The sequence below is a fragment of the Hibiscus syriacus genome, unplaced genomic scaffold (assembly GCF_006381635.1).
Source record: "Hibiscus syriacus cultivar Baekdansim isolate YM2019G1 unplaced genomic scaffold, ASM638163v2 tig00110210_pilon, whole genome shotgun sequence".
Taxonomy (NCBI): Eukaryota; Viridiplantae; Streptophyta; class Magnoliopsida; order Malvales; family Malvaceae; genus Hibiscus; species Hibiscus syriacus.
In genome coordinates, this window is record NW_024062629.1 from 1,180,276 (window position 1) to 1,252,364 (window position 72,089).

A 72,089-nucleotide genomic window follows, 5' to 3' on the forward strand; every position below is an offset into this window, starting at 1 on the left:
CCCCTCTAGAAACACTCGTCATGGTGCTCTTTCAACATGTTTGAAATGACTCAGAATCCACACTAGCAGCAAAGGCGCACATCCTATAAAGCGTCCTTCTCCCTCGCGCCTACAAGAACTCAAAGACCGGAACGTCTCAGCTAAAATGGTTGGAACAGGATCCACGTGCTTGTCTAATCTTTCAAACAGGTCAACGACTGATATGTCTACATATCCTAGCACCTTTGGAAAAATAACGAGCCCATAAATCCCTAAAGCAAACAAGTAAAGCTTCTTTCTCTTATCAGGATGATGAGCAATTACTTCTTTCAGAGCAGCCCAAGAGATGCACTCACTGTCTCCCTTCTTCTTAATGTTTCTGATTATCCAATCTTCACTCATTCCGGTCATCAATAGTAATTTCTTCTTAAATGAAGGAGTGACTGGCAGCTTGGTATATATTCTATCTATCTGGGACCTCGGACAACGGACCAATGCTTGATACTCCTCTATTGTTGGTGTCATATCCACTCTACCGAATGTGAAACAACTATAAGCAGGATTCCAGAACTGTGCCAATGCTCTAAACAGATTTCGGTCAATAGGAACATCCAGAAGATAAGGAATATCGCCGTACAACTGATAAAACATCTCCTTATCGGCTGCTTCCCATCTTCCCCATATCTCTCTTAGCTCACTCAGATCATTCTGACGTACGTTGATGTGAGTGTAACCAAATAACTCTGACACATATCCAGGCATCACGCTGTCTCTATTGGTCAATTGGGACTGTTCCGACCACCTCAGAACATTTGCATTGTCCTCAACCTCTTTCTGAACCGTTCGTTCCATATTACTGGCCTTCTATATGGACATCGACCCCAAATCAACACCATGTAATGGACAATGCAATGCAAAACAGAAAAGAAACAAGGCAAAAACAACAAAAGATCGATTAGTAAACATGAAGCAATTAATTCAGGATAATAATTTGTTCAAAAATCCTACCCACATATGCTGACTACCCCATCATGCTTTATCAGATCCTACCCAACATGATATCTACCCCCATGCTTTGTTATTCACAAAAATAAATCTTAACCGCATGATATCTAATTCGCATACTTATTCAAAAAATGAACCTAACCGCATGATATCTAGTTCGCATGCATTTATTCGAAAAAATGAAAATAAATTACTCAAAAAAGCTTTTCCTTGTGTACCCTCCTCACGGGATTCTTAAGGTTCGGGTTTGGCTCAACTTAAGTTCAGGCTCTACGTTCACTATATGCCGAGTTAGGTTCTAAAGTAATAGGTTCTCGAATTGTCCTTGTCGGTGCCCCCTTGGGCTGCCGAACCCTCAATCCTGGCCCATCACAGGCTTTAGGGGATCGAGTTCAATTTCGAGGGAACACACCTCCTTATGTCCATGCGGAGGTGATTACCATCACGAGGACCATAAGGCGTGAGCTCCAGGAGCGATCCACTATCCCATGCGGAGGTGAAAACCACACGAGGGCATAGTCTCTCACTCCTACTTAATTAGGACGGAGCGGGGTTTTAGCTCATGTTATGATAATGCAACTGTGCAATGTGTGAGGAAAAGCGAAAAAACAATCAATAAAAACACTCAACTTTCCTAAATTCACACAATCAGTCTGAAATCATTAACAAACAAATTAGTACAACTATTTAATTGTTAATCGAATTAAATTAAAGAAATCAAAATACAAACAAAAATTATTAAAAACCAAACAATGGATCAAAATCAAATTAAATCGAATTTATAATTTTCAATTGCAAAGACAATTAATTAATCGACTATCGGCCTGACTCTCTAAAAAAATCCCCAGCGGAGTCGCCAAGCTGTCGAAACGATTTTTTCTTAACAGGTGAAAATGTGAGATTTTGAAAACCACATCAATTTTTGAATTATCTCTTTCAATTGATTTTTAATTTAAAAACAAATACGATTTAAAAACCTCTCGTTTCGAAAAATTTGAAATTCTCTTTTCGTTAAAAACATATTGTACAAAGAGTCGCCACCAATCTTTGATTAGGGTGTGATTGGGCACCCAAAAATGTTTGTTATTAAAAATTAATTTTAATTAAAACAACAAATTAAGGTCTGCGTTACCAAAATCCGAGTTCGGGAGTCGGTTACGTGCGGGGAAGGATTAGCACCCCCACAACGCCCTAAATCGGTACCTAGTCGATTAATTAACGTCTTTGCAATGAACTTTACAAATTCAAATTTAATTTGACATTTAATCCCATAAAACAACAAATATGAATTTTACAATATTCAAAATCACTCAAATAAATTAAATTAAAATTACCGAGTTGTTTTAGAAAAATAAAGAATGTTCGATTATTTACAAATATCGAGACCAGATATTAAAAGCTATAACAACCTTTTCTCGATAAATTTAAATAAACGAACATTTCCTTTTCTTTCGTTCCCAAATTTTAAGTGACGAATCAATTTTTTTTGTTTCACTTTCGGGATACACTTTTAATTTAAAATAGTCAAAACGGCCCTCTAATCAGTTAAGACAGGCCACTCGAGACAATTTTAAATTATAAGGGTATTACCCTTAGTCCGATTATGTAATAGGTCAAGTTATGCACGTGGGGCTATCATGCAAATTGTGCAAAAAAATGCCATACCAAAATTAATTAAACAAAATCAAAAATGCCATACAACGTGACATATAAAAAAAATTATATACATACATTTTAAAATTATAAATTATAAATTATGCACATTAACATATTATATATACATGTGACCTAAATATATAAAAAAATCATAACATGCTAAACTATAAATTTAAAAAGTGTATATATACATTAATGTAATGACTAAATTTAAATATACGTAAAATTAAATTTATAAATCAGAAATAAATCAGTGACCTAAACATAAAATACTTATAAATTACAGGGTCTGATATAGAATTTATCATATTCGGCTCAAGCTAGCATAATATGAAAAATTACATAAATAATGCCTACACATTCGAAAAAAATCAGAAAATCAAAACAAATACAGAACTTCTTTAAAAGAATGCACCTAAATTTCGAGGACCTAAGCATGATTTACCCTAACAACTACGGTGACTAAAAGGTTATTTACCCAAAACAAATTAATATATAACCTAAGTAAATTATTAAACTAGCCTAATTTCAAGGTTAATATACCCAGCCGCTCAAGTTCATCTCCTTCCACCCCTTTCCCTTTCGTTCTCAACCGAGAGCTTCAACCTCCCTATCTTCTAATTACTAACGACAACAACATCTAAATCATCTCTAATCGGCAACTAGACCACTTAACCAAACAGGTAATGTAGATCCTTTCTCTATGCCTATTTAATTTTATTTAGTTCAAACATGCTTTGAATAATAATGAAAAATCATTACTGAAATATGAAAATGGTTGAATACCTCTTGAAGCTTAGTTACTTGCGTGATCTGCCTTTTGAAATAAAAGAACAAAAAATCATGAAAGCCTTGTATCACTCCTTGTATATAAACGAAAGGGAATCCCCTTTTTACACTTGTTTTGTTCCTTAAACACGAAGGGAGAAATACCCTTGGTTTATATTGTTCAAAATTAATTGCTTTTCGACAAAAATGGTCAATGGTTTCTCGTTCTTCTAGTGAATTCCTAATCCTCTCTTGTTCTTTTTTTCGTTTCTGTCCCTAGTTCTTCTGGTATCTCCCTGTGATCCTTTTTTTCTGGTTCTCCCCCCCTCTCTGTATGATTTCTGATGGTTAATGCCTCCCAAAAAACCGACCCTCACCTCCCCTTTGCTTTTTAACTCCCAATAACCGTTTTTTAGTTTTTTAGGATTTCACATGGACTAGGCTTGGTCATTGAATTGGGCCTCCAACTACTCTGCTTCGGGTCTGCTCCGATTTAGCCCCGGATAAATCGAGCATCTACAGAATCGATCGTTTCTACAGGAGCAACCGTTGATTTTGTAAGTGGAATTAAAAATTCGTTTGCGGTTAAATTGTTAAAAGTCATAGATTGAATGTTGTGGTTTACAATACTTAACGTACTGACAATTTGAATATAGGTTGTTGGATAGTGGGATTGATCACGAATATTAAATGATCTTGTAAGCCACAATCAAAATCAACTAAGAGATGAGATAACAAAAGATTCCATGAGACACAAGAATAACAAAAGGAAGCGATGACTTAAATGTAGGGTTAATTTTGTATAAGATTTATAATTTTGTATACGATTTATAATTTTGTATGTGAATGTAATTATGTATGAGATGAGAAAAGTTAGCAGTAGGTTGTTGTACATGTTTCATATACACAATAAGAGTCATGTTGATACTTACGATATATGGAGATCATTGTCTGCATTATTCCAAATGTCATCATAATTGTCATCATGTGCGGCACTAAATGACCATTCCATATTGAGGGTATGTACAATAACTATAAAATTCAATAACTTTCAAGTAAAAGGTAAATTTATAATGTAGGTGGTAAAAATAGATTTTTTTAATGCCAAAATTAATAAAGACAAAGATTTGTTTCCAACATTTTGTCCAGTATGGTTCCCAAACGTAAAGTTTCCATAAAATAGGTAATAAGATGTGTCGATACATTTATAAAAGGTATCGATCCCAAAAATATTGAAACCCATAATTATAATGTAATAGGTAATTTTGTAATATAACCGGTATAAATATACCGGTTTTATGTGAGAATAGGTCAACATAATGTATCGACACTTTTGAAATTAGTGTCGATAATTTTTGTCCAGAATGAATCCCAAAATGGTGAACGCATAAAGTGTCGATACATTTATAAAAAGTATCGATCCAGAAACATTGAAACCCATAATTATAATGTAAAAGGCAATTTTCAATGTAACCGGTATAACTATACCGGTTTTATGAGAAAATAGGTCTACATAATGTATCGACACTTATGGAATTTGTTTCAATACTGTTTGTCCAGAAGGAATGCCCAAAAGGGTGCACAAATAAAATGTCGATACTTTTTTTAAAAGTGTCGATCCCATAGACATCGAAACCCATAATTATAATGTAATATGTAATTTTGTAATGTAACCGGTATAAATATACTGGTTTTATGTGAGAATAGGTCTACATAATGTATCGACACATTTGAAATTGGTGTCGATACGTTTTGTCCAGAATGAATGCCCAAAATGGTGAACGCATAAAGTGTCGATACATTTTTTAAAAGTGTCGATCCCAGAGACATCGAAACCCATAATTATAATGTAATATGCAATTTTGTAATGTAACTGGTATAATTATACTGGTTTTATGTGAGAATAGGTCTACATAATGTATCGACACATTTGAAATTGGTGTCGATACATTTTGCCCAGAATGAATGCCTAAAATATGGTGAACGCATAAAGTGTCGATACATTTATAAAAAGTGTCGATCCCATAAACATCGAAACCCATGATTATAAAATAATAGGTAATTTTTCAATGTAACCAGTATAAATATACTAGTTTTATGCGAGAATAGGTATAGAAAATGTATCGACACTTATGGAATTTGTGTTGATACTTTTTGTCCAGAAGGAATGCCAAAAGGGTGCAACCATTAAGTGTCAATACATTTTTAAAAAGTGTCGATCCCAAAAATATCGAAACCGGTAATTATAATGTAATAGGTAAATTTCCAATGTGATCGATATAAATATACCGGTTTTATGATAAAATAGGTCAGCATAAAGTATCGACAATTATTAAATTTGTGTCGATACCATTTTAAAAATCGCGTGTTTTTTCCCTTCATTATTTATAGATTATAATCGATATAAAATCTAAATTGACAAACCCTAAACTTAAAGGCAGAAGAAAACTCTTCTTCTCCGACGAATACCAGCGTTCTCATAACAGTGACGATCAGATATTCAGGTAAATTTATCGATATTTTATTGGTTTTACTGATTTCCAGATTGGATTTTTTTTCTGAATGTGTTTGTATTCTAATGTACCAACATCCACACCCAAAATGGCTCCAAAATGTCAGCGTCAAAAGTGCGGTCTTTCTCAAAGCTCTTCTCAACCCAGTTCTTCTCAACCACATTTTTAGATTTACAATGTAACCAGTATAAATTTACCAATTTTATAAGAAAATAGGTGAACATAATGTATCGACACGTTTTAGATTTGTGTCGATACATTTTGTCCAAAATGAATGTCAAACGTTGTGCAGGCAAAAAGTGTCGATACATTTGAAATTGTATCGATCCTAAAAATATCGAAACCGATAATTATAATGTAATAGGTAAATTTACAATGTAACCGGTATGAATTTACCGATTTTATGAGAAAATAGGTGAACATAATGTATCGACACGTTTTAGATTTATGTCGATACATTTTTTCCAGAATGAATGCCAAACGGGGTGCAGGAACAAAGTGTCGATACATTTGAAATTGTATCGATCCCAAAAACATCGAAACCGATAATTATAACGTAATAGGTAAATTTACAATGTAACCGATATAAATATACCGATTTTATGAGAGAATAGGTCAACATAATGTATCGACACTTTTAAATTTGTGTCGATACTTTTTAAATAACACGTTTTTCCCTTCATTATATATATGTATTGTTATACAAACCCTAAATCGATAAACCCTAAACACAACAAAGATGTTAATCATTTTATAGGAAATCCTGACATCTCTGTTGTATAATTTTCCATGTGAGGAGTTGGGTTTAGCGTTTAAAATGCTTGCAGTTGTGTGCAAATCCTATTTTTCAGCAGGTTCTCTTCAGCATGATAGGCATAATTGCAAAGTTGATTCTAGGTTCGGTCTTTATTCAGAGTAAAAGCTACCGCTCTTGGTAAATCTTTAAGTGTCGGATTTCTTGTGCTCTACCTCAAGGATATAGGCTACTGCACGCATCTAACTAATTGGTCCCGAAATGTGAACGTATATCATAACAACTATCCTTATATAAAAAAAATTAAGAACAATTCTTCAACAATAGAATACAACTATTATACGTAATGTTCAATCATGCACTTCTTATATTGGAGGGCTCTAAACCCTAAACCCTCAAAGGAAGCTTGCATTACCAATTCCTAGTTTACCATTTGGACCCCCAAGTTTTATTGCCTATGCAGTCAACATGATTAACCAACATAATCCCAGTTACAGAACTGATTCCGGCCATGATTGCGGAAGACTATAGTCTACAGATTGTTTGGCATTTATGTGATGATGCAAATAAAATATTAAACGGTCTCGTAAGCCACAATCAAAATAGACTAAGAGAGGAAATTTTGTTAATGTAGGGTTAATTTTATATAAGATTTATAATTTTACATACGATTTATAATTTTGTATGTGAATGTAATTATGTATGAGATGAGAAAAGTTAGCAATAGGTTGTTGTACATGTTACTTATACACAATAGGAGTCATGTTGATACTTACGATATATGGAGATCGTTGTCATCACGTGCGGGACTAAATGGCCATTCCATTCCGTCTTCAAAAAAATCAGTTAATGTAGGTTGTGTGCTTGTATTCAAACTGAGCTTGACTTGAGGACATGTTAGTTTGTTATGTCCCTCACCGTTGCAGTACCCACATCGCCTAATTTTCTTCTCGACCTTGTTCTTCGGTACTTCTTTTCGCTTACGTTGTTTTTGTTGAGGGTCGCGAACGTTGTTTACTACACTGCTCTAGTTGACTGAATCATTCAAACCAAACACGTTTTTAAATTCTTCTATTAGTCTTTTCATCTCATCTCTTGCGATTTTGAAAGACGTGTCTGTCTTTGATGCAATGTAGCATAATCTACTTGACATTGAACGTAGAGCAACGAACCTTGCCATTTGCATCACTTCATGAGGCACATTCAAGTCAACATAACTGGGTGCAGAAGCCTTGGCATCCTTAGTCCACTTACTTTGAATCAAAGTCCTGGGAAAATATGTGTAATCCAAGTGCTTCAAAATGTGAAGTTGATGGCGACACGAAAGTCCAACGGTCTCGAATTTTTTATAGGAGCAAATTAGGGTTTTCGTACGAGAATCAAAGCTAATTTCAAATGTCCTATTTTTTCTTTGTACTTTGTCAAAATATAATGTTGACATTCATCTGATAAGGACTGAATCTCTTCCTCAATCCGGTACAATATCTCCCGTTGAAGTTCATATTGGAACACACGAAAAGATTCGTGGGTAAAAATCTCAACAGCATGGCTTTCAAGGTCGACCAATTTTGTGATCTGGAAGGGCTTCGTCTGGGAACTTAAGTAATCCGCTTTCACCTCGTTCATACGCATTCTACTAATTCCATCTTCAATTGCACGAACATCTAAATATGTCTTCTTGTGTTTCAGTGTAATCGCTAGTGAAGCGTTGATAGACTCGTACTTTTTTGTTGAGCGAATATTGGTAAAGAAATGACTAGTTAGATATGCTTGTGCCCATAAGTGCCGAATATTTCCCTTCTCAATCATCCATGGATGTTTTTCAACTTTGAATTTTGAAACAATCGAACACCATTGAATATCAAATTCCTCGGTTGTCCACCAGGAAGCCATGTATTTTGAGAATGTTGTTGTAAATTTTGGGTTACCAATGTTAGCTTGTGCATTGCGAGAAAGATGCCAAGAACATAATCTGTGCTTAGCATAAGGGATAACATATTTGATAGCCCTCTGCATTGCCCTATCCCCATCGGTGACAACTGAAATAGGCGATTTATTCATCATGGCTTCTAAAAAATTCTGTAGCACCCACTCGAAAGATTGAGACGTCTCGTCAGCGATTATGGGAGTGGCAAACACAATTGTGTTATGGTGATTATTGACACCGACAATAGGCATAATTGGTTGACCATACAAATTATCTTTGTATGTTGTGTCGAACGTAATTACATCACCGAAGCATGTGTAATCTGATCTTAATGTAGAATCCAACCAAATAAGATTATGCAATGCCCCTGATTCATCTACCGAGTATGTCATAAAAAAACCCGGTATCATCATGTTTCTTATAATCAAAATAAGCAATAAGCGCATTCACATCCCCATCGACGATTTCCTTTGCTTTACCTATTTGAAGTGCATTGTAGAGGTCTTTATGTGTAAATCCAACATTATGATAGTCCCATGCCTGCTGCGTTAAATAATTCATTACTTGTGACGTGCCAACACCAACCTCTTTCAATGTTGTTGCCTCATTGATATCAGCCTTTCTTACAGGTCTATTAGAACGCATAAATGGTGTCGTAGCAGGTGTGCACAATGAATGATTATGTTTCTGATAAGACTTACTTATAACCAGTGATCGTTTGTATTTGTTGTTGTAACTACGAATCTAGCCTTGCATCCTGTTCTTATGACTGGCGTATGAGCACGTTGACGATCAACAGTATTGACTTTTGATACTCGAACCCCTTCTTTGGAACAACAAAATTCTTGTGTCTTCACATTCCCTTCCACGTCAAGCCATGTTGTTCCCTTACGTGCACTAAACCCATGTTCCCGTGTGAATCCCTTATAAAGTACCAAGCTTGATCACGTTAAGAGAAGAGCTGAGCAACCAATCTGTCATATTCATCAACATTATGTACTTCATGGCATTCTTCAGTTGGCTTAACATTGTCTGCATCAGTATGATCCATGGTAAAGATTTTGTTGTGTAAGTTTAGTGGTCCCAGAGTTGATGGAGATGTAAGTAAAGGTTCATTGAACATGTTTTAGTCGTGCTTTCAATAGGATGTGGTATTGGTAGTGGTAGTTGAAGGGTGGGTACAACATTAAATTCGCATGACATATTTAGGTATGTACAATAACTACCTAAATATGTGTCGATACATTTTCTAAAAGTATCGACCCAAAAAACATTGAAACCAATAATTATAATGTAATAGGTAAATTAACAATGTAACCGGTATAAATATAACGGTTAATTAGAAAACATGTCAACATAATGTATCGACACTTGTGTAATTTGTGTCGATACTTATTGTCCAGAATGAATGCCCAAACGAGGTGCACGCATAAAGTGTCGATACATTTATTAAAAGTATCGATCCCAATAAAATCGATACTTTTAAATTTGTATATAATATGTAAATTTACAATGTAACCGGTATAAAAATACTGGTTTTATGAGAAAATAGGTTAGCATAAAGTATCGACACTTGTTAAATTTGTGTCGATACATTTTGTCCATAATGAATGCTAAACAGGTGCACGCATAAAGTGTAGATACATTTATTAAAAGTATCGATTCCAAAAACATCGAAACCGATATTTACAATGTGATAAGTAAATTTACAATGTACCCGATAGAAATATATCGGTTTTATGAGAAAATAGGTCTGAATAATGTATTAACACTTTGTAAGTTTGTGTCGATACTATTTTTCAGAATGAATGCCCAACGAGATGCACGCATAAAGTGTCGATACATTTCAAATTGTATCGATCCAAAAAATATCAAAACCGATAATTATAATGTAATAGGTAAATTTATAATTTTACCGTTATAAATATACCGGTTTACTTATAAAATAGGTCGATATAAGTGCTACTTATCACATTATATAAGCGTTACCTAATATGTTATTGTACTTGCTAATATTTCCTGTTAAATGCCTATTTTATTATATAAGCGCTACCTATTACATTATATAAGTGCTACCTAATATGTTATTGTACTTAATAATATTTCCGGTTAAATGATATAACATAACCGATCTAAATTTTAATCAGTCACTTATTTAACCGGTCACGTTATTTTTTAGCCGTTTTTAAGCGCCACACAGCAGAAGTTCCCACTTCAAATACTCCTGATATTCTTTTGTTAATACTACATTCTATTAGTAAAATATCTAAATTTTAACTTTTGATCTTTAAATAAAACTCCAGTTAATTTTATTTTTGTTTCAAAAAGTGAACCCACAGACATCGCCGCTTGATTTGTTATGAACCGTATGATTAGGTCTGTCCCATTGTTTGGTATGATAGCATCCTGTTGAATTTATGACAGGACAAGGTTATACTAATATTTTGACTAATATTTTTTTTTATCATTGAAGGTTACGAGGTTAATGTGAACTTCAAATTCATAACATAAATTTAATGTAATCTTTTAATTAATATTTTTTATTATTAATAAGTATGATATTAATGTGACAATTTACGATACTAACGTAGTGGTCCATTGTGATTGTTGATATTAGTTAAAGGGTTATATTGATTTTTTATTTTTTAAATTTATTATTTATTATTAGACTAGTTGCTCTTTAAACTTATTACAAATTTTATCTTAGTTTTAATTATATGTAAAATATAGTAAATTAATAATTTAATATCTTCCTTAGTGTTTATAAAAAATTAATAAATCAAAAAATTGTGTGCTAATTTGGAATACAGAAACCATAATATCAAAAATTAATAAAAATTTATATAAGTGTTATGGTTCACAATTTACACATGTCTTAACTTTTCTGGCATCCCATCCTAAGAAAAGAGTATCGTCTTGGAAACAATTGTGTGCTAATTTGGAATATCGAAACCATAATATTAAAAAAAAAATTACCAAAGGATCCATATACATTTACGCATTTGATTTGTTGTACTTAATAATTTGACATGGTGAATGTTGTTTTATATCATTTTTGTTTCGACTGTAACATAAATAGTGTTACCTCATAAATTTTCAAAGATTTAAAATCATTATTATCGTATACTCATTCATATTCGATTTATCTCTAAATTCAATTTAACTTAGAATTAAAATATTTTCAAACGATAATTAAAATTTTGGAAATGAATACACAAAAACGTTGAAACTACGTGTGGAAAATGGACATTTAGCTAAGGCCAAAGATGGTGAAACTAAAATGTTTGCTCATCTATGATCTCGTCACCACTCTTTTATTATATAGAATTGCAGAGAAGCAGTGGAATACAAGAAACCAATTCATCAACAAAAACATAACGATGCGTGAAATGCAGATAGAAGAAAAGGCAATTATATTCATCCAATGCAATGGTAATTTCTTCACGGATCGTAATAATCACAAAGCCATTGTGGCTCAGAGCATGAGTTATTGCCTGCTTCTATTGATGTGCTTGACAGAGCTCAATAGGGTGGTGGAGGATAGATTCCGGTTCTAGCTGCATCGATAACCGGAAAAGTTCAGATCAAACAACTGCTGAACGTGGAAAAATTGGACAAAAATCATGGTATGAATTTCAATAAAAACTGCACCTGGTGGATAAATAGTTGAGGCCTGAGGGTGAGGTGGGTATGTTTGTGGTGGATAACTACCGTTCCGAGTTGTCGGATACGTTGCTATGGCAGTGGGATATGATGACTTGTACTGCGGTGGAGTCACATAGGGCGTTGTCGGGTAAGGAGCTGAAGGCGCTGCTGGTGGGTAACCATATGGTGACACCTGGCTGATGGGGGCAGATGATGCATATTCTGATATTGATTTTTTCTTGCCTTTTTGTGGTTGCTACAATTGAAAACCAGTGTATTTTATCAACATGTACGTATTCATTCTAGATTACTTGGTAAGTAACTTACTGTGGATTTGGCATTAGAGCAGTGTAATATGACTCTTACTTCCCCCGACTGCCTGTGCGAAATAAATCTACCAGAAAGGCAGTACAACGTATGGTTCATGGTTTTTAAAGACTATACAGGCTTCTATTTAGCTAACCTGCCATATTTGCTTTGAAGTGGCCAGGTACAATCATCATAACCTTGGGACAGGACTTTGTGGAGTTGAACCCTGCAACACAAGCAACAACAACTCAGTTCAGAATCCACGGTGAGTTTTTTCTTTTCAGTGCAGAATTGAGATCATTTACCTTCCGCTGCCGATAAGATCGTCGGCGGAGATATTGTTTCTGTTCCAAACAACTACATTCAATTCCCTGAGGCCTTCGATAAGCGTGAACACGAATTTCTCCTGGAAGGTAGGATTCTTTCCTCCATCCAAACAAAATTATTTCGGAACGAAATCTGTTAATTTAGGAGATTAATTAGAATTTCGAAACATAAATGTCAAAATCGATTTTCTTATAAATAGGGAGATGCCTGTGCAGGTTCTGGTACTGTACTTGGTACTTCTGTATTCCAGGCAAACGTAAGGATCTTGTCTTGATATCCATTTCTTGTCCTCCAAGGTGTAACATCCAACAACTGCAAAACAAATAAAACTCAGTCAGGGGTGTAAAAACATAGCAATCGTAATAGGCAGAGCTTGGATCGACATGAAAGCAAGTGCATAAAAACTTTAGCTTCGATATTACTTGTGAAAATGATGTTCTTACTATGAAAATATAGAAACTGGTACAACTGGTATTTATAGGGGTAGAGGACATATAACATATTCTCCCTTGGTAAGGACAGTCTTAGCTGTATCAACATGCATTACATTGGTTGATATGACTTCCTCTGAAGTTGACTTTGAACTAATTCCAACGGTGGGTGGCAAAGTCAATGACTACATTGTCAACATGCATGCTAACTCCGTTTTGTTTGTCCATTCTGGGTTTTGAACTTTGTATGTATGATGCTCGTTGGCAATAACTGTTCAAATGGTTTATCTTCCTGACTATTTCGCATCAAATGGGCACCAAATTTTAAATTTTTGCATATTTATATATTTTTAAAGTTTTATAAATTTCGTCTTCGTCATGCACATATATGCAGGTTCCCTTAGCCAGCAGATATCGTAAAAAGAAAAATTACAGCTTTGTGTCCGAAAGGATTTGGGGAACGGCCGCCTGATTCACAAAACCATTATACTTGTCCATATCAAGAGTTTGAAATAGAAAATTCCAAATATCTATGATGCTTAAATTTTCAAAATGAAAATCCATATTAACAAACAGATCAGAAAATTTATAATATAAAATAAGAAACTGGTCACAAGCATATAATCTTATGCTTTATTTCTGTGTTTTTTCATTATATCTTGATTCTATTCTTGTTGAAAATGTAAGAAAATTTTGTTTACTACTTCAGATAATTTAGAAAACTAAATACCCTTTTCAGGGGCTAACTATTTCCACCTCGTTTGTTTAAGGAAAACAATTAATGTCCTCGTTAAAAACTCATTCTAAACTTAAATAGGGGAAAAGAGTACACATTCTAAACTTAATAGGAATGGCAGAACGATCCGAACCCGACGGGGAAACCCGAAACCCGGTTAAGTTCGGATCGGATCGGGTCGGGTTTGAATAATATCGGGTCGGGTCGGGTCGGGTATCGGGGTAAAATTTAGGGATTTTTTTGGGTTCGGATTCGGGTATCCCGCCCCGATTATATATACATAATATTTTATATATTTTATATTAATTATATATAATACAAACAAAACATTTTGGGTTCGGGTTCAGGTTCGAGTACAATATTTCGGGTCGGGTTCGGGGATGGGGCAAAAAAATCCCCGACGAGGCATCTCGATAAAAAACCTGACGAGGAACGGGATGGGGACGAGGGAACAGAACCCGCCCCGTTTGCCATTCCTAAAACTTAATATCACTGGAAATAATATCAGGATAAACCGAGTTAAAAAAAAACATACAGCCACCAGATCTAAGGGTCCACTTATGAGCAATGGCATTACCAGCACGAGGGGCAAAAGTAATATGGAACCTAAGCCTAGACTGAAAAATAACATGAACTTCCAGAACAAAGACACCAAGAGTGGAAATGTCGTCAGAAGTCTGGGTAATCTTGTGAACAAGAATCAGCGAATCAATTTCAAACTGAACATCCTCCCGTCCTTTATCATAAGCAAGACTCAAATCAGCAAGAAGCGCATGAAGTTTCGCAAATCCAGCTTCAAAGCAACCAACTGTCATTTGAGCAAGACCGACATAAACCTGATCACTTAGATCACGAGCTATAACCCCTAAAATAGCAACACGACGATCACAATCGAAGACACCATCTGTATTTACTTTAATCACTCCTGTAACTGGCGGTCTCCATCCATCACAATCCATAGTCGAACCTATATTGGGAACCGCTCTACCCTTGGACATTGTTCCTCCTCCTTGGCAATCGTACTTATACTCTTGATGAAGAATTCACACATTTGTAATCAGAATCCAAGGAGGCTGCAACCTATTATTGTGAACAAAAGAAATACAATTATTCCAAATGTTCCATAAAATAACCAATAAAACAGTAAATAAATCACGCCCAAGAATAGAGAGTGAATCTTCCATCCAAGTCGAAGGATCAATCACGATACTAAGAGCAACACTAGTGAGAATCTCAGCAAGTCGCATGATCTCTTGTGTCCGAGGATAACTATGAATAGCATGTAGCGTTGTTTATTTCGCAGAATAACACATTGGATATATTCCATCAGACAACTCAATGACTCTGAGACGACTACCAACAGGAAAAGAATTACGAGCTACTCACCAAGCAAAGATACGTGTTTTTAGGAGTAACTGAAACTCTATAATGATCGACAAACCTTCAGACGACGCTCATTATCATGGATTCTTCGTTGCAATCACCACTAACCCGAACACACTGAATACATGCCAGAGTCATGGTAACCCCAATTAATCACATCTCTATGACAAGAAGTGATGGTAACATCCAGAATCTGCCTAACATCATCATCGGTAAATCCATGTGAAACAAAGTTTCATTCCATAAATTAGTTCCAGGTAACATAAACTCATGACAAAAAATAGGATTAATAGAAGAGTCATGATAACTTCCTGTTAAACACACAACTTTAGTTCCCCCATTTATCACAATGAACCCGAGTACAACTCCCAATGCCAACTCTCCAGAATAAACCCCCACACAAAGCTTGAAGAGTCTTATAAAGTCCTTTCTAAGCAAACAAACTCTTATCTTTAACGGAAGCATTCAAGATATCTCCGTAGGAAAAATGCTTCGCTCGAAACACTCGCGCAACCAAACTATATGGCTCTTTAATAAAATGCCATAATTGTTTTCCCATGAGAGCCATATTGAAACTATGAAGATCCCGAAAGCCTATACCACCTACCCACTTAGGCTTGCATAATGTCTTCCACGCAACCAACAACCATCTTCGTTTATCAACATTCTCAAACCACCAGTAATGACGTATAGCACTAGTCATATCTTTTACCAAGCACTCAGGTAAAAGATCGAACGACATCATATACTGAGGTAGAGCCTGCGCCACAACTTTAAGGAAAACCTCTCTTCCACCACAAGGTATGAGCTACTTAGTCCAATCGTCAATTCTATTATAAAACCTCTCAGCCGGTTAAGCGTATTATTTAATTTCAAAAAATAATAATAATAAGAAGAAGAAGAAGAGGCATGCTAAGATAATGCCCAAGATCATCCACTTCACTAATACCCAGAATGGTCGATAATTATTGACGACATGACTGAACTGTTTTAGGACTAAAGTAAAGAACATATTTCTCATGGTTCACTTTTTGGCCAGATAAGATCTCGTAAATACGCAAAGCCTCTTTGATCTGCTCATCTTTCTGAATAAAGTTTTCCAGGAAAATAATACTGTCATCCGCAAACAACAAATGGGTTACTTTAGGCCCATTCTGACTACCACTAATGCCCATTATCCTTCTCTGACTCTGTAACTTGTGTAATAAAGCAGACAAAAATTGAATACAAAAAAGAAATAAGAACGGAGAAAGTGGATCACCTTGCCTTAAACCCATGTTAGGCTTGAACTCACGAGTCAAACTACTATTTACTCGAACCGAGAAAGAAACAGATTCCACACAACTCATGTTAAGACTAACCTAGTCAGATTATTAACCCAATCGTAACATGACATGCCAAAGAAAGGACCACTCCACTCTGTCATATGTTTTTTTATATCCATTTTAAGTGCATCACCTCAATTTGGACCATTCTTGGATGAATTCAAATAATGGAGTAACTTATGGGCCACTAAAATAATATCCGAAATTTGTCGACCAGGAAAGAAAGCAACTTGGTTCTCGCTAATACAAAAAGTTACGAGTTCTTTCAATTGTCGAACGAGAACTTTAGAAACTATTTTGTAGACCACATTGCAAATACTAATAGGTCACAAATGCTTCATCTGTTGAGGATCCGACACCTTGGGAATGAGAACAAGAATCGTCTTATTAACTAGCCCCATATCCATCTCACCTTGTAGTAATTCCAAAAAAAAGGTGAATCATATCCTTGCCTACAAGATTCCAATGTAGCCGATAGAAACTGGCAGGGAGTCCATCAATACCTAGCGTTTTCCTAGGATTAATATCTCGAAAGCTGCAGTAATCTCATTAGAAGTAAAGGGTGGGCATAGTGTATGATTCATATCAGGAGTAATTATAGGAATAATAGATCAATGATAGATTCATCAATCTCTGGATTAGATGAAACAAATATATTCACAAAATAATCAACAGAAATGCGCATTATATCATGTTTACCAATCCTCCAAATCCCTTGAACATCATAAAGGCCATGAATACGATTCTTTTTTTCTCCCATTCGCCCTAGCATGGAAGTAAGATGCATTATGATCTCCATGGGATAACCACGCCACCCTCGATCGCCGAAGCCAATAAATCTCAAATAATCAACAGAAATGCGCATTATATCATGTTTACCAATCCTCCAAATCCCTTGAACATCATAAAGGCCATGAATACGATTCTTTTTTTCTCCCATTCGCCCTAGCATGGAAGTAAGATGCATTATGATCTCCATGGGATAACCACGCCACCCTCGATCGCCGAAGCCAATAAATCTCTCATTATCAAGCAACGTTTTAAGCTCAATTTTATTACGAATAAATTCTTGCGCTTCAGAATTCGAAAGACGTTTCTGTAAAGAATTATTAATACTATCATGAAGGGCTTTGATCCTGCTTTGAGTATTGCACCAATGATCACGCTGCCACTTTTCAAGAGCCTCCCCAACTGCATGAATTTTTTAATGGTGTTCGTAGAAGGAGCATTCCACGCAACACACACTTTAGCCTTACACGCCATCTCACTCGCCCAACAAAGATCAAAACGAAAGAAACCAGAACTAGAAGATTCATGCTTGTTCCTCGAACAATTAGTATCTATTACCATATTGCAATGATCCGAAGCCTTTGCGAATTCCGTACTGAACTGACTGATAAGGAATGACAACATCTAACTCTGAGTAGCAACAAAGCGATCTATCCGTTCTCTAATGGAATGCTCATTCGTCCTACAATAATGCCAAGTGAACCAGCCCCTAGTTGGTTTACAATCAAACAATTCATTACACTCAAATACTTCCCGAAACTTCGTCATTTGAAGACTTTCTTCGACCCCTTGCTTTTTAGAGTCACTTAAAATAACATTAAAATCACCTCCCAACAACCATGGAAAACCATATTACATGCTTCAAAAGATTTTGATAGCTAGCTTAAATCCTAGTGAAATGGATCCGTTCACCATCCGAATCAACAATGACATCAGTATAATAGCAAGAATACAACAAAATCTCAACATTAATATATTATTATGCCACAAGAGTATCAAACCAGTACAAGTATTGCTTTTGTTCACTACAAAGCAATTATCCATACTATGTTTACTACGAAGATAACTACTCTTGTCCCGTTTTATTTTAGTTTCACTTAAAAAACGACATTAACATTCTTTTTACCGATATACCAGCTCACGACACGAACTGCCGCAACGTTGTTCAACCCACGATAGTTCCTACACAAGACTATCATTGATCCCAATGGGGTTGATGCTCAACCACTGCCAAAGAGTTTTCAATGTTGCTCATCCTTGTCCTCTTACTTAAAATCGGATTAGTAATCACGTACTTTCCTTATAAACTACACTTGTTAAGTCTACTATTCGCCATCAGTTGTCCCTTTATTCCAGCACTCTTTGGAACAACAAAAATAGGAGTCGAACCACTTCCTTTTCATTGGGAGCCAATTCACATTCAGCAAAACGTTTGCACCGACATTAACAATTTGTATGTGCCTAAGGCCATAGCAACAGGACGAATAGGAGGTTGATCTTCCTTTGAATCTGACTTAACTTGACTACCTCCAGCAGGTTTTTTTGAGGCGGTAGACGCATCCGTTCGCCATATTGGAGCTTTGTTAAAGCTCCCACTTTCACAGTTCTGCTAGAAAAGGCCTGGTGACCCAGCAAACCATAACCAAAACAAAACATAGGCAATCTTTCATAACAGACTAGGCACAACTTAGGCTTGGAGCAACCTGGGATTGCAAGAGCAACACAACGGCGTAATGTTTTCAATGAATCAATCCATATCCAAATACGCAAAAAAATCACCCATATTACCTCTTAAGACTCTCATATCCACAACCAGAATCTTTCCCAGACTTCCTCCAAGAGACATAGCCATTGCTTTGGTCATAAGACCTAAAGGAACTTCATAAACCCTTACCCAAATCTCCAAACATGAGAAATCATAGTCCTCTAGGCAACATAATGGATTGAAATCAAGAAGAGAAAACGATTTGTAATTAAAGGACCAAGGGCTCCGATGAAGAATATCCTCCTTAGCAGCAGCATACCGTAACTTGATATGGAAGAACATTTTGAGGAAGTTCTATTGTACAATCACTTAATTTAAGGCTAAGAAATGACAATGAATGAGTGTAATTGAAAATGTGATAAAAAAACATAATATTCGATTGGACACAATCTAAAATAAAAACTTTTTTCTAACATTTTCGATTCAACAAAAAATATTACGAAAAATATAACATTTTCGATTCAACTAAAAATATTAGAAAAAAATTAACATTTTAGGTTGCGTCCAACTAAAAATTTTATGTTTTTTTTCGATTGTACCCATTTCACATCATTTCTTAATCTTAAATTAGGCGATTATTCCTTAAACTTTCCCACATTATGTGGTCTATGAAATTACTGGTGGTGCAGGTAACAACATCGGTCTGGGTGTTTTGCATTGATGAAAAAAATTTGTTTAAGAAAAGAGACATGAGGCGTCATATATTATTTTGATTGATTTTGTTTGGTCCATTAGAACACAAAAAGACAGAAAAATTAACAACAGAGGAGATAATGACGAAAGTATCAATTAAGAAAGTAATAATAATTGTCATTTGGAAGTGAAAAATCACCTGAACATTACAAAAACAAAATAAAAGAAATATTTTTATAAGAGAAAACAACGATGAATGAGTAATACAACAATTAACGGTTCTTGAAATTAACAAGTAATCATTCTTGGAATGACATCAACGTGCTCTTTAAGGTTATCACATGATTTTTATGTTTTATTTTTTTACAGTCATATATTATAATTTATCAAAAAAATAATTGGATTTATAATTTGATTTTATGATTAAATATTTACTCTATTAAATTCTAGGGTATAGTATATGAATTGTTCTTAAAAGTTACAATATGGTCCTCCAATTACAAAGCGCTACTTTGTTAAGTCTTTCGACTATTAAAAGTTACAAAATGGTCACCCAACTATTCATATGTTCCAAAGTTACCCTTTTATGTTCAAAAATTAACGACCTTCTAAGCTAGACATTAATTTGTTGACTAAGATATAATAAAATTAATGTCTACTGGCGCCGCCGTTGTTTTAATCATTGGTTTGACAATATAATGTTTCAAGCACTAGCTCGACAACATAATGTAAATAGAAACTCGATCCATAAAATAAAACTCAAACAGTTATGAGAATTAGATTTTATCATATACTAGTGAGTAGGTTAACGTCTAGCTCAAATGGCTATCAAGTTTTTAACAAAAAAAAAAATTGATGAGTTTGTAACATATGAATAATCATGTGACTATTTTCTAACTTTTAATAATCAATGGTGTAGACACATATTTTCGTCCGGAGATTTATTTTGATTTTTTTATATATTTTATATATTATAATATGGTTATTGCGTGTGTATATATATGACACGTTGTCGTTATGATGTCAAAATAAATAGCCTTAATCCTAATAAAATGAATAAGAATAATTAGAATAGTGAGAATAAGGGTCGATCCACAGGGACTAGGAGTTTGACGATTTCCTCGCTTTTGATCTGGCTTCAAACATGATTTGTAAAAGAAATTAGAGGGGTATTTTGGAGAATTAAAGCGAAGTAATAAAATTGATTGAAATAAAATAAAATAGTTAATAAAGAAAATAAAATTCAATTGGTAAAAATCAACCTTGGGCTAAAGCTTTTGCCTCGATTTTAATAGATCATTGAATAAGATTTTACCTTCAGGCTCAAGCCGGTTATAGTCTATAGGGACCAACCCCTATAACTTGTTTTTCTTTCAAATGAATCGAGAATCTAAAATCAATTTTTAAATCTTAACTCTTTGTGAGTTAATAGCGACAATTGCTTATTAATTCAATGCTTTTAAATTATGGAAAAACCCGACTCGGATTATATCGTCTCAATTGAGAATCTAACCGAATTTCAGTTTCCCTTAAAGGACCGTCGCTAAGTGTGTTCGCAGGAAGTCGAATTTGCCACAGGCCGATCCTTCCTCCCAACTAATAATCGAAACCAAAATTCAATTCCAACGTGCATTTTTTGAAATGAAATCGTTTTGATTGTAAAAGTATGGTCAATTACCGATCCTTGATTTATGAAAACTAAAAATGTAACCCATGAGGGTAAGAAGTGCTTTTCGTAGAAATATCATAAGAGAAGAAAGACACTTTTACGCCCAAAACTGCCATGTCTTCCGTTGGTCAACAACCAACAAAAGTAAACCATAGTTCTTCATTACTCCTACAAGAAGGAAGGACTCGCTTTCTCTTTCTGTCTAGAGGGAATCATTTTGAAAAAATAAATAAAAATGCCTCAATTGGATAAATTGACTTATTTTTCACAATTGTTCTGGTTATACCTTTTCCTCTTTATTTTCTATATTCCAATATGCAATGATGGAGATAGAGTACTTGGGATCAGTAGAATTCTAAAACTACATACGAAACCAACTGCTTTCACGCCGGGGGAACAACATCCGGAGCAAGGACCCCAAGGCTTGGAGGATATCTTGAGAACAGGTTTTAGCAGCGGTGTATCCTATATAGACTCTACTTTATTCGAAGTATCTCAATGGTGCAAGGCTGTCGACTTATTGGGAAAAAAGAGGAAAATAACTTTGATCTCTTGTTTCAGAGAAATAAGTGGCTCACGCGGAATAGAAACAAACATATTCTATTTGATCTCGTTCTCATGACTTAGAATCGAGTGATTGCTCTAGCCCTTGGCTATAGAAAACTTAGCTAAGCATGGTAGAAACCATACTTAGCATTTTGAAAGAAAAATAATGTAACTTGAAAAATAAAAAGAAAGAAAAGCTTTTATAAATCTAAATGAATAAAGAAACAAGAGTTGAATGAATTTTTAATGAAAAGCGATGTTTAGAGGCTTACTCCAATGGGTTATTTATAATTCTAAAAAAATCTAGAAAATAATATCCAAAACAAAAGATAATTCCTAAAGATAATTCCTAAAAATAAAAATAAGATAAATCCTAATTTAGAATTAAAATTCGATTAAGTCTCATTCTCCATGCCACTACTGATTGGATCTTCTAGAAGCTGCATATTGGGCCTCCTAGAAACTGTTGACTGGACGCCACGTCAACTGCCACGTTAGCCTCCATGTCATCGCCACATCATCGCCTTATCAGCTGCCACATCAGCCACTGACTAGATGTCATGTCAAGTGTGTCATGTCCCAAGTCGTGCCCACTAATCCAGCCATGAATCCAAAAAAATCAATAAATTGCACGATTTCGTTGTTTTAAGCATAATTTCTTAAATTCAATGTCCTACATCGAAAATGAATAAAATGGCCCAAGTTAGCAACTAAAATTATCTAATCAAGGAGTAATTAATCATAAAATAATGTACAATTTAAACACTAATCAAATTCCGCCTCACTTATTCAATACTTGTCCTCAAGCATTTCTCAATTACCATGGCAAAAATCTAAAGTTGTCAATCTCAATTTCACAGAATTTCCAAGGTTTCTAAGCAAACTCAGTCAAGTAAATGTTGAAATTCAAGATCAATCAAGCAAGGCATAATCAATTAAATGTAAATCAATCATGACATTTCAATCATACATCAATTTCAAAGAATTCAAGACTTAGTTCCTCTCATGGGTTCACTCATTTCGCTCATGTGTTTCGGGTGAAAGAATCGCTCAAGCCTAAACTAATCAACACATTACCATAGGCTTGTAACTAAATCTAATCTCCACTACTTAGTATGAAAATGATGCAACAATCAAGAGGACTTCAAAACGTGTTGTAATGGGGCTAAGGTTTGGGTAGATAAAGGCCGAGAAATGGGGTTTTAAAATTCAAGACAAAGTAGAGACTATTCCGAAAATTTATTCCAAGGACGGTAAAAATGAAGGGAAGGCAAAACAAGAAAAACAAAGCTTTATTCACTCATTTTTCTATTTTTTCTTTTTTCTGCTCGAACCAAAAAAACAATTCTGCCCTAAATTTTCTGCTCACTCGAATCAAAATTACACTGTTTGAATTTTACTGCACTGAATTCCTGCACTGTTCGAACCAAACTGTACTATTTTTTTTGCTGTTCGAACAGGGTAAATTTCTGGACAGTTTTGTTCGATTCTGCACTGTATTTTCGAACAGTTTTTTTGGGTTTTTTTCAGAAATAATCTTACCTTGTCTTGAAGAAGGGTAAAAAAAAAGAGGAAAAATTAAATAGGCTCAGGTTTAAAAATGCGGTGAATCAAAGAAAAGGTTATAAGGCTCAAAGTGGTTCACTAGGGAAAATAAAAAGGGTAGGCTATTTGTTTGGGAAGGGAAACGAGTTTAATCCTAATGTCTCTATCATATCATAGCATCATAATCAAAAGTGTAGTCTCAATAAGCATCGAGTTACAAGTTCTAGAAATGCAATCAATTAGTTCGGCACACTCAATTGAAACAAAGAGCAATAATAAAAGATATGCTCATTAGGCTAAAAAATCACACGAAAGGTCTATTGAACAAAGACACTCTCCAATTCAATCAACAAAATCATAAAATTACCAAGAAAAATTTACGTCAACTAATCATGCCATGCTAGCTTGAATCCTAAATTTAACAAGAACATGCTTGAATTTACAAATAAACACAAAGAAATTATATCAAACTAAAGATTGTCAACCAAGATCATCAATGATTCAAATCAAGAAATAACTTGATTTCAATCAAATAATAAGAAAATGCTAATTTGATTTCTAATTCCACTTCTCACTTAAAATCATATTGCCCCAATATGAACAATAAAAAGTAAAATGCAAAAGAAAGGGTGAAAATAATCCCTGATCAATGTCGGTCACGGCCGTGGCCACGTATAGAAGGTCCTTGGAGAAGGTACGAAAGTATCTCGACAATATTGGTCTCGATGGAGTCTAGCCGACCATGCACCTCATGGATTTCGCTATGCACGTCCGAGGGTGGATGTTACTCAGGTGCCGCGGATTAGAATCCAAACACCTAGCATCCAAAGGATCCATTGCAAAAGCATAAGTAAATTGATTAGAATCAAAGGTTAACGGAAATAAATGAGATGCAAGGTGAGTAATGAAAGGTCCACAAATTAGTGGGCGATCGAAACGCACAACACGCTCAAAGACGTGATCGAACCAAAAACCCAAATATACTTTCACACTGGTTTGCATACACCATAGGAAAAATAATTCAACCTTACTTAGCGAGGACGTAGTGTCATTACACTCGGAATAACTATATGCAAGGAACTGGTGTATGTAGCGAAAAGTGGGATTCGTGAATTTGCCATCCCTTGGTGTTGCGTGCATTGTAGGTAGCATCGAGAAAATCGGTAAGTCTTTCGTATGCTACATCCATTTTTGAAGTCCTACGAAATCTCATGTAAAGCGGTTAAAAAATATGGTCCACTATAGAAAAATTAAAATCCGCTAACGATTGAATGAAATGTTATCCAAGTAATCTAAATAAAATCACACTCGGCGTTGTATTAGATGTTATACGATTTGGAAAAAATGTAAGTCGTATAAAATTTAAAAATGAAATGATGGTGAATGTTATTGTTGGTCACGGTTTCGACTAGAGGAATACGTCGACTCGGGGCTTGGTTGTGGTGGCAGATTCAAAAATTCGAAAGCAAAGTTGTCTAAAAATACAAAAATAGGATGCCACATTAGTAGTGATTCAATATTGAAAGGAGTAGAATTTACCTCGGGTAATTCGGGTACTGCCGAATGAGTTTAATGGGCGATATCCGGCATCGATTGTGAATGTGTCACGGATGGCATTGAATAAAATGTCGGAGTGGCCGAAGAGGATGGCTGATTTTTGTGTGATCCAGATGGAATGGAAGAACCTTGTAGTGGCACCATATAATTGGATGAATGATGAGCGGATAATGGTGGCATTGGTTCAAACGTGGGTGAGTGAGCGCGCGACTATCACACACGTCTCCTTCCACATCGAGCGGCTGGTTGAGGAATCAAAGTAGGATATGACAGCGAGTTAGAGCCGCTCAGAATATCGATCACCAAAGGAGCGGTGAAAAGTCATCGACCACCACCAAGGGTGACCGGTGGGTGAGATGGATTGTCCGATTGATTTCTTGTCATCATCATGATTTCTTGATCGGTTAAAGAAGGAAATAAATAGCAGCAACAGAATAGAGTGTTCGGCGGTGGTGGAACAGTAAGGGCATGACAGCGCATGACTAACGGCGGTGAGATAAGGCAGCGGCAATGGTGTTTGGTGGTGGTTAGGTTTCGGTCGATTAAAAAATAAGAAAAAGAAAAGTTTAAAAGATTTTGTGGGGTCAGGGAAGGGGTAGTTCTGCGGTGCGGCGTCTAAAAAACGGCTAATATACGGCGTGACCGGTTAAATAATTGATCGGTTAAAATTTATACCGGTTATGTTATATTATTTAACCAGAAATATTATAAAGTACAATAACATACTAGGTAGCGCTTATATAATGTAATAGGTAGCGCTTATATTTACCTATTTTATAAGTAAACCGGTATATTTATACCGATAGTATTGTAAATTTACCTATTACATTATATTATATTGAAAGTGTCCATACTTTTTATAAAAAGGATCGATACTTCTTTTAAAGTTATGTAATTTATGTTTCAATTTTTTTTAATAGTGTTTCATGTTTTCCACCTACAATATTAATTTAATAATTTCATTTGCACAAAAAATTATTTGATTAATTGATATTTTATAAAATATTATTTAGAATTTTTAATTTAATAATATATATCGTAACGTAAAAAATTCATTAACGCCTATAATTACTAAATTAATATCTTAAAACTCACTCAAAAGATAACCTTAAATTAATGTTTTCCACAGTAAAAAAAGTATGGACACTTTTAAAAAAGGATAGACACTTTACAATATAACCACTACCTATACATTATATAAACGATACCTATACATTATATAGCGCTACCTATTACATCATATTTTTACCTATTATATTGAAAGTGTCCATACTTTTTATAAAAAGGATCGATACTTCTTTTAAAGTTATGTAATTATGTTTCAATTTTTTTAATATGTTTCATGTTTTCCACCTACAATATTAATTTAATAATTTCATTTGCACAAAAAATTATTTGATTTTTTGATATTTTATAAAATATTATTTAGAATTTTAATTTAATAATAATATATCGTAACGTAAAAAATAAATCATTAGACGCCTATAATTACTAAATTAATATCTTAAACTCACTCAAAAGATAACCTTAAATTAATGTTTTCCACAGTGAAAAAAGTATGGACACTTATATAAAAAGGATAGACACTTTACAATATAACCACTACCTATTACATTATATACGATACATATTACATTATATAAGCGCTACCTATTACATCATATTTTTACCTATTATATTGAAAGTGTCCATACTTTTTATAAAAAATGATCGATACTTCTTTTAAAGTTATGTAATTTATGTTTCAATTTTTTAATAGTGTTTCATGTTTTCCACCTACAATATTAATTAATAATTTCATTTGCACAAAAATTATTTGATTATTTGATATTTTATAAAATATTATTTAGAATTTTTAATTTAATAATAATATATATCGTAACGTAAAAAATAATCATTAGACGCCTATAATTACTAATTAATATCTTAAAACTTACTCAAAAGATAACCTTAAATTAATGTTTTCCACAGTGAAAAAAGTATGGACACTTTTATAAAAAGGATAGACACTTTACAATATAACCACTACCTATTACATTATATAAACGATACCTATTACATTATATAAGTGCTACCTATTACATCATATTTTACCTATTATATTGAAAGTGTCAATACTTTTTATAAAAGGATCGATACTTCTTTTAAAGTTATGTAATTTATGTTTCAATTTTTTTAATAGTGTTTCATGTTTCCACCTACAATATAATTTAATAATTTCATTTGCACAAAAAATTATTTGATTATTGATATTTTATAAAATATTATTTAGAATTTTTAATTTAACAACATTAACCAAAGATAATAATAAATATGTAATATATAGTTTATTGTTTTAATTTAATATAATATACAACATCAAACACATTCCAAGCTATAAATTACAAGCTAAGGACACTTGAAGAAGCAAGAGAACAACTATCCAAGCAATCAAAACGAGAAAATCCCACATGATAACAACTGAACATATCATATCAATGTTCAAACTCAAGTTGTAGATTTTGATTTCCTTTGCTTGGCATCATATGAGATTTGAATTTTGATTTCCTTTTGCTTGGCACCATATGAGCTTTGGATTTTGATGAGCATCGGAAGTATTTCGGACTTATGATTTGAGTGGTACTCAGAAGCATTTCGGACTTATGATTTTAGTTGCTATTTGTTTACCACCCAGATCATACGCCCGAAACGTTTGACGCTTTAAAGTTGACCAAAAAATACAATGGTCGGGATTCCCTCGCGTTTAAACGTTGGAAAAAAACAATGGAAATTAGGAATAATCAATGATAACATGCATATTGGCTTGGACTAATATTTAGTGGAGCCGAATATATTGAAATTCAAACTCAAATTGAAATTTAATTCAAACTCCAATTACATATGAAATGAATTTGAATGCAGTGTTAAATTGAACATGAAAATTGCATAATTGATTCATATTGTTCAAGTAACATGCTTTATGACCATCAGCTAAAAGACAATATTGATTGAGTTCAAAAGCTGAGTTGTGAGTTGATGGAGTTGTCACACTTGTCACATGGTTGGAATAAAGTAATTTGATTTAATAATTTTATTTGCACAAAAAATTATTTGATTGTTTTGATATTTTATAAAATAATATTAGAATTTGTAATTTAATAATAATATATCGTAACGTAAAAATAAATCATTAGACCCTATAATTACTAAATTAATATCTTAAAACTCACTCAAAAGATAACTTTAAATTAATGTTTTCCACAGTGAAAAAAGTATGGACACTTTTATAAAAAGGATAGATACTTACAATATAACCACTACCTATTACATTATATAAACGATACCTATTACATTATATAGCGCTACCTATTACATCATGTTTACCTATTATATTGAAAGTGTCCATACTTTTTATAAAAAGGATCGATACTTTTTTTAAAAGTTATGTAATTTATGTTTCAATTTTTTTAACAGTGTTTCATGTTTTCCACCTACAATATTAATTTAATAATTTCATTTACACAAAAAATTATTTGATTGTTTTGATATTTTATAAAATAATATTTATAATTTAAATTTAACAACTTAACCAAAGATAATAATAAATATGTAATATATGTTTATTGTTTGTACCCACCCTTTAACTACCACTACCAATGCCACATCCTAGTGAAAGCAGCACGACTGAAACATGTTCCAAATGAACCTTTGCTTACATCAAGTCAAGCTCAAGTTTGAGTACAAGCACACAGCCTACATCAACTGATTTTTTCGAAGACGGAATGGAATGACAACGATCTCCATATAATATATCGTAAGTATCAACATGACTCCTATTGTATGTACATATAAATATTTTGAATGAAGGAAGAAAAACCGCGTTACTTAAAATTACCGACACTTTTTTAAATGGTATCGACACATTTTTCTTCCAATCTGGACATAAAGTACCGACACAATATTATAAAGTGTCGATATAGGTTGTAGACCTATTCGCTCATAAAACCGGTATATTTATACCGGTTATATTACAAAATTATCTATTACATTATAAATCTGGGTTCCGATGTGTAAATGTCGATACTTTTTTAAATCGTATCGACACATTTTTCTTCCAATATGGACATAAAGTACCGACACAATTTAAAAAGTGTCGATATAGGTTGTAGACCTATTCGCGCATAAAACCGGTATATTTATACGGTTATATTACCTATTCGCGCATAAAACCGGTATTTTATACCGATAGCATTGCAAATTTACCTATTTTATTATAATATGTTGAAGTGTCCATACTTTTTATAAAAGGATCGATATACTTTTTTTAAAGATATGTAATTATGTTTCAATTTTTTTTAAGTATGTTTCATGTTTTCCACCTACAATATTAATTTAATAATTTCATTTGCACAAAAAATTAGTTGATTGTTTTGATATTTTATAAATATATTAAGAAATTTTTAATTTAATAATAATATATAACCGTAACGTAAAAAATAAATCATTAGACGCCTATAATTACTAAATTAATATCTTAAAACTCACTCAAAAGATAACCTTAAATTAATGTTTTCCACAGTGGAAAAAGTATAGACACTTTTATAAAAAGGATAGATACTTTACAATATATTAAAAAAGTATAGACACTCAAATGTATATGTACACATAGAAGCAAATATGGAATAATTAATGAAAATATACACAAATAATAACACCAAAATATAATACCAAGAATGTTCAAATAATGTACCGACAAACAAAATTAATCCGATGAAAAAGGGTTGTTTCTAACGAAGTCCGGAACATTAGAGGCCTTCAACAATTTCCAAATACTCTCGTATGTTTCCGCCTTTTTCTGATGACATACATAAATAATTTCAATTATCAAACTAATGAGGTGCAATTTTACTAACAATAAATTAAATTCGCATAAGCATGAATAAATTTGTGTCATACCTAGAGCTTTGTCGTTCGAATGGGAAGCAGCGTCAAAGGTATGTGGACATATGTAATTGTTTTTATATAAACACATAAGTTGTTAAAATAATCAATGTCTGAACACCTTTTCAACTGGAAAACATATTGCATAAATGCAACTTACCGGATTATAAATCATTTTTTCCGCTGGATCATCGACCAAAAGTGTATTTAGCTCGTTAAAATCTGGACACGCATTCCAACATCATTGAGATCTTTACAGTAGGTAACAGAATCGTATGTTTTGCATTTTTTTTGATCCTGTTCACAAACAGTCGAACATAAATATGTAGGAATCATAGACAACGAAAAGTCAACAAACTGTAATGACATTCATCTTATCCACACGAATAGAAAATGCTCGGAAAATACAGGTAGTTTCTCAAGTACACGGTCGACGTTATGCCTGAGATTGTAATCAAGTTTGAATGTTAACATTCAAATGTATATTAACGATTTTGACTACAGTAATTCATTGCCTCAAACATGTTCTAACCTCATCTTTGAAGACCAAAGGGCAACAACAAAATTGTCGACACAAAATTGCATAATTCAAATCCTCTTCTGAGGACAACATCTACAACATGAAGAAAATGAGATTAAAGTTCTACGCTTATATGTTAAAATAATGGATACAAAAGAATAGAATTAAAACCTGCCGGCAGTCTTGGGATGTAGGCAAGGACACCATTGAGATCAAAATTAAAAGTTTTCTTGAAGGCGGCGTTGCAGACACGATATACTTGTTTGGATCATCATCTTCATCATCATCATCATCATCGTCATCATCTTCATCGCCAGCTTCATCGTCATCATCATCGTCATCTTCATCGTCAGCTTCATCTTCTGCGACCGCTTGGTTGTCCACATCTGTTAAAAGAAATAAAATAAAGTTCAGAACGTGTAAATGTTAAGAAACATAGATAAGAATTACCTAACTCGTTTGATGTCGTTGACTAATTCGTTACGCAACATGGAGACTTCACGTTGCAATGATGAAATATCGGATCGCATTCCACTCACAAGGAAATCAATATGCTCCGAAAATTGACCATGTATTCCATCACGGTCTTAATTGTGACATCCTCTGCAACTGGAGCTTCTTCCATCATTGCGTCTCCACTTGGTTGCTCTTCTTCATGGCCAACGGGGTCCATTTCCTCCCTCTCTTGATCTAATCCGACCGACTTGACACGCTTCCAACCGAGTTTTTCAACAAAATCATATCCCGCTTTTTTAATAAATACCATGTCAATCTTGCGGGTTAATCGAACAGGGGCGTCATGCGAAAAATCAACTTCCTTCTTCTTCAACAGATGGGTGATGACACGTCCATATGGTAGTGTAGTTGAAATTGTTGCTCCCTTTGTGACCATATATACAATTAAATATGAGTTTTGCAATGTTTGGAGCCGTTTTGGATTTATACTTTGCTATCCACCAATAATCGCTGTCTCGAAGCGTTGAATGTTTTCCCCCACTAGGCCGGATATACCATGTGAGCATTTTGTGAAACACTCTCGACTCTACATCGAGGTGAATTGGGCTATTTCTAGTTACCTGTTTAATTGTAGACCAATCTACACCATTTTCATCTGAATCCCCTGTATTCGCTACACCTAAACCCTCCGCAATAGTTTCTGGATATATATATATCCTTCCCCATGACATGTGTATTAATTCCTATTATATTAGTCTTATTAGGCTCGTGCTGTAAGGAAGCATTGTTGTAGAAGACTCTAACTAGGTTGGGATAATATCTTGGTTCTACACCAAGGAATTCAAGCCAACCCCAAGATGTAAATGTGGATTTAAAACTAAATGCATATTTATCATCAAACAAGAAACCCAGTCAATGACACGTTCGGGACGAATCTTCCTTACTTTAAAACTCGTCTGCCATCTTTGTTTCTCCATGTCGGATCTAAAGTTCAGAGTTTCGAAGGACCTGATTCCTCAGAAGAATCGTTTGTTACAGAAGGAGGTGGTTGAGAAAAACTGGGTTGAGAAGAGCTTTGAGAAAGACCTCGCTTCTGACGCTGACGTTTTGGAGCCATTTTGGTTGGATGCTACCCCTATTACAATGGAACACAAACACATTCAGGAAAAAAACTCCAATATAGAAATCAATCAAACCCATAAAATATCGATAAATTTACCTGAATATCTGATCGTCACTTATGATAACGGTAGAAGAAAGAGGAAGATCTGCCTGCTTGCCTTTATGTTTAGGGTTTCTCGATTAAGAGTACTATATATCGTAAACGGTGGAAAAACACTTGATATTTAAATTAGTATCGACACAAACTATAACGTGTCGACACATTATTTAGACATATTCTCTCATAAAACCGGTATACTTGTACCGGTTTAGATTGAAAAATTACATATTACATTATACTTTTGGGTTCGATGATTTTGGGATCGACACTTTTTATATATGGATCGACACTTTATAGGTGCACCCTGTTTTCCATTCATTCTGGAAAAAAAATATCGACACAAACTATATTAGTGTCGACACATTATTTAGACATATTCTCTCATAAAACCGGTATAATTGTACCGGTTAGATTGAAAAATTACATATTACATTATACTTTTGGGTTCGATGATTTTGGGATCGACACTTTTTATATATGGATCGACACTTTATGGGTGCACCCTGTTTTCCATTCATTCTGGAAAAAAATATCGACACAAACTATATTAGTGTCGACACATTATTTAGACATATTCTCTCATAAAACCGGTATAATTGTACCGGTTAGATTGAAAAATTACATATTACATTATACTTTTGGGTTCGATGATTTTGGGATCGACACTTTTTATATATGGATCGATACTTTATGGGTGCACCCTGTTTTCCATTCATTCTGGAAAAAAAAATATCGACATAAACTATATTAGTGTCGGCACATTATTTATACATATTATCTCATAAAACCGGTATAATTGTACCGGTTAGATTGAAAAATTACATATTACATTATACTTTTGGGTTCGATGATTTTGGGATCGACACTTTTTATATATGAATCGACACTTTATGGGTGCACCCTTTTTCCATTCATTCTGGAAAAAAAATATCGACACAAACTATATTAGTGTCGACACATTATTTAGACATATTCTCTCATAAAACCGGTAGACTTGTACCGGTTAGATTGAAAAATTACATATTACATTATACTTTTGGTTTTCGATGTTTTTGGGATTGACACTTTTTATATATGGATCGACACTTTATGGGTGCACCCTGTTGGCCATATTGTAAATTTGCCTTTTACTTCAAAGTATCAACATGACCCTTAATGTGTATAAGAAACATGTACAACATACTGCTAACTTTTCTCATCTCATTCATAATTATATTCACATACAAAAATATAAATCGTATACAAAATATAAATCTTATACAAAATTAACCCTACATTTACATCATTGCATCCTTTTGTTATTCTTATGTAATATTGCAGCTTATGTTATCTCCTGTCTTCGTTCATTTTGATTGTGGCTTACGAGATCGTTTAATATTCGCGATCGATCCCAGTCTCCAACAACCTATATTCAATTGTCAGAACGTTAAGTATTGTCAACTACAGCATTCAATCTACGACTTTTAACAATTTTACCACAAACGATTTTTTCTATCCACTTACAAAATCACCAGTTGCCCCTGTAGAACCGATCGATTCCATCCACATCATCACATACATGCCGCAATCATGTCTGTTACAAAATTTGAAAACCACACATGTCAATTATGATGAATACTGCATAAATTACGCTTTCTATTTGTGATAACATCTCATACCCATTCAATTGCTTATTCTTCTTATGCTCCACAAATTTGAAATTTTTCAAGGGATACTTTCCTAGAGATCCACAGGACTCAACCCAAATGCGTTTCTTATTATAAGAATCTAATATTTTAATCTGCATTAAAATAGAAAGTTATGCACCAAAAAAATTATGCATTATAATTTACATAATGTCCTTTCATACATACATACATACCAATCTCTTAGCATCCTTCACTCTCTGTTTAGCTGCTTCAGTTGTAAACATACTATCATATATTGTTACAACACGATCTACCATATCCAACACCAACAGATACCAATGTGAATTATGGTAGTTTATTGTGATCATGATCTGCAACAAATTTCACACCCAATTTGACAAAATTCAACATTCTATATCCGAAAACATCATTTGCAATTGGTATGGTGTCTTACCTTCTCATAGTCGGTGAATTTCACATAGTTATCCAATATGACACCCCAGAAGGTAGAAATACTCTCAACACTTTCTTTGTTGTTGGCATCCAACGCCTGTTGCTGTAATTACACAACAAACATTATTAATTTACCGTCTATAACTCTACTTTTCAATATTTATTAATTTAACTCACCACTAAGAGGTATGGAAGGTAGCCAATCCTCCGGAGTGACTTTTGAGAATCGTAGCATATGGTCCAGGCGAGCAAATCGATAACCTAACAAAATTAATTACACAATCAGAACATATTCAATAAGTTTTAACATTTTCTACTTTCTACTTACCACACCGCCAACCCATTCCGTAGGCTTCAACGTTGCAACGTCGTATACAGTAGCGAATTGATTTCCCATTGAGATTACAGAATATCTGTATGAATCATTAGGATTAATATGTTGTCATGAAATATTAAATATCACTCACAAAACAATATATTTCACTTACCCCGATTCTAACTCGCTATTCCATAAATAATCACAAATTGCAGCTTCGATGTCATCAATTCCGCTTGGAATATCCGCTTTTTCAACCTACAATTTTGCATACAAATTTTTGTCACAACAACATAATAAAATCAAATTAAGTATTCTTTTATTAAACTTACCTTCTGCTTCTTCTTCTGGGGTGCAGGACATTCCGAATCCAAAACTGCTGCTATAACACTCTCTGTATAAATGACATCGACTTCCTTCATTTCTTCCATCTCTTCTTCTCCTCCTCCCTCTTTTCTTCTTCATATTTTTTCAGTTCATCGTACTTTTTTTCTACATAGCTCTTCATCTCTTTTATTTCACCCTTCAATTGAGCTCCTTCATCCGAGTATTTATCAACCACCCCCTTCACCCCCGTAAGTTCACTCCTCAAATCCACAACCTCCTTCACCACTCCCTCAAATTTTTCTCCCGTCACCATCTTAATATCACCCCTTAACACCCTAACTTCTTTCACCACTTCACCCCTCAACACATCTACTTCTTTCACCACTCCATCTATTTTTCCTTCCACTACCCTCTTATGCCTCTCAAGTGTATCTTCGACTCTCTCGAGTTTCTCTACGACTCGATCAAGTTTCTCTTCGACTCTTGATTATCTTTGCATGATTTCAAATTGGATTTTTTTTATATCAGCCAATTCAGACATCAAAATGTCGAAGTTACTATGTTTTCCCTCACCGTCGTCCCACTCACCGTCATCCCCCAATACAACCATCCATCCTTTCTTCTCCTCTGCCTCCACTGCCTCCTCTACATCCTTGCCAATAACCTTCAAAATTAAATTACAATATTAAGACATTGATTATATTCTTAATATTATTTAATTACATTTATTACCATTTCTTGCTTCTTCCCTCTATCCAACTTCAACTTCACCATCACTCTAACCACCTCTTCCTTCCCCCATGCACGGATGCGTGCCACTCCGGTTCTTTCATAAGCCGGCACTGCCTCACAGCCCGACCAAAAATCGAACAGTGCAACCTGCATTTATAATAAAATTTATATTTTTATATAAAAACACAAAAAAGTGATTCAACTCATTTACCTCTAAGATTGCTATGCACCCTTTGAGGTATCTCTGGTTGCCCTTTTTAAAGGTGATTATTGATTCAATCAATCTCGAATGGATATATTCAGCCCAATTGAATTCACCCTTCAAGCCTTCATCGCAAATGAGCTTCATATATTCCTTGTTCGTTGACGTATCACCCGTTGGACAAAGAAATATCCCGACAAGGTACAATAGAACTCGGGCCTTCAGCTCATCCCCCCAGTAAGATCCACTTTTGATATCCTCTTCAACTTCAGCATATGTCACCTTATGATTCAAACCATATTTGGAGGCAAGTGCTTTCCAGTTCTTACTCCTACAGACTTCTATAACACTTTTGCCTTTGTTTTGTACCCCCAAGACGGCTGCAACAGTTGATACCCCCAGAGGGAATGAATAATCACCATACTTAGCCATACATTGACTGACGTCAAATTGTGCCATCAAGGATCGACACAATTCCCTCCGAATAGGTCGATCCCTTACTCCGATCAACGATCCAAAACCTATTTCTCCCAACACATTCAACTGACCCTTCTCCTTAAGGTGTTTAATTAATAAATTCACCCTTTTAATGCTGCATCTTGTCGACACTTCCTACATTTTTTAACAATATATAATGTTATAGTTCTTATATATTTTGTATCAACGTATTTACAAGTTTAATGAATACCTTATTTTCATGTGCTTTCCTCCGTTCTTTTTATTCTTTACTATCATTCCTTGACTGTGTGATGTAAGGTTCCTTTTCAGCATCACTCATTGAATTCCATTTGGACCTCACATCTTTTTTCACCTAATATTAAACATAAACGTTTCTTAATCAATACATTAACACTAAATACTAATACTACTCAATGTCAATTTCATTTTACATACCGAACCGCTCTGTGTGCCATCTCCCTTCATCCTTTTGCATTCGGACATACTGTTAACATTTAAAATTTGTAATCAATTTAAAGTTTATCGATACTTTAATCCAATTACCATTTCAACAATAATAACAAAAAGACATTGATACTTACTAGAAGTACATATATCCACCCTTTGGTTGCTTTCGAGTCTCGGCCTCAATTTCAAAGTCATCTGCTCCACCAACAATTTTCCAACCCATTGACTCCATTTTCCTTCATATATCAGTTTACGCAAATCAAATTATTTGTTACATACACTTTATTCAATATACAAATATAGATAACTACTCTTGTGGTAAAACGGTTTTCTTCAAAAGATTTGAATGGCCACACCAAAATGTGTCGGCACATTTATACAACCTATAATATCATTTTCTACCTGTAATATTTAATAAAAGTATCGACATTTATATTTTTCCTTGAATATCTATTTCTACCTGTAATCGGTCCCAAATGCTTCCTTACTCCAAAACCCCAAACAACACATAAAAAGCCCTATCGCGATTACTGTAATAATAAAAAATTAGGGTTTCGACAACATACTTTTCGATTCGACTGTAGCAACAAACAAACAAACTTCGCTTTAGAAACGCCTTCTGAAATGCAGCAACAATTACGCTTCGATTTCAAAAACTCGTCCGTTCTATCTTTTTTCAGAGGATATTTAGCTATGGCCTTTATATTTTCATCGGATATGTTATTTATATTTAATCGATACAAATACAAAAGTGTCGATACTTTTATGTCAGGTGTCGATACTTTCGAAAGGATAATTACCTATTTCTTTGAAAGTGTCGATAATTTATTACACGTACTTACGAAAGTATCGACACTTTCAATATATCCGGTATCATTTTACCGGTTTTATCATTTTGATATCGGTTTTATCATATTTTACCTGTTATATCGTGTGGATCGATATATTTTTTAAAGTATCGACGCATTATAGGCGCTATAACTGCTTCTCTTTTAAATTCACAAAGTGTCGATCCTTATATAAAGTATCGACACTTTTAATATATCCGGTAACGTTTTACCGGTTTTATCATTTTGTTACCGGTTTTATCATATTTTTACCTGGTATATCGTTTTGGATCGATACATTTTTTAAAAGTATCGACACTTTATAGGATTTAAAACTGCTTCTCTTTTAAATTCACGAAGTGTCGATCCTTATATTAAAGTACCGACACTTTAAATGTATCCGGTAGCGCTTGACCGGTTTTATCATTTCTATACCGGTTTTGTCATAGTTTTACCTGTTATATCGTTTTGGATCGACACATTTTTAATTTGGATCGACACGAACCGGTAGCACAATTTTTTAATATTTCTTCATGACTTAGACCTACTTTTATAAGTATGGACACTTTTATAAAAATGATATATACTTTTTTTAAAGTTATGTAATTTATGTTTCAATTTTTTTTAATAGTGTTTCATGTTTTCCACCTACAATATTAATTTAATAATTTAATTTACACAAAATATTATTTGATTGTTTTGATATTTTATAAAATATTATTTAGAATTTAAATTTAACAATATTAACCAAATATAATAATAAATATGTTTTCAACAGTGAAATAAGTATGGACACTTTTATAAAAATGATATATACTTTTTCGAAAGTTATGTAATTTATGTTTCAATTTTTTTTAATAGTGTTTCATGTTTTCCACATACAATATTAATTTAATAATTTCATTTACACAAAAAATTATTTGATTGTTTTGATATTTTATAAAATATTATTTAGATTTTAAATTTAACAATATTAACTAAAGATAATAATAAATATATTTTCACAGTGAAATAAGTATGGACACTTTTATAAAAAAGATAGATAATTTACAATATAACAGGTAAAAATATGACAAAACCAGATTCATTATGACAAAACCGGTAAAATTTACTTGATATGTTAAAAGTATGGACACTTTTATAAAAAGGATAGATACTTACCGATAACCAAAGTTTACCGGTTACCAAATTTTTTAATAGTTTTTCATATTTTCTACCTAAAACATTATTAGTTGTCAACATAATAGGTACCGCTAAACCGAATTTATTAAATACATTTTAATGTATCCGGTAATGCTGTATATTAGCCGTATATTAACCCGCCTTTTCTGAGACATTCCCGTCAGGGAAGAGTCTTGTTTTGTATGGGAATTTGGTGATAAGGGCAGGATTTAAAATTAAAATTTGAGGTGATAAGGGAGGCTGATTATCAATTCAAAAAGAATCGACTTTGATAAAGGAGATGGTCGGTCGAAAAGAATAAGGGGAAGAGGTAAGAATGTTGGCGGCAATGTGACAAAAGTTGGGTTTGGGGTGCGCTAATGTGCGCCGGTTATAGAGGGTATGCTAACGTATACTGTTAATGAAACGGTGCGCATAGGTCTGAGGTAAAATCTTTTTTTGCTGCCACTCGACACCAACTTCAAAAATGGCCAAAATTCTGCTCCAATTTGGCTTTAAATTCGGTCGGGTCCTGCTTCAATTGAAACAATTTTTCACTTCGGCTTTATTCGATCTTCAATTAAAATACTCGGGGTATCTACAAAATTCAAATCAAGAATTAAAAACGTAAAAAAATTAATGAAAATAACAAATGAAAAATTGAAAACTAAAGATTGAAAATAAAATAAAATAAACAAATTAAAATAAAATGAAATGGGTTTCCTCCCATAAAGCGCTATTGTTTAACGTCGTTAGCTCGACGACCTGATTATTAAAGTGTGGGTTCTTCTAAGTCAATCTTCTCTACTAATCCAACCGAAGTGTGTTTGTAATACGGCTTCAATCTCTGACCGTTTACTTTAAATCATGCTCCTGAATTATCTTCTATCTCTACTGCGCCATGAAGAAAAATCTGAGTCATCGTAAATGGTCCTAGCCACTTTGATCGAAGTTTACATGTAAAAAGCTTAAGTTTAGAATTAAATAACAAAACCTTTTGATTAACAATAAATTATTTAAAGGATGTTCTTCGATCATGGAACTCTCTAGTTTTCTCTTTAAAAAATTTGGTGCTACCGTAAGCATTTCATCTTATCTCTTCTAATTCTTGGATATGTAGCTTTCGTGCTTCTCCGATTGCTTCCATTTCCAAATTACATTGCTTCACTACCTAATATGCGAGATGTTCAAGTTCAACCGGAAAATGGGATGGTTTACCAAAAACAATGCGATATGAAGACATTCCAATCGATCCTTTATAAGTTGTTTTGTATGCCTAAAGTGCGTCGAGTAATTTTAAGCTTCAATCCTTCCGATATGGCTTGACAATTTTTTTTCTAAAATCGCCTTAATTTTGTGATTTAACACTTTCACTTGCCCATTTTTTATGGATGGTAAGCTGGGACGATTCTTTGTGTCATGCCAAACTTCTTCATAAATGCCTCGATAATGTGATTGATGAAATAGGTTCATCTGTCACTGATAATCGCCCTGGTGTGCCAAATCTGGAAAAATTAACAATTTTTAAAAAATTCACAGTAGTTATGGCATCATTATTGCGGGTTACTTTTGCTTCAACCCATTACGAAACATAGTCAACAACGAGAATAATATATGTGTTACCAAAAGACAAAACGAAATGACCCATATAATCAAGACCTCATACGTCAAAAAATTTGCATATATAGATTGGATTTAAAGGAATTTCACTTATACGACTTAGATTACCTACTCGTTGACACTTTTTACATGATTTACAATGAAAATAAGCATCTATAAAAATATTCGGCCAAAAGAAATCGCATTCTAAGATCTTATGAGCAGTGTGTTTTAGTCCAAGATGACCACCACACGAGTATGAATGAAAGAAATTAAGGATCGAGTTCACCTCTTCTTCGGCGACACAACGTTGGATTACCTGATCGGAGCAGTGCTTCCAAATATAGAGATCATCCTAAATGTAAAATTAGGTTTCCCTCTTGATTCAATTAATTACCGCTCTTGGTAAATGCATCAGAACTTTACCCGTGGCTAAGTAATTCACCCTGTCGGCAAAACATGGCAAATTCTTTTGTTGCAACATCAAGTGTTCATCAAGAAATTCTCCCTTAATTTTTGGGTTGGATGAGATGATATGAATTCAACTCAAGTGATCGGCTACTAAGCTTTCTCGCCTCTTCTTGTCTTTTATTTCCAAGTTGAACTCTTGAAGGAGTAGAATCCAACGAATTAGCCTCGCTTTTTTCCTTCTTACTCATTAGGCACCGTAATGTTACATGATTAGAAAAAACTATTACATTAGTACTCAATAAATATGACCGAAATTTTTGTAAAGCAAATACTATGACAAGAAGTTCTTTTTCAGTTGTAAAGTAGTTTCTTTTAGACGAGTCTAAGGTGCGGGACACATATGCAATAATGTGCGGCTCCTTGCCAATATTTTGGCCGAGAATGGCGCTAACACTAGTGTCAGAGGCATCTCACATCAGCTCAAATGGATATTCCTAGTTTTATGGTTGCATAAATGGTGAAGTGATTAGCTTTTCCTTCAATGTGTTCCACGATTTTTGGCACTCTAGATTAAAATCAAAAGCTTGATCTTTATGGAGAAGATTGCATAACGACTATGTTATCTTTGAAAATTCCTTGATAAACCATCAATAAAATCCTATATGGACAAGAAAAGAAAGTACTTCCCTTACCATAGTGAGGTAAGGGAGTGAGCAAGTAACATCATTCTTTGTTTTATCGATCGCAATACCATTAGAAGAAACAATTTGTCCTAGAATCAATCCTTTATTGACCATAAAATGTTATTTTTCATAGTTTAAAACAAGGTTGTATTCTAGAAACCGCTTTAAAACATTTGATAAATTAAAAAGGCATTCGAAAAAAGTATTACCATATACTGTGAAGTCGTCCATGAATACCTATATACCTTTCTCGAAAAAATCAGAAAAAAAATTAAGCATGCAACATTGAAATATGGCAGGCGCATTTCATAGTCTAAAGGGCATTTTCCTATAAGTGAATGTTCCAAAAGGACATATGAACGTCGTCTTTTCTTGATCTTCAAGCGCCACCAAAATTTGGAAGAAACCTGAAAATCCATCGAGACAGAAGTAGTGAGTTTTACCCTTAATCTTTCTATTAATTGATCAACAAAAGGTAATAGAAATGATCTTTGTGAGTTAGGGAGTTCAACTTCCTGTAATCTATGCAGAATCGTCGCCTATTTTGCACTCTAATAAGAACTAACTCACCTTTCGAGTTTTTTATTACCGTAACATCGATCTTCTTAGGCACAACATGTATCGGACTTACCCAACTAATATCCAAAATTGGATAGATAACATCAGCGTCAAGAAGCTTTTAGATTTAATTTTTTACCTATTCCATCACCGACGAGTTTAGTCGACGTTCACTTTCGTATGATGGTTTAGCTCCTTCTTCGATCTTAATTTTATGCATATAGGTTGAGGGACTCAAACATTTAATTTCGGCAATGGTCCACTGTAATACCCCAAAAATTTAGACAATGACCAAAATGAAAATTTTGAAAGTTTGATGGGAAAAGTAGAAAATTGGGAAAAAGTTTAGAGAATTAAGTGATAATTTCCTAAAAAGAATTTTATTCTATAAATAGATAGTTTACTCTTGAGAGTGGGGTTTTATAGAGATCATATTTTTTTTGGATTTGGAATTTAGTAAAGAAAAGTTAGAAAGGGTTAAAGTCGATAAGGAATTGGTAATTCAGATCAAATTGGAGTTTTACAAAAATTTGAAGGATGTTATAAAATGGTTGGAAATATTATTTTAATATTTTGGATCAGAGAAATTTGGTTTGAAAATGTGCAATTTTTCATATTTAACCGAAATAATGGAATTTAGTGACTAAAACGCAAGATTTGAAAAATTCAGGGGAAATTTCAAAAATAAAAGTCAAAATAATTCAACTTTGACTTTGAAATATGATAAGGATGAGTTGTCATGGTGTTATGATGAATAAGAAGATTCATTAAGGGTGATTTGGTCTTATCCCAATTAAATGAATATTTTATTCATTTAAGTGGAATATAATGTAAACAAAGATGAAATGCACCCAACATTTCATCCATATTTTCTCTGTTCTTCTCCAAAGCTGCGTGGGTTTTCTCCTAAGGTAAGAGAAAGCTTCAAATCAATTTTCAAGCAATTTTCTTAGGATTTTGAGTATGCTGAAAATAAAAAATTGTTATATGCGAAAAACGCTATCATTTGGTACCAATATTCCATGATAATATTGTTAGTGTTCAAGTTCATCTTGAGTTGATGAAGGGGATTTTGATTTCTTGTTTTTTATGGGTTATGAAGAGTTAAGTGATTTTAAAGAATTGGTTGTAAGAATTGATGAAAAACCTAAGGATGAGGTAAAAGAAAACAATTTATATTTTGAAATTAGCAGTGGGTTTGAAAATTCACCATAAATTATATAAAACTAATTTGGAGTTTATTTTTGTATATTTGTGTTCATATATCGATCTAGTTTTGTTTAAAACAAACGGGGATCAATTTCAATGTGTATACAAAAAGATATGAATTTTTAACCAATGAAAGGTCAGAAAATAATCAGACAACAGATTCTGCAAAACAGATTATGTTGGTCAACTTTGAAAATTCACCAAAAATTGTACAGAATGAATTAGAAGGAGTTCTTTATATGGATAGATTTTTATTCGAGTCTAGTTTTCAACGGAATTAAATTCCAGTGTGTATATCAATACAGAATACTGATTCTTTAAAGGTAGTGCGAGTTGTCTGAATATGGAAAATTGATGGGTTGTTGTATAAGTGTTATATAATTGATGTACTATGTTGGAAATTGTTGTTTGGGAATTGAAATGAGTGTTAGATGTGAAATATGACTATTTTGGAAGTTTGAAAAGGTTTGTGATTTAAGTACAACATTTGTATAGTTGGGGTACTTAAATGTAATAATGCTTTTGTAAAAGAATTTGAATGGAAATAATTTCAAAGCTGGAATTATTGGTATTAAGAATTTAAGTTGTAAAATGGTGAAGGACCATTTTGAGTAAATTGGAAAAGTTGGTTTCAATATTAAAAAGAATTAATAAGTGTTAAAGTAATTGGTGGTGAATAGTTTGAAGTATGATTATGGAATTTATTTTGGAAATATATTTATGTTAGTACAATACTAACATATATATAGGTATTAATCTATATTTTGTACAGATCGTGATTTATTCGGTGTTCAAAGCGATTCGAGTATAAAAGAAAAGGGTTATTGTGGACAATAGTGAGGCACATATTTTGAAAGATATAAAGTGTCAAGGTGAGTGCAATACATGCATGACATTATACATGGATGTTGTATACATCATTAGGAAGACTTGCGATAAGTCGACCTTGTTTATATCATCATGATATATTTCATTTTTATAAGTTTGACATGACAGTGAAATGTCATGGTATGAAATTAAAATGCATTGATCATGAAAAATGTGATATTTTACCATGAATGTTTTCGGGTATGAACTGCCCAATGTTAAATATTGATAATATACTTTGTCATAGATGTATCGAATAAAATAGACTATATGCCCAAATAAGTCATTGAGGGACAGGGTATAGTTGGCGTGCCATAGAGCATAGCAGCTACAGGTTTATATTACACTATAGTGTGTAAGGACACTAAGTGTACATGGTGGGCACGATCTTATGTGTAATACACTTCGGTGTATATGGTGGGCATGACCTTATGTGTAACACTACGGTGCAAATATTACTCGAATACCCAATGTCCTCAGGGTTGTATATTGGGCTATTGTCTATGGTTTTATAGATTATTGGTTAATAAATAGTAAGCATGGAATTAAGCTTACAAGCTTATGGAATTAAATGGCAAGTATATCGGTAAGAAATTTTATACTCAGTTATATTATTTTGATCATGGTAAAATATTGAATATATTGGTAACATGATTTTATGACATTTGATTTTGACATTGAAATTCATGCATGAATTGTATTGCACTGTTTATTGCTTTAATTGCCTCACTAAGTTTATACTTAGCGTGTGATGATTTTCACGTGTATGTAAAAAGCCAATAGTGGAATAAAGAGTTCAAAGGGGCATCAAGTATCAATAAGTATATTTCAATATCAGTAAGACATCCTATGATGGAATTTGACTTAGATAGTGGCATGTAATTAATAATGTTCAATTTATTTTGTTGAACAAATTTGGAAACAAAATGGTAACCTTAGAGTAAAGAAATGTTAAGTTTTTATGAGTTTTATGTATTTTTCGGAAAATACTGTAGCAGTTATTGTAGCAGTATTGTAGCAGTACTGTAGCAGTGCATCGATACACAATTTTAATTCGATGTTTTTGTGCATCAGTACACTGTTCACTGTTCAGGGTACTGTTTACTATTCACTATTCACAAAAAAATATTTTACCTTAAATTTGTTATAATGAAGCATAATTCATATGATATGATATTTTTATAATATCATTTACCATTTTAAGAAAATAAATTTTAAATCACTTTTGAAAATATTAAATGGTTTTTAGAAATTCGGGTGACATCTATAATATGTATAGGTATAATTATACGGGTTATGGGTGTTACATCCACCCACTCACTTCTTTATACGCACGTAGTGCCGTTACAAAATATTCTTCCTCTTCCTTGGTTAATTTGTTCGAGACTATCACTGGTAAAGTAACGTTATTGCCCAAAAATGCATACTTCAAGTGATCCGGTAATTCTTTTAATTCGATATAAAGAGCCTATAAAATAGAAGGCATAAGTTTAGATTTTGAAGATGCATTATAAATAATCAAAGTAATTGAAAAAAGTTGTTCGAACTCCCTGAATTCATCATCAAAATCGTCCAATTCACTGCAAAACTTATCGATAAAGTTAGTTTCAATAAATTCATCAACCGCAGGCTCAATCACATCAACAAAATTAATATTGTGAATATTTTCAGGATGCTGCATCACTTTATAAACATTAAATTTAACGATCGCATTGTCAAATTCCATCATGAGAATACCGCTCCTTACGTCGATTTTTGTATTGGCAGTGCTAAGGAAAGGTTTCCCAATGAGAATCTTAAATGAAGTATTTGAGCGGTCGTTTTCCATGTTGATGACATAGAAATCGACCTAAAAGATTAGCTCGTTTACCTTTACTAGGACGTTCTCCAGGAGTCATTCTAGGTAGATAACTAAGTGATCCACTATTTGAATGGTAATTCATGTGTCCTTCAATGGTTCAACTGAAAGAGTCTTGTAAATGGATAAAGTCATCATGTTTATTGAGGCTCCCAAATCGTATATCGCTCTCTTGATGCCCACTTTGCCAATTTTGCAAGGTATGCCAAATATACCTTGATCCTTCAACTTTGGTGGAAGTTGTAAGGTCAAAACCGTAGAAACGTGCTCCCCAAGGTTAACTTTCTCATGCCCAGTAAGTATTCTTTTAGTAGTACAAAACTTTTTAAGGAAACATGCATACCTTGGAACCTTCCGGATTACTTCTAAGAGTGGGATATTGATCTTAACTTTTTGAAAGACGTCTAGGATCTCTTTTTCCTCGGCTTGCTTGTCTTTCTTTATGAATCTCGATGGGAAAAGAGGTGGTACGACGTGTGGAGATGGTGTTGGTACATAAATTGGATTTTTTCCCTTCCTTTGGCTTGTGGCATCTTTTTTTTCTTGGAATCTGACGTCAATTGCTTCACCATTGGCATTGATTATTTCATCATTCTTTTAGGATTTGGCATCAATCTCATCTCGGACCGACTATTCAACGATTGTCCTACTTCTCAAAGTGATGGCGCTCACATTCTCTTGTGAGTTCACTTCGGTTGTTGAAAGAAGTTTGTCACGTGATTCTAACCAACCCACGGTTGCGCTAATTGACTAATATGTTTGTCAATTTCTTATAAATGCGACTTCGTGAAATTCTGAATTTTTTCTTGGGATTGCGCCAATCGTTCCACAAGCGACTCGAGTGAACTCTTTAGCAGTTGATACGGTTACGGTGGAGACAACCTCGGTTGGTAAGCGTGATTCAGCCTCTGGTTTTGAGCATAGCTGAAATTAGGAAGATCATGCCACCCTGAATTGTATGTATTGTTATGGGGATTATAGGGTCATTAGGGAGGTCTCAAAAAATTACCCATGACATTCACTAGTTCGCTCCATTCTTTTTGTAGTGTTGGGCAGAAATCAGTTGAGTGGTTTGACATCATACAAATCCTATATACTCTGGCTGATCAGTTCTTTCCTACAACAAGGGAATTAACAATATTAGTTAATTTATTGATTTTATCTTCAAATGTAATTGTACTTACCTCGTGAACTCGTCAGTTGGATTCACTCGATGTGCCAAACTGTTGAGAATTGGCTACCATTGTAGAAATTAATTTTCTCGCTTGGTTTGGTGTCATGTTGACAAGAGCTCCCCCGCTAGCAGTGTCGATCATTTTCATTTCCATTGGAAGCAAACCTTCTTAAAAATGTTTTAGAAGCATCTGATTGGACAGTCCTTTTTGTGGACAACTCGCTCGCTCCCAATATTCGTAAAGTGATTCTTCATGCTTTTTTTAATTCCAAGGATGCTTCGCGTTAGTTCTCTCGCCTTAGCTGTTGGGAAAAACCTGTCAAGAAAATACGGTTTAGTTCAACCCAAGTATTGATCGAATTTGATGGTAAATAAAATAGTCATTTTTTCGCTATGCTAGAAAATGAAAATGAAAATGCTCATAATTTAATTTGGTGTTCGGATACTCCCTAAGGTTTCATGCTTGAACATACCAAATGAAATTTGGCTAAGTGCTTGTACGGACTTTCACTAGGAAGGCCGTGAAAGGTCGAAAGTAAATGTATCAAATATGTCTTGAGTTGAAACTGTGCATAGGCTTAAGAAAAGGCAATGCAAAGTGGTTGTTGTACCACATGAACTGTGTCTAATTCGCAAATGGTTTGATCACCAATTGGTTCTGGATGTTATGCGTCGTACGTCGGATTCACAAATGGTGTGAAATCAGCGTCGATTGGATTGGTGAGTTATGTGGAGTCAATTAAATCTTTGGAACTTGCTTATTCTTGTCGTTTCTTTCTTTTATCACGAAATGTTTGACCGTGAATTAGTCTCGATCGCACTTCAATTTCTAGATCAAATTTTTTTAATGTGTCTGGATTCTTCTTGGTCATAAATCTAAAACAAGAAAATTAAATCAGTAACTTTTTGTAGTCCCCAATAGCAGCACCAATTTTGATACGATGTCATTATGCTATTAAAATAAATAGCCTTAATCCCAATAAAATAAATAAGAATAAGTTTGAACTAAAAGAAACTAGTGGAAATTAAAAACTAGTTTGAATTGAGAAACAAAGTTTGAGGACTAAGTGATGAACTTCAAAGAGATTAATGGTTTTAATTGAAATTTATCCTTTTTTTATATGTTGGATTTCAGCTGAAAAGAAAAGCTTGAGGTGGATTTTAAACTCACATCCTTATAAATGCTTAGCTAAGCTTCTCCCAACTTAGCAGAGTCACTATTAAGGTGAATAGTGGCAACATTAATTTAAGGCTTAATATTTTCTTTTTAATCAATTTCCCTCATTTGGACATGAGACAAATCCCAAAAAAACACTCATATTCATCCTTCATTCCTATTACCTTTGAGCCTCGATCTGTCACCATTTGGCAAGTTGTGGCATGCACCGCCACCATCAAAGTGTTTGTTGTCATCCCGTAACCACGATTGTACCATTCATTCACCAAGAAATAATGTCATTAGTCGTGGAGAAACGTTCAAATTATTATAAAAACTAAGCTTTCCTCAATTTTTTAACGATTCGTTATCATCCAATCGTCTGTGAGCGACATCGCTAATTCCAACATATTTTTTGTCCTGCTCAGTGTCGATCGATGTCTAGATCGTAGTTATTGACACTGACTTGTGGGTGATAAAGTTAAGGAAGTTTCTACCGTTAAAAAATTCCTATCTTCATTGCTCTCTGACATAAAATAATATCTGCAAGAAATTACCAAACCGACGATCTTCCATTCTGGAAAATTTAGAAGCGTTCTGACTGTCGGTTAAGCTTTACGACCCCACGCCTCGCCCCTCGCACGTGGGGGTTGTCGTCTTCTTGGAGGGTTCTATAGAATTGGCCAAACAGATTTGGACTATTTGAGTCGAGTTGCATGGAGTGAGCTAAGCTGAGTCGTTTAATTGAGTCAAGTCAAGCCGAGCCGTTGAGCCTAGTTGAGTTGACCTGTAATACCCCAAATATCATGTCAGTGGCTTTATTGAAAATATTTAAAATTTGAGAATTAATTTGAATAAATGATGAAGGATAAGAAATGATTTAGAAATAGTGTTTAAGACCAATTAGTAACAATGGATGAATAAAGAATGCATTTTAGTCCTTTAAGGGGAAATGAATTTAAAATTCAATTTATTAGGGATTTAAGAAGGGAAAAAGGGGAAAGTTAAAACAAAACTAAGTCATCTTTTCTTCTTCTTCCCGTGTTCATGTGCTCTCCTCCATATCCAAAGGTATGGTTTCATTTAACTAGTTTTTCCTTTCGTTTTTGGTTTGTTCTTAAAACCTTGAGTGTAATAGAGGCTTAAGGAATGGTTAAATATAATTAAAACTAAGAGATGGATGTTTTATTTGAGATTGAAGGAAATGGGTTTTTGAATGATATATTGGAATATGAGTTTTTATTGATGTTTACTAGTATATTTGACTTGTCAAAGAAGTAAATAAGAAATTAGAAGCCTTGGATAAGATTAAAAACATGTTAGAAAAAGTGGTATGATTCTTGGTTTGAGATGTTATTTGGAGATTTTAGATGTTATAAGAAGTTAAATGATGGAAAGTTAGTTTGGATAAGTTAAGAAGAGTATGATAGTATTGTTGGAGGTAAAAGTAAGGGAAGTTTACCAAATTTGGGTAAAAATCGAGCTGAAAAATGGAAAATCTAGGTAAGAGTATCGGTATTGGAAGAACATTATCGATACTATAGGTTTAAATTTGGGGAAATCAGATGAACAATATCTATACTTATGCAATTGGTATCGATACTGATGTGGGTATCGATACTATGCGGAAGGTATTGATACCATGGATTCCAAAATGCAGAAATGGTATCGATACTACAAGGGAGTATCGGTACCATATATAAAAGTATAAATACCATAGCAGGGGTACCGATACTATTGAGTTAAGAAAATTAAAATATGACGAATTTTGATGAAAATTGAATATAATAATACTTTTAAGTATTATTAAAATTATAAATGGTAGAGAGTATACTAACATTGGTATGATATGTGTACTTAATGGATGCTTGAGTAGATCATAACCAAGCTCCCAAGTCAAGCAATAAAAATGGCAAAGATAATGTTGTCGAATAGCTGGACATCATTAAAGCATACTAACGAGGCATACCGGATGAGTGCATTTATTATGTACATTAAGAGTTATAGATGCATGTTATGAAAGGCATATGTTACATTTGTATATCAATACTATGTGTACTATAGGCACTAAGTGTGCAACCCACAGAATTCATCATATGTTGATGAATGATCGTACATGCACTAAGTGTACAACCCACGAAATTCATCATATATTGATGAAGGACCATATCGGCACTAAGTGTGCAACCCACAGAATTCATAATATGTTTATGAACGACCGTATCGGCACTACGTGTGCATCTCAAAGAAATTATAATGATTTGAAAATAATGAATTTGTATCTGATAGATATGATATAATGATGTATTGATCTCACCTCACTAGTATTCTTGCCTCATTAAGTAAATACTTAATGTGTGTTTATTTCACGCGTAGGTTTTAGTAAGCAGAGTAAGGAGTGCATCTGACATCTCAAATCGAAAGTCGTCTCATCAGTAATTGTACGACAATTATGTCTATTTTTTATATTAGTAGTCGGCATGTAATAGAATTATGATAACACTCTGAAAAGTATTTTACTTATAATGATGTAAAAAGGATAAACTATTTGAGCAGTAAATGTTTGTTTATATACTAAAGTTTAATGAACGTTTTATTAGTATTAAATTAAAATATTTTATGAAAATAAACAAAATTTTATGGGTTTTCAAAGGAGGAAATGCTTTAAAAGTGATGTGACATATGTATATCGTGTACGGAAAGGTATATGGGAAATGAGTGTTACATTTATTGATATCAGAGCTACAGGGCCGAAATCGAGTGTATTTTAATGTAAAAAGGGTTTACATGCCACTAAGATGTCAATGTTACTGATAGGGTCTAGTTAGAATATGATTGATGTCTCTCCTTACTAACTTAAGTATTATCCTTATGCATGCGGATTCTATAAATTTGAGAAGAGCGGCTGAACGAGAGAATAGAGATGGATCGGGTAGTGAAATCTATGAAGAGAATAGTGAGCATCTGATTTCATCCGAGAGCGCTAGTGCACCGGCACATCAGGGTATGCCCGTGCCAGAGTTTGGAGCTTTTATGCAAGCTCTCGATGCCATCTTGACCTGGTTCCAACCTACTTCGCCTCCCCCTTCTCCTCGAACACCGCAGATGTTAATCCCAAAAGAGTTAAGAAGTTTGGGAGCTCCTGAGTTCCGGGGAGAAGAGGATGAAAGTCTGATGAACGCTGATTTATGGTTAAACGATGTTATAGTGATGCTGGAAAGTCTATAGTGCTCAGATTCTAAAAAGTTGGGCGGAGCTGTATCGTGACTCCGAGGATCAGCTCGGGTGTGGTGGACAAACACTATATGTATGCATCACTTGAAGAAGTGACCTAGCAATTCTTTTAAGATGAGTTTAAGAACAAGTACATCGGGGAGCAGTTTATGCGATCAATGCTGCTGAAGTTTCTTAATTTGAAAAAAGGCAATCGAGCAGTGCATGAGTATGAGGTTGAATACAACAAGCTTAGTCTTTATGCTACTGAGGTAGTTCCTAATGATAAAGCACGACGTGATTAGTTCATTGAGGGTCTGAGGCCTAAGTTGAAAGAGATGCTGTTGACTTTAAACTTGCCTAGCCTGTAAGAAGTTATAAACCGAGCTAAGGCTATTGAAAGAACTCAAGAGGAGACTCTAGCAGCGGAGCAGAATATACAGACGGGAAAAAGAGTTGAAATGTCTTCAACTTCCCATCATTGCTAAGAGAGGCAAGGGCTCGAGTTCCCGATATACTGATAGAGATAGTTCTACTGCAACTTCTTAGAAAAATAAACAACCATAATTTGTTGCTACTAGCTTGGGTAGAGCATATGGAGAAAGAACTAATTTATGTCAGGCATGTGGTATATTTCACCAGGGAGTGTGTAGATTGCTCTCTAGCATTTGTTTTCTTTTTGGAGAAACGGGTCACTGTGCTCAGAATTGTCCACAGAGATTTGGAGATAGATCAGTGAAAACTGAGATATCACTAGCACCACCTAGTAGAAGTAGAGTAAGAGGAAGATCCGGTGGTCAATCTGTGTCTATCAAACGACAAGAGACTCGGGGAGTGGCCCGAATTTATAATATTAAAACTAATGAGGATATGGATGACCCGAAGATCATAACATGTACATTTCATCTTTTTTATGAGCATGTATTTGTTTTAGTTTACCCTGGTTCTACACACTCTTATATTAGTACAAAGTTGATTAGAGCTAGAGGAATTCCTTTAGAACCAATATTTAGTGAGATGATAGCGGTAAACCCCATGGGCCACAGTGCGAGAGTAACTCAGGTATGTAGGAAATGTCCGATAAAGATTCAATGGGTTGTATTCCCGACAAACTTGATGGAGTTGCCCTTCGATGAATTTGAAATCATTTTGGGCATGGATTGGTTGTCTCCACATCATGGATGGGTTGATTGTCACAAGAAGCGGTTATTCTTGAAGGATGTGAAAGGCTCCGAAATAGTAGTTATCGGTGAAAAAGTGAAATCACCATCCAATGTGATATCGGCCATGACTGCAAAGAAAATGATGTCAAAGGGATGCCTATCTTTTCTAGCTAATGTGATATACACTCGAGTGTCGGAAGTGAGATTAAATGATATACCAACAGTTAAAGAGTTTCTAGAGGTTTTTCCAGAGGAATTACCGGGTTTACCTTCAGATCGTGTGGTGGAATTCATGATTGACGTTTATCTGGGTACCAAAGCTGTTTCTATGGCTTTGTATCGAATGGCTCCAACGGAGTTAAAAGAATTAAAAGCCCAATTGCAAGAGTTACTCGATAAGGGATTTATCGGACCCAATGTTTCTTTTTGGGAGCACTTGTGCTATTTGTGAAAAATAAGGACGGGTCTATGAGGTTATGTATTGACTATCGTCAATTAAATAAAGTAACAATAAAGAACAATTATCCTCTTCCGAGGATTGATGATTTGTTTGATCAACTGAAAGGCACAACGATGTTCTCTAAGATAGACCTGAGGTCAGGGTACCACCAATTAAAGATAAAAGAGGATGATATTTCAAAGACAGTTTTTTGGACTCGATACAGACATTACAAATTTGTGGTGATTCCATTTGGATTGACTAATGGTCCTGCAGCATTTATGGACTTTATGAACCGAGTATTCCAACCTTACTTGGATCAATTCGTGGTGGTATTTATAGATGATATTTTGGTGTATTCCTAAGTCAAAAGAGGAACATGATGCTCATCTTAAAGTGATCATTTAGGAACTTCGTGAAAAGAATATGTATGTAAAATTGTCCAAATACAAATTTTGGTTAGATGAGATTGTTTTCCCTGGTCATATAGTCTCTGTAGAATGTATAAGAGTAGATCCCAAAAAGATTCAAGCTATAGTGGATTAGCAACCCCCAAAGAATGTTTCTGAAGTTCAGAGTTTCTTGGGGCTTGCTAGTTATTATAGACAGTTCATGAAGAACTTCTCAATGTTAGCTTCGTCACTAACTAAGTTGTTACGAAAGGATGTACCTTTTGTTTGGATGGAGAAATGAAAAGAAAGTTTTGAAATGCTAAAAAGAATCGTAACAAAAGCCTCAATGCTTGTACAACCTAAGTCAGGTAAAGACTATGTCATTTTCAGTAATGCATCCCATAATGGAATGGGATATGTGCTGATGCAAGAAGGGAAAGTTGTGGCTTATACCTCAAGACAACTGAAGAATCACGAGAGAAATTACCTAATACATGACTTGGAATTGGTCGTGGTTGTGTTTGCTTTGAAAATTTGGCGTCATTAACTGTACGACGAGCGGTGCCATATTTTTACGGATCACAAGAGTCTAAAGTACTTGATGACTCAAAAAGAGATGAATTTGAGACAGAAAAGATGGATCGAGCTTTTAAAAGATTATGATTTGATCATTGATTATCATCCAAAAAAAGCTAATGTTGTAGCTGATGCCCTTAGTCGAAAGATTTTTGCAGCTCTATGGGCTTTGGATGCGCGTATGTCTTTAAAGGAAGATGGTGCCTTGATTTCTAAAATTAAGTTAAAGTCGATACTTTTGGATCGAGTAAAAGAGCTGCAAGGTTGAGATGAGAAATGCTTGGCGAGAATGGCGCAAGTCGAAAAAGAATAGGTTAAAGACTTCGAAATGAGGGATGATGGATGTTTATATTATCGTGAAAGACTTTGCAATCCCAATACTGTTGAACTGAAGAAAGATATTCTTTCTAAGGCACATTATAGTCCTTTGACAATGCATCCAGGCGAGAATAAGATGTATGAGGATCTGAAAAGTCGTTATCGGTGGCCTAGCATGAAAAGAACTGTATCGGAGTTTGTTGTAAAATATTTGACATGTCAGCAAGTAAAAGCTGAACATCAGGTGCCTTCTGGATTGCTACAACCAATATACATTCCTGAGTGGAAGTGGGAAGGAGTTACAATGGATTTTGTTTCGGGGCTACCTTTATCACTACGTAAAAAGGACTCGATATGGGTAATTGTGGACAGATTGACCAAGACAGCTCATTTTATTCCAGTTCGAGTAGATTACTCGATGGATAAGTATGCGGAGTTGTATATAAAAGAGATAGTTAGACTGCATGGTGTGCCTATATCGATAGTGTTCGATCGATACCCAAGGTTTACTTCAAGATTCTAGAAGTCTTTACATGAGGCATTGGGTACTCGATTCAACTTTAGCACAGCTTTTCATCCGCAGACAGATGGGCAGTCAAAACGAACTATTTAAATATTAGAGAATATGCTAAGGGCATGTGTGATTGAATTTAAAGGATCATGGGAAAGGTATTTGCCTTTAGTGGAATTTACTTATAACAATAGTTACCAATCGAGTATTAAGATGGCCCCGTATGAAGATTTGTATGGGAGGAAGTGCAGAACACCATTAAATTGGTTTGAACTAAAGGATCGAGACCTAGTTGGTCTAGAGTTGATGAAAGAAATGGAGGAGAAACTTAAAGTTATCCAGGACAATCTAAAGATAGCCTCCGATCGACAAAAGTCGTATGCTGATTTGAAAATAAAAGAAATTGAATTTCAAGTGGGAAACAATGTATTTCTGAAGGTATCGCCTTGGAAGAAAGTATTGAGATTTGGGAACAAAGGAAAGTTGAGTCCAAGATTCATTGAACCTTATGAGATTTTGAATAAGGTCGGACCAGTAGCATATCAATTAGCTTTACCTCCCGATATGGACAAGATCCACAATGTTTCTCACGTGTCGATGCTTAGAAGATACCGATTAGGTCCATCCAATGTCATCACACATGAAGAAATATAAATGCGACCATATTTAACTTATGAGGAAGAACCAGTGCGGATCTTGGCTAGAGAAAACAAGGAATTGCATAACATGAGGATTCCTTTAGTTAAAGTGCTCTGGCAGAACCATAAGGTAGAAGAAGCTACTTGGGAAAGAGATGAGGACAAGAGGAAGCAGTTTCCACACCTCTTCGTTTCAGGTACTTCTTTAAATTCGAGGACGAATTTTCTTAAGGGAGAGAATTGTAATACCCCAAATATCAGGTCAGTAAATTTATTGAAAATATTTAAAATTAGAGGACTAATTTGAATAAATGATAAAGGATAAAAAATGATTTAGAAATAGTGCTTAAGATCAATTAGTAAAAATGGATGAATAAAGAAGGCATTTTGGTCCTTTGAGGGGAAATAAATTTAAAATTCATTTTATTAGGGATTTAAGAAGGGAAAAAAGGGAAAGTTAAAACAAAACTAAGTCATCTCTTCCTCTTCTTTTTCCCGTGTTCATGTGCTCTCCTCCATAGCCAAAGTTAAGGTTTCATTTAACTAGTTTTTCCTTTCGTTTTTTGTTTGTTCTTGAAACCTTGAGTGTTATAGAGGCTTAAGGAATGGTTAAAGAGGATTAAAACTAAGAGATGGATGTTTTATTTGAGATTGAAGGAAATGAGTTTTTGAATGATATGTTGGAATATGAGTTTTTATTGATGTTTACTAGTATATTTGACTTGTCAAAGAAGTAAATAAGAGATTAGAAGCCTTGGATGAGATTAAAAACATGTTAGAAAAAGTAGTATGATTCTTGGTTTGAGATGTTCTTTGGAGATTTTAGATGTTATAAGAAGCTAAAAGAAGGAAAGTTAGTTTGGATAAGTAAAGAAGAGTTTAATAGTATTGTTAGAGGTAAAAGTAAGGGAATTTGACCAAATTTGGGTAAAAATCGAGCTGAAAAATAGAAAATATGGGTAAGGGTATCGGTACTGGAAGAACAGTACCGATACTATAGGTTTAAATTTGGGAAATCGGATGAACAATATCGATACTTATGCAATTAGTATCGATACTAATGTGGGTATCGATACTATGAGGAAGGTATCGATACCATGGATTCCAGAATGCAGAAATGGTATCGATACTACAAGAGAGTATCAATACCATATTATAGAAGTATCGATACCATAGTAAGGGTACCGATACTATTGAGTCTAGAAAAGTAAAATAGGATGAATTTTGAAGGAAATTGAATATAATAGTACTTTTAAGTAGTATTAAAAGTATAAATGATAGAGAGTATACTAACATTGGTATGGTATGTGTACTTAATGGATGCTTGTGTAGATCGTAACCAAGCTCCCAAATCAAGCAAGAAAAAAGGTAAAGATAAAGTTGTCGAATAGCTGGACATCCTTAAAGCATACTAACGAGACATATCAGGTGAGTGCATTTATTATGTACATTAAGAGTTATAGATGCATGTTGTTAAAGGCATATGTTACATTTGTATATCAATACTATGTGTAATATAGGCACTAAGTGTGCAACCCACAGAATTCATCATATGTTGATGAACGACCGTATAGGCACTAAGTGTGCAACCCACGAAATTCATCATATGTTAATGAACGACAGTATAAGCACTAAGTGTGCAACCCACGGAATTCATCATATGTTGATGAACGACCATATTGACACTAAGTGTGCAACCCACAAAATTCATAATATGTTTATGAACAACCCTATCGACACTACGTGTGCATCTCAAAGAAATTATAATGATTTGAAAATAATGAATTTGTATTTGATAGATATGATATAATGATGTATTGATCTCACCTCACTAGTATTCTTGCCTCACTAAGTAAATACTTAACATGTGTTTATTTCACACGTAGGTTTTAACAAACAGAGTAAGGAGTGCATCTAACATTGCAAACCGAGAGTCGCCTCATCAGTAATTGTACGACAACTCTATCTATTTTTCATATTATTAGTCGGCATGTAATAGAATTATGATAACGCTTTGAAAAGTATTTGACTTATAATGATGTAGAAAGGATAAACTGTTTGAACAGTAAATGTTTGTTTATATACTAAAGTTTAATGAACGTTTTATTAGTATTAAATTAAAATGTTTTATGAAAAGAAACAAAATTTAAGAAACAAAATTTTACGGGTTTTCAAAGGAGAAAATGCTTTAAAAGTGATGTGACATTTGTATCTCGTGTACGGAAAGGTATACGGGAAATGGGTGTTACATAACTGTTGACAGATCGTTGACCAGCGTTGATCGGGCATTGAATTTTTTCGAGACCACTTATCCTATTATTTTTTGACGTCATAAGTTCGTTTTTAAGGTATGTTCCACCAAATTCGAACCCGGTAAGTTATTTTTCAGTATTTATCTTTTGTTTCTATCTAATTTTCACATTTAAGTTCCATTTTTGATGCAATTCGATTTCACATGTATCCAAGATTTTCACATTTAAGCATCATCGAGATCATTCGTGTACTTTACCTTAAATTGTATCATATAGAATCAATCCTCTTAAAATTTGTTGAGTAACTTTCCAAATCCCTCTAACTCATATGCACTCTATCATGTCTTTTCTAATGTCATAAGTCCAAAAAAAAAAAAAATTGGTTGCGCTGGTGGCGATAGTAACGAATAATGAAAAAGGCTTTAAGAAGAGAGGAATTAAAAGATCTCTGTTTCCTCTCTGTCTTGCTATCTCTATCGCTTTCTCATTCTGAATCATCATTTTCCATCCCCTACCCACCTGCCATCAACAAAGTATATTCCTTTTCCAAATTTATCCTTTCACCCGTAATATCTACATACGTATTTCAATGTGTATTGTATATTTTTTTACAGTTCTCCCCCTTTACTCCTTAACAAAAAAATATCCCCTGTATTTTCTGTTTGATTCTTAATATATTAAAGAAAAAAAGAAACTTGATCTTGTTAAGAAATTTTCTGTTTGATAGTACTACTCCATTTGAGGTCTTTTAAGAGATCTTTTATTGAAAACCCGCTTCTTTGGCAACACTAATGGGAAAGGGCATAGTTTTTTTTTCAGTCGAATTCCCTCAAGCTTTCAAGGTTAGCCCTTCGAAATGGTTGTATATTTTTATCATTTTATTGACATTTGATGAATTTTTATATTGCATGCTCTTGAATAGCTTAAAGAGATATAGGGCATGACTTTGCCTATAACAACCCTGAACCGACTAGTTTTCGTTAGAGCAGTGGTTTTGATTCTGTTCTTATGTAGACATGGTAGTCTAGAACTAGCTGGAGGAACTCTCTCCATAGGCTTCACCAATATCACCGACTACTCTGTGCTTGTTGGTCTTGCCTCAGGGCTTGAGCCAGTGTGTAGCCAAACCTATAGGAGTAAGAATTGGGAGTTACTCTCTCTCTCTCTCTCTCTCTCTATCTATCTCTCAAACACATGATCACCATATTATTTCTTGCAATCATACCAATCAGCTAGTTATGGTTGAATCTCAATAGCATTATGGTGTTCATGGGACAAGTCAAAGATATCACAACTATGGCAGCAACTTACTGTATGCACTCTTTGTTAGATCTTTTAACAAACACTTTGTTACAACCGTTGATGGTATTCTTAAGGTTACAACGGGTGACAAAGCCTATGATGTGGTGCTCTTTAGTAGCTGTGATGTTCCACCTACACCTTAACTATGTGTCGGTGATAGCCATGAGGCTCGAGGTAGCAGGTATGGCAATTGCGTCTGTGATTACCAACATGACATGGTGGTTTTGATGGTGGAGGTAAGTGTGGGTTATCCGGTGGTGCAAGATGAGATGGACGACTGGGATTGAAGGGGCGTTTGGCGGAATGATCCCAATTTTGAGATTGGTAGTGCCTAGCTGTCTCGGGATTTGCTTGGAATGGTGGTGATATAAGGTTGTGAATTTGATGGCTGGTTATTTGTAGAATTCAACACTTATGATGGCTTTCACTGGGATCCTGATTCAGACCACCAACATGATAAACATTTTCCCTATGGCTCTTATTGGATGTATCTTCGCCCATGTTAGGAAAAAACTTAGAGCTGGTAAGCCATACAAAGCTAAGCCACCAACATTATAAAGGTTTATAGGATATGTGCATAAGATGTTGGATATTGCTTTGTCTGTTATTGTCTAGTTGCTTTTGTGTGAGATAGCTGATTCATTGTTGCTTTTTTCTTTTTGTGTTTGCTTTTATTTGGCTTTTGGAGTTTAGTCATAAAAGAACCTATTCTTGGGGTTGTAATGGGGTTTGCCTTGTATGCAGGAGGAATGTCACTCCCCATCCAAAATGTTAAATATTCTATTAAGGATGACCTACATTTTACTGTTACTTTTAGGTTACTTTGTTCTTACTTTCGATTATAATTTCTTTTTAAGAAAATCGCGTAAACTATAGGAATAATATCTTTTGCCTTGTAATTTTTCATTTTTATATCGAATTTTAAAAATTAATGTTTTAGTTATTTATGTTATTCGTTTATAACATTTTGGTTAATTATCTTATTGATCTATAATGTCTTAGTATCCAAAACGTTAAATATCATCAATTTGACGACATATGATTTTTTTTATAGGTTTGGACAAATTCCTTGATATATGAATAACATGTTAAATTTTTTATATTTGATAAATATCCTTAAATGCCTAAAATAACTATATAAATGCTTAAAAATAACTTCGAAGTACATAATTGAATTCTTGGTTCACAAAGAATGATTGATAGTTGATCAATTGTTATGAGGTCTGATTTGACTGTGGATTGATATGTTTTCATATTGTTTATATTGTAAGAAGTGGCATACAGGAGAGTGTTGGAGAAAGGCTGAAGGTTGTTTTTGGTGTGGATCTTTGGAGCATTATTTCAACAAGTGTCCACTTCCATCTGCTGCTGCTTCTTATGTTCCTAATCAGTCACAGACTCTAGTTAAGACAACAATTGAAGGCAGAGAATAGGATATACCTACTGGTTCTAGTTCAGCTAGTACGGGTAGACCAACTTAGAGTATAGGTTTAGTTATGTCAACAGTGAGGCAACTAGAGTTGGTGTATGCCACTTGAAGGCATGAGGATTGAGATGAGCCAAACATTAATGATGATATCTTTTTAATTCATTCTATTTTTATTCTAGTAAATTTAGGTCGAAATTTTCTTTAATGGGGGAGGTGAATTGTAACACCCCAAATTAGACCCTAATTAAAAACCCTTGGAATTGAGGAATTTTTCCTAAATCCCTAGAATTGATTTGGTGACCAATTCGTAAGAAATAAAAAGTTGAAGTTTATTTGGACAACCCTAGGAAGTCAGGGATCAACCTAACAGTTTACCCATTATCTAATATTAGACATAAACTCTAACCTTTTAACTCAATCTGCTGCCTCTTCTTCCTCTTTTCATTCTCCTTCGTGCTCACGCCGTCGTTGCTGTTCGCGTTGAGGGGAACTAGCGCTGTCATTTTTCTGACAGATTTTTACTTGTGTATGTACTCTTGGGTTAATAAATTGAATCTTATTGGTTTTTTGTTTCACCAGGCTTGATCCCCTAGGTTGGGTCTTAACCATCTATCGATTTCGATTCCCTCTTCATTTGATTACAGATTCTTACTTCTTGTCTAATACGGATGAGAAATGTGATAGAACATCCACTTAATTTGTTGAGATCGTGCTTTTGTATTTCATATATATTTTCCCCAAATCCTTTGAAGTCACATTAATAAATGTGAGAGATGTTTTTAATTCATTTTTTTAATTATGGTTTATTTTGCGATAAAAGTTAAAGTGAGTCTTATAGATCTGACTCATTATTATTAAGTCGGATGAAGAAGATTACATATCTAATATTCGATTCGAATAATCGTAACTATGTATTTGGTGTTACAATATCAACACCAAATCATATGATATCGATACCAAATACTCCAAGAGAAATGATCGATGATGTACCTTGAAGTATAAATACCAATTCCAAAATTCTCGATATTGAATTTTATTTCAATGATAAATCATCATGGACATGCTATTGGAATAATGCTAAGGAATAACTATCGATGATATACAACATAATTAGATTATAATGTTATTGTGCTTTTTGAATATATTAAAATATGAAGAGTTATGTGACTTTCCTGAATATGTTGTATTAAATTTCATATCGAACTAATAATTCTGAATAATAAACTGTAAATGATTTTTTAATCTAATAAACTACAAATGTTTATCAATAAACTTCCATTTAAGTTTTACAACCTTATAAGAGAAATAGCGTTTTTAAAGGTTTCGTTGACCAGAATCAGTTCCTTTAAACATCAACTACAAATCCATCTCTTCCCCTAATAATGAATCAAATTCAATTGTTGAATTCCCTGTCAAAGAAAGTAAAAGCAGAGCGTGGTCGTGGCTTTCACCATCCTTTTTCAAATCCTAAACTTCTTAGCTGGAGCATTCTTATTGGACGGCCACAACAACTCTTCTTGACCTTTTCTCTCCATTGTCCCACACCAAATCCCAATCCCAGTTATCAGCGCGTCCCTTGCACAGTCCAACCTACAGGCCATCAAAGCCAGAAAATATATTGAATTGCAAAAAACGGGGGGCTGGGGGGGGGTGGAAACCGGAGAAAAGAAAAGCAGAAAGAGAAGCAAAACGAGACCCTTTGATTTGGTTTTGGGTGGTTGTAAGAAGTAGCAAAGGCATGTTTTATGGTGGTCGTGCAGCGTGTTTATTGCCAATAATATTGGTACTATGTTTAACGAGGAACAATTGTATGTTGCCGGTTGCTGAAGCTATATGGTTAACGATTCCAAGTTCAGGAACCAAGTGTGTTTCTGAGGAGATCCAAAGCAACGTTGTTGTTTTAGCTGATTACTATGTCATCGATGAACACAACCCCGATCATATACCCACCATCTCTGCTCGGGTATTTCTTTTACCCTTTTCATTAACAGCAAACAATTAATCATATTCTCCATCTGGGTTTATCAGATTTCTGCCCTTTTTTCTTTTGATGATCTTTCATTTGAGATTTTTGTTGTTGAAAGCTTTACTGGTTTGGATGGACAGTGATTATTGTTGATAGGCTTTGGTGATTTTGATCCTTTTTGTAAGTGTCAAGGATGTTTAGAACATGTATTTACAGGGCAAGTCATATCCAAGAGTAAACCTTTGCTTAATCTTCCTATTTAATATGAATGGGAAATTGTTTTTATGCTAAGAATTTGAATCTAATCCCTGATACTTAAGCATCCATCAACCAATTTCCTTCTGTCTTTTGAAGTTCCATATGAATATCTGCTGATTAAGTTCTTTTCTTCAGTTTAAATGATGATTTTTTTATCCTATATGCAATCAGGTGAGCCATTAATATGGGGATAACATATGTGCCTTGAAGTTCTAGGCCTCCCCTCAACGGAAGTGCTAGGTTTTTCTTATTGTTTCTAAATAGGAGTGAGTATTCGATCGTGTTTTGCTCACCCCTATTTCTTGACCTTCCAAAGAAATATCCTTTCTGTTCGATGGAAAGTCTCGAGGGTGGAAAATTGGAATTATTTGTAACCTTACCTATGGTTGAAGAATCCATTCTAGTTTGAGGAATTGTGAACTACAACTAATCGGTATCACATTGAGGATACCTTATTTGTGTTATAAAACTCTGTAGCTCAGCATATAGACCAAACTAGTGGTCAACTACATAGAATTTTGTTCCTACTATCCTCCTGTTATGTTTGAAATTGTTGAGTTTGAAATGAACTTCAAGGGATGAGATATCTTGCAAAAAGTTATAACATGAGTACTTAAAAGAAGAATGAAGAGTCTGAGTTGTGTATCTTGAGATGATCATTAATTTTGTATATTTGGGAATTTATCTGGAAACTAAGATTTAACAGTAACACATGTACTGAATATGTGGTTTATGCTCAAACTTACAAGACCTTATCTCATTCTTTAGGTAACATCTCCTTTTGGAAACAATCTTCACCACAATGAAAATGCAACACACGGTCAGTTTGCATTTACGACCAGTGAGTCAGGCAATTATATAGCTTGTTTCTGGAAGGATGGCAGTCACAAACAACATTCCGAACTAACTTTAGGTGTTGACTGGAAAATCGGAATTGCTGCCAAAGATTGGGATTCGGCTGCGAAGAAAGAGAAAATAGAGGTAAGATTCTTGATGCCTTATCTTGAAATTTCAAATGGGACTTGATCTCCATAGCCATCCGAATTTCTTATGCATTATATACTACTTTTTGTAGGGTGTTGAACTTATTCTCAGGAGGCTTCAAGGAACAGTGGAAGCTATCCGTGGTAATCTAATCTACCTCAAAGATAGGTACACTTTCCACAGCTAAACTGTAGTTCAAGGTGCAAAGTGCAAACTTCTTAATAGGTCACGATATACAGTTGAAATAAAAGTCTTAAAGGAGAAACTTATTCAGAACAAGAGACTTGGTGCTTAAACGATCTGTTCATACATTCAGCTGATTTATACATCTTTAAAGTAAGAAACATGATGTTTAAAGGATCTTTCATACATTCGCAAGGTTTTCCACCTCAGTTTTCACTTTTCATGCATTTACTAGTAGAGATGTTCTTTGAGTTGGCTGCAAAGATGATCAATTTGCTTGAACTTTGTTCTTTGCTATTCCTTTGCAGGGTTCGACTTAGTCCGTTTGAAATATTTGTTTGAAGAATGCTATGGAAGTTAAAATAACATTTGTGTTTCTTTCGTTGATGTGTACAGAGAAGCAGATATGAGAGAAGTAAGTGAAATAACAAATGCAAGAGTGGCATGGTTCAGTATCATCTCCCTTGGTGTCTGCATCGCGGTAACGGTTTTGCAGATATGGTACTTGAAACGCTACTTTGTAAAGAAGAAGCTCATCTAGATTATAAGCACAATAGTAGTTTTGTGAAACAAAGTTAAACTGTCCTGGGAAAAGAAAGGAAAGGAATTCTCTAAATTCTTACTGTCCCATAGAGACTTACTTCCATTTCCTGCTAATTTGAGAATGAAGATGTGATTTGTTGTTCAATGCCCAGTGAAAAGTTTCTCTCTCTCTTATATATAGATACGTTCTCACACTATTATAAAGCAGTGATATATAAAGTTTTTGTTTTTCTAATTTATGACACATTCGTAATGCATATTGATAAAGTACATTCAGCTGGAGGAAAGTTAATATGATTCCGAGATTGCTGCAAAAGAAGTTGACAGATGCTTGAGGGCTCTACTGCTTCAACGAATGAAGAGTCCATTAAAGTAGATGCTAAGATACCTGCAAAACACATTATATGTGCTTTTAATTACAGCTGTTGTCTCCATAAAAGTAACTTGTTTTGCATTGCAAGCATGTTCTTGAAGCCTTGTTTAAAAAGGGTTGGTATATTCATGATGGGTTTATATGGTGGCACATCATCCAAGCAGTCCTTAAGACTTCAAAAGAGATTTCCCAATTTTACGATACAATCTTTCTGCCCATACAACCATGTTAATGCAAAGTGCTGTTTAAGGATTCGAAACTGCACGAGATTTGAAGTACGAAACTTTTCATAAAGTTGCATCTTGCAGCTCCTTATGTACCCCTATGAAATCTTCAGACGAATGGATTTCAGACCGGGCTCTGCTGAATGAAATTTCCAGGCTCAGGACGAGTATGATAATAACACGAGTACAACGGCTAAGTATGGCATGGCAAGTACAAACTGATGATGAAATTTTGTTGTGATTCAAAATAAAAGGCTGCTAACTAATGCAGGGAGTTTCTTCTCAAGATTTTATGCCCATAGTTTATGCTTATTTCTAGGGGAAGTTATATAATATGCTGTAACATTGTTATGCTTTCTGAGTAAACCAGTCGGAAAATGCTTACGGTCTGCCAACATAATTACCCAGAACATCAATCAAACATACCTTCGAAAACCCTTTAGAAATGTCAGGTCACCCCAAAAGTTATCCTAACGAGATGGTCACTCGGAGATCCCTTTCACTAACCTCTGATGTGATTTTGACAACTAATTTAATGGCTGATAGCCTACTGACATAAATGTCCCTAGTCTTAACATCAGACAACCTACGATCATAATATTTATATCCCGAGCGAGATCGAAAAGATGACTTTTTTTCTTCCTCTCAAGCTATTTACCCTCCTCATAAAACTTGCTTCCCCGTTCTTCAATAGGAAACCTTTGGCCAATGACAACTCCCTCGTCGACTGTGGTTATCCATCCGAACCGGTAAAGAGGAAAATAACATTTCTTACTCTTTTAAAGTGTATGAAGGGGAAAAGGACGCTCGATGCAACCTGTAAAACAACAAAATATGGAAAAGATGATTCATATAGCACCCATGTTATTTTCATGTATCATAATCGTATTATAGAAGTCTAGTACTAATACCGACCTTAAGAAATTTAACCTCATTCCATGTGTGTTTGGAAGAAGGAAATGGCTGCAACAATTGACCAACACCATATATTGCCAAGGAGAAGAAATGAAATACTAAGCTTAATGGATGAGGGAATAGACCAGAAAGTAGAGTTGACAGTCCATATGAAAAATACGTTTCCAAGTCTCAAATATCTGAGAAAGTTTTTTGTATATTCACCATTGTTGGATCATACGGTCCATGGAACACCTTTTGTAGGATGTTACCAATTGTATTTATTGTAAAGACATTGGGTAACATGCATACAAGACCAAAATAATACAGCACCTATTAGGTTTATTGTAGATGACATTGGGTGACAACTACTTTACCTAGTGGGATGAGACATTAGATCTCTTAAGTAAATTCAGGAAATTAAATCTTACTATTTACGAATATAGCAAACTAGGTTAGGAGGATTGTCCCGCAAAACTCGATCTGAAATAATCGATCAATATATTAGATACCATTGGTTAAAGCAAAAAAATACACAATTTTTTCGTTGTCATTTAATTTCATATTATAAAAAATAAAATGAAAATACCTTCCTCAGAGTATAAAATGTTGGAGAATGATTCATAGTTTTCTAAATTTAAGTTCAACTGTGCTGTGATTAGCTTGTTGTTTCCTCATTTCTCTCTCTTTGTTTTTTGGTTATGATCGTGTAATAGTGTTGCACATTTTATATTAGTTTGTTATGGTGTAAGGGCTATTTATATGCCTATGTTTATTTCATTCATGGTAGTGAATAATACAACAAACTCAGTCATTCTTTGTCCATCTTCTTTTCTTCTTAAATTTTTCGTTTTAGTATTTTCCTTGCATACAAGTTGTTTGACAATAGTCTTCTGTGACTTTTTTTTTTTTACATTTTTGGTATCAAAATCAAGTTCGTTTGTATTGGGGTGTGCAACTAATGGTGACTAGCAACATTGTCGTTAATGTATCTCAATTGTCGATTCCAGTCTCTAGTGGAGAAATATATAAGTTTTGGAGCATCAAGATGAAGGCATTGTTCAAGTCTCAGATTCTTTGGGAACTAGTTGATAATGGCTAATACTAAACTAGATGAAGAGGCAAAATTGAGAGAAAATAAGTAGGACTCAAAGATGTTATTCTTTATCCAACAAACCGTTTATGAGATCATTTTTTAAAAAAAAAAATTGCTGCAAAAAATACATCGAAAAAAGCTTTGGGGATCTTACAAACATCATTTCAAGGCTCCTCTAAGACAATCATGGTAAAACTTCAATAACTTCTTTGTGATTTTGAAACCTTAAAGATGAAAGGTAGAGAGTCGATGCAAGATTTTTTTTATCCAAAGTTGCTGAAATTGTCAATAAAATAAGGTCTTACGAAGAGAATATTAATGATCAAAAGATTGTTGTAAAATTTCTAAGCACTCTCACTCCTAAATTTGATCATGTAGTGGTTGCCATAAAAGAATACAAAGTCTTGGAAACATTCACATTTGATGAGTTGAAAGGTTTATTGCAGTCCCATGAAGTATGACTAAATAAGTCAGAAGAGAAGGTCGAGGACAAGGATTTTCATGCGAAAGGGGGATGCATTACCCTGAAAAAATAAACAAAAATTGAAAGATCCGGTTGGATCTCGTGGATGAGGAGGTCGTGAAAGAGGAAGAAGTCAGGGCGATGACACCAAAATCAAATACCACAACGAGATAAAAAAAAAGTCTACTCAATGTTGTTATTGTAAAAAGTTTGGACATGTGAAGGCAGATTGCTGAAAAAGACCAAGGCATGAACAAACAAGTTAAGTTGAGCAAGAAGATGATGAGATCATATTGTTCATGGCTTATCAAGAAAATACAACAATTCATAACAACATTTGGTTTTTAGATAGTGGGTGCTCGAATCACATGACTGGTGTGAAGTAGTTGTTCAATGAGATTGATGAAACCTTCAAACAAAAAGTAACAGTTAGAAAAAGCAAGCAAATTCAAGTGAAAAAAAGGGCAATATGATAGTCAAAGGCAGTTTCGATAATGTGAAACTTCTCTATGATATTCATTACATTCCTAGTCTATCACAAAATCTGTTGAGTATAGGGAAACTCATGGCTATTGGATATTTTATCATGTTTGATGATGCCTCGTGTGTGGAAAAAGATAAAAAAATATCAAATTATTGTTGATGTTCATATGACACCACACAAGTTATTCCCGCTTGTTATTTTTGATGTTCAAAATTATGCACTTGTTGTTAAAGAAACCAGTGAGTCAAGACTATGACATTTAAGGTATGAAAATTTAAATGTCAAATTTTTGTAATTATTTTGTCAAAAGGAAATGACTTTTTATTAATAGAATTGAGTCTTTAAATAAGTGTGAATGGTGCATATATGGGAGACAATGTAAAAATCTATTTCTTATGGGGAAGTCTATAAAGACAATGAGTTGTCTTGAACTTGACCATGCTGATGCAGTTGGTCCCATGGAAACACAATCATTCGGTGGGAGTAGATACTTTTTATTAATTAGAAATGATTATTATCGGATGAGTTAGGTGTAATTCTCACAATTCAAATCATAAATATTTGAATAATTAAAAAAATTCAAAGTACTTAGGGAGGAACAAATCAGAAGATGCAACAAGGAACTGTGTACAAACAAAGGTATGAATTTATATCATAAAAGTTTAATAATTTCTGTGAAAAATATAACCTGAGAATAGAGCTGATTTCTCCATACAGTATGGAGTATAATAGTGTCACTAAACAAAATAACTAGACGATTGTGCAAATGCCAAGAAACATGTTGAAAGCCAAATGACTTCCGAATAAATTGTGGGTAGAAGTTGTAACAACTACAATCTACTTGCTGAATTTGTCACCAACAAGGGCTATTCTCAAACAAACTCTACATGAGACTCGATACAAAAAAGATCTTGGGTAACCCATTTAAAGGTTGTTAGTTGTCATGCTTATATTTTAGTTGAATCCCATAAATGTAATAAACTTGATGGAAAAAAAACAAAATACATTTTTGTTGGTTATTATTATGACTTGGTTGTACAGTCCTATTGATGCCAAAATAATAATCAGTAGGAATGAGATTTTTAATGAAGATGCAAGCTAGTTTTAGGAAGAAAATATAGGTGATGTCAAATTTGAAATTGAGAACGAAGAAGAAGCTCCATAAATTGAAGTGTTACAACCTCTTCTACAAATCTGTCATCTATTCCAACTTCATTAAATGCATATACAAATAATAGCAGTTCATCTGATGATGAGATTCCTTCGAAAAAAATTAAATCTTTGGTTAAGATTTATGCAGATATGCAGGCCTTGTTTGTTGCTGATTCTAGAACTTTTGAAGAAGCGTCAAACAAATAGGAATGCCAAATTGCAATGAAAGAAGAAATTGTAGTAATACAACACAATAAGACATGGAAGCTTGTAGATCTTACTAAAAAAAGTCATTGGTGTCAAATGGATCTTTAGAACCAAGTTCAATGCAGATGGAAACATTCAAAAACACAAAGCATGTATGATGGTAAAAGGGTATTCACAACGACCAAGAGTAGATTTGTATGGCATTTTCTCTTCGATTGCATGATTTGAAACTATTAGGATCATTTGGTGTTAGTTGCACATTTAAAAAAGATTATGTATCGGTTCAATGTTAAATCGACATTTTTGAATGATAATTTATAAGAGAAGGTTTATGTTTCTCAGCCCGAGGGATTAACAATCAAAGGCAAAGAAGAGAAAGTGTACAAGCTACAAAAAGCTCTCTACAAACTGAAACAAGTCCTGCACGCATGGTACAACAAAATCGATTGTTGAAATTATATTTTGATATAACAAATATTTGTAAAATTTATTTTGGATTTAATTAAATATTTCAAAAATAATTTAAAGTCCAAAATAACTTGAAAAAATATGTATTCTAAATTGTTTTATATATATGAAATGTTTTTAAGTTAATTAAAATATGTTTAAAGTGTTTAAAATGCGTTTAAATCTTTTAAATATGAAAAACACTATATAATCACTATTTGACATTGTTCATGACACTGTTCAAACATGAGTACTATCCATGAATAGTGAGTTTCGAAACTTTTGATAGAGTTTCGAAACTTTGTCCCCTGAAACTGTTTCAACGACTGAATTTTCTTCAACGGTCATATTTTTAAGTAAGAGTTTCGAAACTTTTAAAGCTTTCAATGACTATATCTCATCCCCAATGGTCATAAACGACTAACAAACCATTACACACAATAAAAACACTCCAAGGACACTTGAAGAATGTTACTACACCTATCAAAGCTTAAACATCAAGAGAAAAGAGCCTTTCATTCTTATTTTTTTTATTTTCTCTTGTATATAATGTATTGATCCTTACTGAGTATCTTTGTATTCATTATTTGTGAGCTTAAATTTTTGTAAACACCTATCTAGAGAGGTATTATTGTTTACCCAAATCAAATCTTGTAAAGGGGGTGGTTCTAGTTTAGCCATAGAAAAATTAGAGCGGTTCTATCTTAAAAATTGAAAAGATAGAGTTGTAAGGTTGCACCTTATCCTCAAAGGAAAGAAAAAAATATTGAATTTTTTGAAATCCTTAGTGGCGGAAAGCTTAGGTAGTGGATGCATACTTTGGTTGAGAAAGTCGAACTACTATTAATTGATTTGAGCCAAAAGTTTTATTTTTTTGTTCAAGTTTCCACCAAACTTTATCAAGCCAATTCACCCTCTCTTGACGGTTTTGGGTTGATCGGTCAAACCTATCATCGATGCATATTTTCTCAAATATGGCTTTGGGAGAAGCAAGTATGAGCCCAATATTTATTTTAAACAACAAGGTATTGATGATTGAATTAAATTGTTAATATTTTGTTGTTAATTACTCCTTGATAATTGGATTTTATTACTGATTTGTGCATTTCTATTCATTTTCTGTGCATAACCAAAATGATGCAATTTTACAGTTTTTTTATTTTATTTTATGGAATCAAGAACGGCTTAATGGGCATGAATTGGGGCATTACTGTATCTAACGTGACATCCATATTGAACCTATATTTTGATATAACAATAAGGAAAAAAAAATTTGGACTCAATTAAATTTGCTCAAATGATTCAAAAATAATTCAAAGTCCAAATTAATTTGAAAAATATGTCCTAGATGTTTTCTAAACTTTTAAACATTGTTCTAAAGCTCAAAGCTCTTGAAATTTGCCAAAAATCCTAGTTAGTCTCGAGACTGAAATTCCAGAAGGCTTTTTTGGTATCAATACCATGGTGTGGTATCGATACTAGAAGGCGAGTATCTATACTCCTTCAAATAGTATCGGTATTGAGGCTTTAATGAATATAATTTTGAGTTCTTTTCATGCTCGGTCTCGATAGCAACTTCCTGGTATCGATACCAAAGTTGCAGGTGAGCATCTAATGCTCAAAATTAAGGTTTCCACTGGCTCCAAAATATCCTCAATGACTAAAAATGACTAGTAACTCATTCCAACATATAAAATCAAGTCGAGGACACTTGCAGAAGATGACAACACCTATCCAAGCAATCCACATCAAGAGAAAAGCTATTTCAATTTTTCTTTTCCTTTTCTCTTGTACACAGGGTGTTTTTGTGAGCTTAATTTGTAAACACCTATCTTTTGGAAGTTTTCTTGTTTACTTTTCTTTATCCTTTTGTTAAAGGGGTTTTGGTTCTATCTTAACCATTGTAAAAGATAGAGAATTTGTAAAGGTTACTCTTGAGCCTAGAAAAAGAAATAACAAATTAGTGAATTTGTTAGAAATCCTTACTGAGGAACTAAGGTAGTGAATGTAGACTTCATTAAGAAAGTTGAACCACTGTAAATCATTGTGCAATTTTTCCTATCATTTCTCCTCAATTCCTAAATTTTCAAAAAAGTCAATTTATGCACTCTTTGCAATAATTTCGGTTGATTTCT

The 72,089-nt window shown here is 34.0% G+C and overlaps 1 protein-coding gene, 1 long non-coding RNA gene and 1 pseudogene across 2 annotated transcripts; 2 read left to right on the plus strand and 1 right to left on the minus strand.

The window, feature by feature from the left end:
• Positions 1–22,116: 22,116 nt before the first annotated feature.
• On the minus strand, positions 22,117–52,847 carry LOC120113556. The gene is made up of 3 exons (XR_005515323.1): positions 52,835–52,847; positions 36,374–36,387; positions 22,117–22,236 (listed from the first exon to the last, which is right to left on the minus strand). It is a non-coding gene; the product is annotated as an uncharacterized LOC120113556 (long non-coding RNA).
• Positions 52,848–58,386: 5,539 nt separating this feature from the next.
• LOC120113578 lies at positions 58,387–59,809 on the plus strand (annotated as a pseudogene).
• Positions 59,810–62,309: 2,500 nt separating this feature from the next.
• On the plus strand, positions 62,310–64,659 carry LOC120113553 (transmembrane emp24 domain-containing protein p24delta5-like). Its single transcript, XM_039134676.1, has 4 exons — positions 62,310–62,643; positions 63,673–63,885; positions 63,980–64,056; positions 64,468–64,659. Exons 1-4 carry the CDS (start codon positions 62,419–62,421, stop codon positions 64,610–64,612), a joined length of 660 nt encoding a protein of 219 aa, XP_038990607.1. The 5' UTR covers positions 62,310–62,418; the 3' UTR covers positions 64,613–64,659.
• Positions 64,660–72,089: the final 7,430 nt, after the last annotated feature.

Coding starts and splice junctions, on each gene's coding strand:
- LOC120113553 (XM_039134676.1), top strand. CDS start 62,419: ATGTTTTATGGTGGTCGTGCAGCGTGTTTATTGCCAATAATATTGGTA. Junction 62,644..63,672: donor TACCCACCATCTCTGCTCGG/GTATTTCTTTTA, acceptor CTCATTCTTTAG/GTAACATCTCCTTTTGGAAA. Junction 63,886..63,979: donor CGAAGAAAGAGAAAATAGAG/GTAAGATTCTTG, acceptor TACTTTTTGTAG/GGTGTTGAACTTATTCTCAG.